This window comes from Epinephelus moara, chromosome 4 (genome assembly GCF_006386435.1).
Source record: "Epinephelus moara isolate mb chromosome 4, YSFRI_EMoa_1.0, whole genome shotgun sequence".
In the NCBI taxonomy this organism is placed as follows: Eukaryota; Metazoa; Chordata; class Actinopteri; order Perciformes; family Serranidae; genus Epinephelus; species Epinephelus moara.
The window spans coordinates 32,530,580-32,602,668 of NC_065509.1; the positions used below are offsets into that span (position 1 = coordinate 32,530,580).

The 72,089-nt window shown below is 40.4% G+C and overlaps 3 protein-coding genes across 5 annotated transcripts in view; all 3 read right to left on the reverse strand.

The window, feature by feature from the left end:
- Nucleotides 1-4,321: 4,321 nt before the first annotated feature.
- rab28 (RAB28, member RAS oncogene family) lies at nucleotides 4,322-45,788 on the reverse strand. 2 transcript variants are annotated; one of them, XM_050042522.1, is made up of 8 exons: nucleotides 45,325-45,788; nucleotides 38,807-38,903; nucleotides 34,128-34,216; nucleotides 31,165-31,294; nucleotides 12,976-13,079; nucleotides 12,802-12,879; nucleotides 7,677-7,778; nucleotides 4,322-5,926 (listed from the first exon to the last, which is right to left on the reverse strand). In XM_050042522.1, the coding sequence occupies exons 1-7, from the start codon at nucleotides 45,397-45,399 to the stop codon at nucleotides 7,683-7,685; spliced, it is 669 nt and encodes a 222-aa protein (XP_049898479.1). In that variant the 5' UTR covers nucleotides 45,400-45,788; the 3' UTR covers nucleotides 4,322-5,926; nucleotides 7,677-7,682. The 2 variants fall into 2 exon arrangements, with proteins under 2 accessions (XP_049898479.1, XP_049898480.1); XM_050042523.1 differs by lacking the exon at nucleotides 7,677-7,778.
- A 5,135-nt stretch (nucleotides 45,789-50,923) lies between these two features.
- Nucleotides 50,924-53,891, reverse strand: nkx3-2 (NK3 homeobox 2). The gene is made up of 2 exons (XM_050042521.1): nucleotides 53,262-53,891; nucleotides 50,924-52,506 (listed from the first exon to the last, which is right to left on the reverse strand). Exons 1-2 carry the CDS (start codon nucleotides 53,629-53,631, stop codon nucleotides 52,082-52,084), a joined length of 795 nt encoding a protein of 264 aa, XP_049898478.1. The 5' UTR covers nucleotides 53,632-53,891; the 3' UTR covers nucleotides 50,924-52,081.
- Nucleotides 53,892-68,526: 14,635 nt separating this feature from the next.
- Nucleotides 68,527-72,089, reverse strand: part of bod1l1 (biorientation of chromosomes in cell division 1-like 1) — a 15,629-nt gene continuing 12,066 nt past the window's right edge. For both annotated transcript variants that reach the window (XM_050042340.1, XM_050042339.1), the window contains exons 26-29: nucleotides 71,843-71,939; nucleotides 71,280-71,415; nucleotides 70,791-70,862; nucleotides 68,527-69,491 (exon numbers count right to left, since the gene is read on the reverse strand). In XM_050042340.1, the coding sequence (XP_049898297.1) occupies nucleotides 69,347-69,491; nucleotides 70,791-70,862; nucleotides 71,280-71,415; nucleotides 71,843-71,939 (450 nt within the window). In that variant the 3' untranslated portion in view covers nucleotides 68,527-69,346. The remainder of the gene's footprint in view (nucleotides 69,492-70,790; nucleotides 70,863-71,279; nucleotides 71,416-71,842; nucleotides 71,940-72,089) is intronic.

Genomic DNA, 72,089 nt, shown 5'->3' on the forward strand with positions numbered 1-72,089 from the left:
AAATTCAGTTAGAGTTTCTGGTTTTGGTGTGCCACCCCAGGGTTTTCAGTGGCCCCATCTGAACACCCTTAAAACATTTGTGGGGACACCACTGAATCAAGACAGTGACAAACTTTTTAGTGCAGCTCTCCAAACCTGGAAACAGTGAGTATATGATATGTTTACTTTTTTCCTTTAACTGGGGATCAAGGGTAATGAATCTGGTATTTTTAATAGAAGACTATAATTCCTTATCTCAACACACTGTCTTATTTTTGTGTCCTTTGTTATAGTAAAAGACTATCACATGCCCTGTGAAGAGGCTCTTGCTTTGTTATTGCTCTTTCATTGCCTCCCTCCCCTCTGCATCTAAAATCTGATACAAGAGCTTTTCAGTTTTAAGTGCTATTCATTACAGCCCACTGAAAATAGCACTCATCCGTGCCCTCTGAAGAGAGAAAGACTTTTCAGTTTTCTGTCCCCGTGCCTCTTTTTCAGAATCTGTGCTTTTACTGGCAGGTCTTCTCACCAGACCAGCGGACTATAAATATGACCCCTCTGAATGCCCACATCCTTGCCCCTAAAATAAATCATGTGCCTTTCAGCTGGAGCAGACACACGGCACCTACCAGGACAGTCCCGTCTGTCTACACAAGCTGCAAAGGAAAAGTTCTCAGATCACAATCTACCAACACACACACACACTTAGGGACACCCACAGACAACAGAGGAGAGCGATCCTCTGAAGTACCCTGGGAACGAAGCACTGCTGGCTCACCTCAGGGCTCAGAATAACTGGATGCCAGCTCTGGCCCAATGCAGGCTCTGCCTTGCCTGTCACTCCTCTCGCTGCTGGCTGGCCCAGTTTGCTGTAACAGAGAATAGGAGCCAGTGTGGGGACCAGGGGGACTGGAGCTCATCAGAGGGGTTGACTCAGTCCTGCCTACTCCCTCAACGCTGTGGGTCTGGCACTCTGCACAGGTGGAAAACGGAAGAGGGTGAGTGGGTAATCACGAGGGTGTTGGCCCCATTCTGCCCACACAAAAAAAAGCACAACCCACAACTATGGGCCCTCTTACCAGCCTGTCGTGTGTGGTTTTTTGAGACTGTCATCACAGACATTCAGCAATGAGAAACACAGACGGGGAGGAAGAGGAAAGAGAATTCAAGAAAGCGGGACTTGTGCCCACTGAAGTCAAGTAAATATGGGCTGAAAGCTCAGAGAAGAGGCAAAGACCTTTAGAGGGAAGAAGTGTTTGGGTTTCATGGCGGACCAAAACTTATTCTGAGACTACAAAGTAGTGAGCAAATTTAATGTGTCAGCGTGGTTAACTAAATATGAACAAATACAGTTCGTCTGTTTACCTCTGCATCTTCGCTGGTATGTGTACCCAAATGGAGAGTGAGCAAACACCAAAACCGACTAACACACAAACCGACTCACACGGAGGAAACAGGTAGACAAATTCATTTTGACGCAAATCGCCCTTGACTTTTGCCAATCTGTCAAGAAGCCTCACCCTTCCCAGGCATTATCCGCACCGTGATATTCTTTCCTTCCGTCTTTAGAGGGACGTCAGTGTGATGAGCGTCTAAGCTGGAAACGGGCTGCAGTTGTTTTCTTTGCAAAAACACCTGTCTAAACAGCAGCAAAGCCAAGGGCAAGTCTCGCCTGTCAGCGTCGGTGACAGCTCTTGACAAAAATTCAGCTGAGACAATTCCTAAGACGTCCACTCAAGCGAAACAATGCACGTGTGCTGGAATGACCCCAGCTGGGCCGCCTCGCTCCTCTTTGAGTTTCAGTGTTGTTTGTAGGAGCTCTGCAGCAGACAGACGGCCAACAACACCTGGGAGAAGGTAAAATGCGAGACATTCCCGTAAAGATACAGTCTTTGTTTTGTTTGTCTCTGTGGTTTCAAATGCACTTAATCCTTCTAAATACACTGGCGGTTTCAGTGACATTGACTCAGCAAAATAATAAAAGAAAAACCCTCTCACAGTTGTGTGACAACAACAAAAGGCCGGACTATTTAAGTGATTAATTAATACAGCTTACAACCATTTATAAAGCCGTTTGTATCATCTGTCCGGAGTGGATTTAGGGGCTGTTTCAGTGAAGATTTACTGAACAAAGACCAGGTGGCTCATTAGCTACCAGAGACTTAGCTTGGTTTGTGTAGAGGGGGATCTCTGGGGTGGTCAAGTTTCAGTCCTTATGCTTAAATTTCAACACATGGATTCTTAATCTGCAATGCCCTCATCAGCTATAGTCCAGTTCCCATCATCTGCCGCTCATATGAGCACCTCCGGGGCCTGTTCCTGTTGGTTTGTGTTAGGGTGAAAAATTGCAATGAAACTAAGACTCGAATGTGGTAACAAGCTGACAAAAGCTGAGTGATGAGAAGGCCTGTGCACATTCACACAGCTCAGCTTTTGGTAAAACTATACTACTCAAACTAACTTCATTTACGGTTACGGGTCAACACATTAAATTTTAATACCATTAGGGACAAAATGGCCTGGAATTATTTATTATATCACATTTTATTACTTCCCAGCAGTATACAGTGGAGGGGTCCATTATGTTTTTTTGTTTTTGGGTGTATAATGTCTCCAGCGAACCCACAATGGCATAAAAACATTTATTTATAATCAGCTTTACTGCCTACAGCAAAAATATGTCAGACTTGTGTAAAGACTTTTTAATATGTTTAAAATGCCCATTGTATTGGATTCAGTGGCATCTGGCGATGAGGTTGCAGATGAAACTTCCAACACATTCTCACTCTGACCTCGTCACATATTGACGCTTGGTCATTGACTTTCCACGTCCACATAGCGCGTGAAAGGTACCCTGGGTGTGTTTGTTGTTGACGTTCTTGGACACCGTGTCAAGTTCTGCCTGTTACATGCATTGTCTTCTTTCAAAATACACTTCTGTTTTCACAGGAAATTTAACGTTTACATGCAGTTTCTTTCAAAATAAACGCACTACGTCGGTACAACACCGTGAATTTCCGCTTTTTTTTCCCTTCAACAACAAAAACACGTGGTTAGGTTTAGGAAAAAACAGCAGGGTTTGGCTTTATAATCTCACGGGACATGAACACCGCTCTCTCCGGTGAAGGTCAATGTTTGTTGGACCCATCCACCACCCCTCACGCCTGCCCCTGTTGGACTTTTGCTACCTTAACTTTCATCCTTGTCCCGCCGTGTTTCCCCGACGCCACAGAGTGCCATTAAACGGCAACTGGCAGCGTATCATGCCAACGTTAAAGGACACATTTTTTGTTAGTTTCTGACGCCCCAAGTCACTGCCCAAGCGCTGGGTTTTGACGACTTCTGAAAGAGACCGTGCTCAAACTTCTCCCATGTGCCAAGCATGTAGGAGAACTACAGTGGCTGCCACAAAAGGCAAATGGCTCTATCTAGAGCCAGTGTTTGGTTTGTCCATTCTGGGCAACTGTAGAAACATGTGGGCTACTGTAGAAATGTGGTGGAACATGGCAGTCTCTGTGAAGAGGCTCCACTGCATTTGTTGATATCAACACCTCAGTCGAAGGCCTGGGTTGGCAACCTTTACAACTAAAAGAGCCATTTTTGGCCAAAAAAAAAGAAAAGAAAAATCTGCCTGGAGCCGCAAAACATACTATAAGCCTTATAATGTAAGTAAAACAGTCTATTAAATCTTAATTTGCCTATAAACATTACTAATAGGTCTAAATGAGCATTCTTTGATACTTTTTACTACAAGGTGGCTCCTCTGCAGTGGCCTATTTATTATTATTTGGTACTTTAACTTTGCAGCATTAGCGGTGAACGCAGAAAAAATCTGTCTATACACTATTAAATTCTCCGAGACGTTTCGTTTTTTGAATTTGGAATCCATAGCCAAGTTTAGATAGGGAAACTTAAGACAAGGCACTACTGTTTAGGTTTTTGCAAAAGTTCTAGGAAAAGGTGCCAGGTCGTAGAATTTGTAAATTAAAATGTTAAAAAAAAAAAAAAAGTTATTAATTTCCACAGGGAGCCACTGGAGAGAGGCTTAAGAGCCGCATATGACTCCGAAGCCACAGGTTGCCTACCCCTGGCGTAAGGTAATGAAAACATGATTCTTATTTTCCGGTGCTTATACACTACAGAAAAAATACTCGTTATATTCAGTTCTTGCTAATATTTCCCCCTAAATCCTACACACTGAACCACTTATTTGAAGAAACAATTTTCAATGCTTTTTAAGACTTTTCAGCACCTGTAGATACTCTGTAATTCATAGAAATCAATTACATCACAAAAACATCACAAATTCTGTATTCACAGATGCACTACACAAAGAATTCCTGGTTTTCCATGTTCAATTTTTATTTAGAAACACAAAACTGAGTCACTGTTTATGTCAACTAAACATTCACTTTAACCTGTACATTCTTAATTTTTTAAAGCATACAGTTTGTTTACATGTTCAGGATTTACAGGATGTGTTCTGATCATTTCTAATCCATGAAAGCAGCTTTGAAATACAGCTTTTATTGTACAAATACATATTTTACACATATGGCGGACATTTCTGTCGGTGAACGACACATTAAAACATGCCAACACGAACCATCATGTAAAAACTACTGTGACAAAACTGGTTAAACGTATAATATCTCAGTTGTCTCTAAGAATACACATACTGACAAACAGGCTATTAAAATGAAGATCCTATGAGGCATTTCATGCGACATAGCCATTCTTCGATGCAAACTTCTGTTCTAGAACGGACAGCTGAATAAGGCTATGTAGAGACCTCTAATAAAATGTTGTATATTTCAGCTCAGCTCACGCTCAGCTCGACACTCGGGTACTTCCTGAGTCATATTTACCAACCTTCATCAACACTTTATCAACACAGCATCTGAATTATTATGAACAGGATGAACCCGGGAATGTTACACAGTGTGAAAATGTAAAGCTGTATGATCACAATGTAATGTGGACCCTGCACAAAACATCTGGAGAACAGAGTTGCTATTTCATGATTTGGATATTATCTGAATAATAAAGAATATAAAATGTAAATATTGATTTAAGATTGTAAATTTATATTTTCCTATGTAAAATAACACAGTACACAGTTGACGTCACAGCACTGCTGGTGCAAGCCCCTAATTGGCAAATTGAAAACAGATTCATTTCAGTCCACTACAGCTTTTTTTAATGCCTATCTGTTCAACTGAGGAGCACCACAGACGCATACAAGAGCATTTGGTTTCAACTCCCTGTTTAAGTCTTACAACAAATTCACTTTGCAGAGGTGGATCTGACAGGTGTTGATGGTCCTTACAAATATACTGCAGCATATCTACTCATTTAAATGTCTCTAATATCACGGACAGAGGAAAATATACTGATATATAAAAATATTCCAATTATTGATTTCAGTTTTAAACATCAGCCTCATTCTAATACGTAAAAGTCTTATTTTTATATTTTTTAAGGTGAATCATAGAAATAACATGATAGCTGCGTGTAAACTTGGAGAAAAAAAAAATAACGGAGTTCCCGCTTCCTTTTTGGTAAACCACCAAAGAAATCATTCTTGCTAAATATCCGAACTACAGGCCAAGGCCTCGAAAACCACACGGTCTGTTCTTCATCTCACCCGTACGACTCACACACAGAAATACAGAGAACACACTCTAACACATTTCATCCAGTCACCCCACAAACCCAAGAAGAGGAATACTGACCGAAGGCAATTTTACATCTTGAAGAGTGACACTGTGTGTGTGTGTGTGTGTGTGTGTGTGTGTGCGTGTGTGCGTGTGTGCGTGTGTGTGTGTGCGTGTGTGCGTGTCTGGAGAGGGGGTCACTGCAACACACACATGGAGCTGCGAGGGGGGTTGACTGTCCTGGCCACGGTGTCCTGACTGTAGTTCACGATGTCTGCCTTCACCACACGCTGAAATGATGCAAAGACAGATAAACACACACAAAGTTAATAAGCTAAGAGTCAAAGCATCACAATGTTAAATTTTAAACAAGTTATTTAAAAAGAAAAAGATCTAGTAACATCCCTTGAGGTTACCGATAAAATTGAGTCCACCACATTAAACAGCTTTACAAAGACTTGCAGTGAAATAAACACTGCAATTTAAAAAAACTGACTTTATGACAGGAATAGTTCAGGTAAAAACATAATGGGAAATACACTTCTTCACTTTATAGCCAACAGTTAGACGAGAGGATTGATGCCACTCCCGTGTCTGTACAATAAATATGAAGCTACAGCTGTTGCCGGTTAGCTTAGCTTAGCACAAATACTGGAAACGATGGAAACAGCTAATCCAGATTTCTGTCCAAATGTGACAAAAGCTGCCTACCATCATCTTTAAAGCTCACTCGGTAAGGCGTTATATCTTATTTGTTTAATCCAAGTTGCAGTTTTTAAGGGGTTTTTAACTTCCAGGCTATGTAATAATAATAATAATAATAATAATAATAGTAATTATAATAAATTTTATTTGAAGGCGCCTTTCTTGGCACTCAAGGACACCGTACAGATACACAAAATGACATTAAAAAACAAAACAAAACTAAAGCCCCTTTCCCACTGCACAAAAAATCCCCACTAACACCCGCTAACATCTGGCTTTTGTATGTAATGGGAAAGGTTTCATTGGCCTGGGTCAAATGAGTCTGCTGCAGTCACGGGTATTTATCGGCTCCGGCTCTGATCGGCAGTGATGGAAATACAACACCCACGTAAACGGCGTAATTTAAGCCCCTTTACTGATGAGATTTAATGACATGCCACCACAAAATAACGCCCGTCTCTGCACCCCAGCGCTTGAACATCGATCCAAATTAATCGCCACTGAGTTTGAAAAGTGGACTAAATAAGTAAGAGATATATTTAAAAAAACAAAACAAAAAAAAAACACAGTGACATTTTCATTGGCCACCATGCTGCTTTCTACTGTTTACTAACCTGTTTTCCAGCGCATCATGATGGAAATTAGGTTAGTTAAAAATTAGAAAGCCGCATAGAGGAACGTGACACACCAGTCAAAAAAAACAGAAAGGCAGGCTTGTCTGCTGCAGAGCCATGTACACAGCTCTAGGTCTGCAAGCAATGTGGAAGGAGTCTATCACTTATTTTTAGCAGGTTTTCTCGTGTTTAAAAATGTTTAAAAACGTGCTAATTTTGGTGGACAAAGGGTATGACAAAGACTTCAGGACTTCTGGCTGCAGCTTCAAGTGAAGGTGCACAGACATGAGAGTGACATCGACCTTCTCATCCAACTCCTGGCAATAAAGCGGATAAACAAACTATTCCTGTAACATTTCACATGGCTCAAAATCCATAGTCAGATATTTGTGTACCCCCAGCCAGTCAGGAGGCTTCTCTGTTATCATCATGAAGACTTTTCTCACTACATCACTGTCAAACAATTTAGAAAAACACACAAAAGTTAGATTTCTAAGACAGTTTAGCAAAATACTGTCAACTCTATAATAACACAACATAACAGAGGAGGTGTGATTAGGGTCTATTAGTCTGACGGGTTTCTTTACTTCTTCTAGAACTCTAATCTGAACCACAGGCACCAAATACATCCACCATGACTGCAATATTTACTACAACTACAAGGCAACTGTTGCCCTCTAAGACCTACTGAAATATACCAGTGTAAACTGTGGAGACATACTTCCAACTATTGAACAGAACATATTTTGCTTTGCTGGTTGTTGTCTTGTCTAATTGGGCCTTCATCCTGAGGGTAGTCCACGAGCTCAGCCTTCACAATCCTCTGAGCATGTTCAACACGTCAGAGCAGTGGAGAGATGGAGGAAAGCAAAAGAAAAGACAAGGACAGAGACATGGGGTGAGAGTGAGAAGAATGGAGACCAAAGCCAAGTAGGCAGAGGACAATGAACAGCAGAGGAGAAATGAAGTGAGAAATGAACAAGAACTGTGAGACATAAACAAAAAAGTGACATGAAAAGTGACATCAATGTGCAGCAACAGAAATCAAAGCTGAGCCAACAATGTAAAAGTGAAATATCCTTTAAAACCAGAATAACTTACTTGACTTTTCTAATTGAAAATTAAACCATGACCCAAAAATCTTACATTGATCTTGAGAAAATAAAAGGTATAAACCGCAAAACTCACCTGTGACAAGCAGAATCCAGAAACTGTTTGCCATTTTTGCTTTATATATATTTTAAAAGATTATTAGATTGTCAAGATTGTTGTCATTTTTTGTTAATCAGCTAATCTTTTTGGCACTACAGTAAATTGTCGACATTACATAGTATGGCTTGTAGTGTGGCTTTCCTGTTACGAGCCATGAAGAAATGATCATTGGTAGAGGATAAATATAGGTGTAGCTAGGCCTTAAAGTTACTTAAGTTAAAGGTTATGCCTGGTGTAAATCCAACACTCATTTCTCATTAGTACAGAGTTCTAATTTTATGATTGGGATATAAACCAAGTTGTATTTGTTCCTCTGACCGATGTGTGATGTCTATCTGTGCATTCCAATACCCATGCTACCATACTGTATAGCATGCCAGAAAAAGATTTAGTATGTCCCAATACATAGTATGTCAAATGCAGTATGCAAAAAATACCAGAATGTTACTACTACATCCAGTCCGATTTTGCAGTATGCAAGCCGGCATGCTTTTCTGGCTATTCTGACCCACAATCTTCTGCACTGCGGATGATGCATCATATCGACAGAAGTCCCCATGACGGATGACAGCGCATTCAAGTAACATTCAGTCGAATAGTAATAATGGGAATAGTGATTGTTAAAGTGAACAAAATAATCATAAATATCACACACAACAAAAAGACATAACTATGGAAATAACAACCACAGAGAACTACAGATGTAAATTCACTGTCGCAAATATAATATGTTGCCGTCTACAATCTGTGCAGTTCTAACTTTAAAATTAAACTACACACATTGCAAAGTGACAACAGCAGATCTCTCCGGGTTGATCTCCATCTCTGGTAGACTCGTTAAATGGTGTTTCTTTTTTATCTCCAAAGTAATGGATATAAAAGCAAGAGGATCAAAGTTCAGGGTGTAACATTATGAGAAAGTAGTATGTCCCAACTGTGTGCATACTGCATGCAACAGTGCATACTTTTTAAGGGCAGCTGCAGTACCTACTAAAAGTGAAAAGAAAAAGTATGCGATTCGGAATGCAGCCTATTTTATTAAAATCTTGACACCTTGTGGAGCATTTTGAAGCTCTACATGTCAGCTGTTGAATTTTAGGAATACATAAGCCGGGCCTTCAAGTTCAAACTAGCCTAGATTTGGTCTTAACGTTCAACAGGGGGTTCAACAGGCTGTTGGACCCCATCACCAGCGAAGAACAGACCGCATGGCTGAGCAGCAGGCCCTGGTTGGCTGTCTGATTAACGAGCTGCCGAAGCCTGGTGTCGGAGTCAGTGAGTGATCCGTGGCCTCGCTATCTGATCCAACAGACAGAGGACCATGACGGAGAGGGCTGCCAGGCAGATATAATACTGTCAGGGGTCGTGACCCTCGTGTTCAGCTCTCTGAAGCTGACAGCTGATAATGAGGCCTCGCCGGCCCCACGGCTAGACCCAGAGCCGTGACCTGCTCAGAGCCTCACCTCTGTATCCACGACATAAACTAACTGTGTCATTCCTTCACATCGTCAACAATAACGTTATGTATTTTAATGTCTTTTTAAGAATGTGGGGGTTTTTTTCTGCATGGGAAAACTGATTACGTAGAATTTATTTCTGTAAATGGAACTGTAACTGAAACGATTGGACAGAAATTCAGTTTAATGCCAAACATTCCACAGTTTCTACTTCCTACATGTGAAGATTTTGCTCCATTTTACACTGAATATCTATGAGTTTTGGACTGTTGCTCATACATCACCGTGGTCTCTGGGAATTTGTGATCAGCATTCCTTTTTTTAAAATACTATTTTCTGACATTTCACCACCAAAACGACTAATTAACCGATAAAATAATTGTCGGATTGAACGACAATGTAATACTTGGTTGCAGCCATAGACCAAACCAGCAGACATTCAGTGAGTACTGATTCAGCAAGTTCTCAGAGTTTGCAAACAAAATTGCTGTCCCTGATTAAGAGCCAGACAGTCCTTATGTTTTAGAGTCCTTGGAACTTCATCTTTTTTGGGGGGTAACTCAAATATATTGATGAGGGTCTCTACCACTGTCATGAAAATGAAATAGTGCCAGCTAATCACATTTTACCAGTGTGTAGGCATATCCATTAGGAGTGAGAATTGGGAGTCCCGAGTCTAGATGGGCAAGTCTCGAGTCAAAACCCAAGTCCTAAACTTTAAGTTTCAAGTCCTAAACAAGTCATAATCCACTCTTCACCAAGTATAATGCCATTTTAACAACATAGTGTTAATATATTTAGTTTAAAAAGATTATGACTGCGTTTTAAAATTTGTATTAATTTGTCAAAACAAATTTGTTAGAAATGGTTGCGTCTCCAAGACTTTTTTGATTTTGTCAATATAAGTCAAAGGTCTTCAAATTTGGACATGAGTCTGACTCGAGTCCAAATCATATCAAACAAGTCCACACCTCTTGTACGAGTCCATTAGAAACTGTGAAACTGTTCCCGTGTTTTTCTTCCTTATTCTGCTTTGAGCTCTGGCCACTATAATGAGATCATTACCTCACTGTTACAATTATGTCCTTATTCTTGAAACATCACAAGAATCAGAAGTTTATATATATATGCATATAGAGCTTAAAAAAAATACTCCAGAAGTCATGTTTTGTTTGTTTCTGTCAACTTGTCGGCCTTTTTGGTTCGAGCCCTCAGCCTGCTTGTTAAGCCTGGATTAAAGCACTTTGCTTTATTGACAGAGCTATCACAGGGAGGGCAGGAAGAAGAAAGTAGATTGACAGCTCCATTAGTCGATGGTCATTTTCAGCTAGTCAGCAGTGGTGTTGGGGATGGGAGAGGGGCTTGAGAATTTGGCCAGTCCTTTCCTGACATGCTCTCCCTTCACTGAGGGTCCTGACCTTTCTGTAGCCTCCAGGCTCATCAACCACTACCCAGCCAGTGTGGCTCCAACTGGTCATATCAGACCCAGGATTAATGCTTCTGTGGGAGGTGACCCTGTAAATCCTACAGCTGCCACCACTGGGCACCTCGGTCTGGCTGGCAAGCTGAGACCCTGTTTTAGCACCAAAACGGTGGGAGATAAACCAAATAAATCAGACAGCCACTCCTAACCTCCTCACCCCTACGACGGCCTACCTTTAACCTCAGACTTCACGCGTTAATGTGCTCAATGTGGGTCTATTTACAGATGGCCAGTGTCAGTGGCAGGTAGACCATCACAGGAGGGAGACGTAACAAACTCATGTTTACACAACAAAAGGTCCTTTACAGTGTGTGGTGACCTCCATTGACCTCACACACTCACTGTGACCTCCCTTAAGTTCAGGCATTGCATTACACATAATGTTAGGAGAGAGGAAGCAGAACAAAATCACCAGCTACTTTCACTATTTTACCAATCAGCTATACATTTAAAGGAATACTCAACCCACAAAATAACTATTTGTACATCAATTACTCGCCCGCGTTACATTTAATTTGTAAAGAAAACTTCATTTTCCTTACACATCTCCATGATGAACAAAGAATCCAAAACCAGAGAATATTCTTGATGAATTGGAGTAAAAAGGGGGCGCAGTTATTAACTTCCGTTTACGAACTCTCACACAACTCATGCAGTATAATCCAAGTCTCATTAGCCAGTCGTATGCTCAGTACTATTAAAAACACTTACACATACAAGTAGGTCACCTGGGCAAACGTGGAAGTACTAAGTATCACAGTCCTGCATTGGGCTTGGTACCCAGAGATACCCGGCAGGTGATTGCATTTTGTCTTAATTGTATTTTTTGGTAAAGTTCTGGTTGAAAAAAACAACATTTGGTTTGGATTGGGGTTGCTGGATGATAAATTTCTTAAAATAAAATGAGAAGAAGAAGATTTAATGTTCTGATGTTTTAATCCTCTGACTGCTGACTTTGTGTGCTGGATCTGTCTTCTGTGACAGCTGGAATATGAAAGCTGCTTCAATCAGGTACATTACTGACAGACACATTAACTGTGGAGATGTGCTGCTCAATATCATGAGAATAAGCAAAAAAATATCTTAGTTTCACATGTATGAAATGTCCCTAAATGATCACTTTAAACATGCTGCCTAACATAATTATTTCAACATTGCATGGTTATTATGAGGTTTGCGGTCTTTGGTCAGGCCGTGGATCTTGGGTTGGCCAGGTTGGGTTGTAGAACGAATTGGTGCGCCGGTGTGGTGTTGCATGTCACGGTTGTGGTTTTGGAACAGATATTGAAAATCAGACCAGTGCAGGACTTTGATGAGCATTGAGTTGAGATTGAGATAAATGAGTTGTGTCAGAGTTTGTATATGGATGTTCCGATATAATTTTGCTGTTAAACGTGGCTCCATATGACTTCAACTCATCAAGAATTTTCTCATTCTCTGTGGAGGCATGTGTGGTAAAACAAAGCTTTCTTCACGAATTCAATGCAACACAGGTTGAGTAATTGATATGAAAATGGTCATTTTGTGGATAAAGTATCTCTGAACAGTGGCTGGTTAAGTGCAAAGCTGAGAAAAAAGTGTATAGTTTCTATCCTAGCTAGGAGCAAATAAGCCATTTAAAATGTGGCTTGAGAGGCAGCTGCATAGAAATTTTGATGACATCTGAGAGAGTCGTTGATGCCCTTATGGCTCACCTGGGACTGCTCTATTTCTGCTTTGTTTAGCTTTACACCAAGAATCTCAGCAGCCACTCTCTGGAAACAAAGGTACACCTGGAGAAAGAGATGACAAGAAAACCAGGACAAGTTGAGTTATCAAAGTCCCTCTCCACATTTTAATTGTGACTCAATGAATCAGCTGGTACTAACCGAGTCCCCCGTCTTGGCTGATACGAACTGACTGATGAGGCTGTTCTCTTGGCAGAAACGCTGGTGTTTGTCAGCTTTCACTGTCCTCATGTGCTCCAGGTCGACTGTGGACGAAACACAGCGTGACGTGAGAAAACTTACAAAAGATAGATAGATTTATAAAGTGGTTATACAGCACTCTCGCAGGGTTAACTGTCACGTATCTGAACATAAACAGAAAAGATAACTGTTTACACTTGAGTTAAGATGGAGGGGGGTCTGCCTAGTGTAAAATAATAGGCACGCGAATACAAAGCATAATTCAGTTGTTATGTTGCTTTCAAACCCAGCTGCTGGTTTTATTTTTTAATTTATGGAGAGAGTCATTTCAGGGGGTTCAGAGTAGAAATGATCAATTCAGTGGCCCCAAGCGTTCATTCCCAGCTGGTACTAAAGCTTGATGTGACACATTCCTCAGTGTAAGCCTAGTACAGTTGGACCCCGAAGCCATGAACCTCTGTTTGACCTGAAACAGACAAACCAGCCCAGCTGTGGAGAACTGCTTAAGAAACAATGCGTGGATGACCGAAGTCTTCAGGCTACACTCGCAGTGAGAGCCTAGATGGAGAAAACAGTTTGACTTATGAGTGTGCCGGCCTCTTAAGGTGGGCACGCAGGCCCAAGAACTGGAACTGTCACCTTCATGCTGATTTACTGTGAGCACACAATGACAGCACCTTCCTTTTTAGCTATTGTGATGTGCATTCGACTCCTGTGCAGTGATACCAGGCGCTTTGCTTCTCTCCTTCCTCACTATGGGGTCATGCTAGGGTCGATGAGGAAGGTCACCCGGGGGTCTTGCCGCTGAAAGCAATAGCTTCGCTCTTTATTTCTGGCTTTGTGCGGAAAGGCGGCCACGCCCGGTATCTGGTGCATGCGTGTCTATGGTAGCTGGAGGAGGTCAGGCTACTGTACGGTGTTGCATTTCTCTCGTCCCCCCGAGTTTTACTCTTTGTGTGAGGTTTCATTGAAGTTGTCAAGGATTTACCCCGTTCTCATGCCCCTTAGTGTGTGTGTGTGTGTGTGAGGGAGGGAGGGAGGGAGGGAGGATAAAGTCAGAAGCAGAGAAAGAGAGAGACAGATACATAGCAAGGAAGAAATGTAAACAGTGCGCTAATCCTGTATTATTAATATCTCAGTAAGTCATATGACCCAAAAAAAGTTAAAGGCCAATCCACAGCGACGAAAAAAAATACATTGGGAAAGAATCATTTTAGACTAGAACGAATATTACCATCATCATATCATCATACGTGACATATAAACACAAACCTTTCTGGGCACGGGCAGACACTTTTACAACTACTCAGTGTCCAGGGCAGACTGTCATGTCTCGGCCTGTACATAAACATGGCTGTCTCATAGGCGTCAGCAGGTTATTAATTCCAGTCATTAACAGCAGAGGTACCCAGCATGCTACTAGAAGTAAACACTGCTAATCCTTTGGATCCTGCACACTTGGGAAAGGTTATCAATCATGTGTCACGGTCAGATTAGCCAACATTAACATAGTGGCTCAGGAGCTGAGGAAGGCACGTTACTGTACGTTAAAAAGGTGTATGAGTGAGTGCGGTTTCTGAATCTTGCCTGTGGGTATGTGCATCAAAGGGAAAGGAAATATAGAACATTTAAAAAACTGCAATAAAACTAGAAGAGGCAGAAGGCAGGCAATCTGAGGCAGATTTATTTTAGTTTACGCCGCAAACTGCAGGTGCAAACTCTGTAAACAAGTTAACAGTGTTAATGTCAATTGTTTGCAAGTGAGATGTCGCATGACAGTTGCAGTTTAAGTTGAAATACTAAAAGCAGTTTAAGTGTCAGTTGAAGCTGAAGCTCTGACAGAGTTTAAGGTGTCTGTTGAGTGTAATTTCTAAAAGGATCTAAAATTTTAGTTTAAGGTTAAACGGGATATGTTGCCAATTTTGAACCAGCTTTGTATCATAACAGTGTGAATAGTATGTGTAAATGAACTGTGATAAACGTCTCTGCGTCTGACCTGTGCCTAGATCTCTCTGCTCATGTCTCAGCTCAAATATGCGAAAAGCGTCATCTGGTGGATTTTTGCTGGCTCTGGGGCTGTTGCTCGAACTACAGATTGTACTTCTGTATTACCGTGTGGGCGCCACCATGGACACAAAGAGTATGGAAGCAGATCAATAGAGAAAGGGCTGCCTTTTTCTCTCAAACTTAGATCAAACAGTAAAACTAAGCAGTAAGATCAAATATAAACCAATATTCTGTTACCGTATTGCCTATTTCTTACCTAAATGTCATCAGAAACATTTTAGTACACTGTTTAGCTGTGATAGGAGAATTTGTGACCAGGAAGTATGCTGTTTCTTGTATTGTAAAAATTATGATGAAAGATGAGGTCAACTAAAGCTGAAAATACTCCGGCGCTGCTGTGGTGCATCACATTGCAGCTCGTTAACAAACAACCACACAAAGGTATTACCACTTTTACTTCAAGATCTGTACTTCTTCCACCTCTGCGTTAGCTTAAAATCATGTGTGGAGCCTCTTATTACACTTGATTTCTCAGCTGAAGAGCTGATCTCCAGAGCTATGACTCGCTTGGCAATATCTTATCTTTTTTTTTTCTTTTCTTAAGATTATTTTTGTGGGCTTTTTGCCTTTAATGGACAGAACAGTGTGTGAAATGGGGAGACAAAGAGAAAGTGGGGACTGACATGCAGCAAAGGGTCGCGGACCGGACTTGAGCCCGCGGCCGCTGCGGTGAGGCAATGCCTCTGTACATGGGGTGCCAGCACTATCCACTACGCTGCTGATGCCCCTGCAATATCTCACAACAAGTCTCTCATCATCAAGTCTTTGTCATTTAATTCCTGGGGCTGCAAGGTTGGAAATAGGACAGTGGCGTTAAGTACCACTGGGTGGTGTCTCAAGGAGCACCGGTGTGGGGTTGTACATTGAAAATAATAGGGCCGTATTTTTTGATGCACTGCGTTTGCCGCTGGTGTGTTTTGGCTTTAAGCAGTGCTGATAAAACATGAACCAAAATTCTGTTACTGCATTGCCAATGTTTCTCCTAAAATGTTTTCAGAAATATATTTTAGCTAACTGTTTATTTGTATTTGAGATCATTTGTCACCAGTTGGCCCCCATATTGTTTCCTGTCTCAAAACGGATAAGCTTGCAATCCGTCATCCACTAGCAGGTGTATATTGGTCTGGTGCAGCGCAGTACTTTTTCGTAGTTGTAGGTTTTCTACCTCTTAAACAAAAGCAAATGCCACATCCTTTTTTCTGTTTTCTCTGGTCACGTAGCACGAATGTCAGAAGTATTTGCCTCTTTCTACTGTATAGACAGCACGGTTTTATGAAATGTGTAAGACATTGAGTTGAAATGTCAGTTGAAGTGTAAATGATGACTGCATTTTCGTTAGTTAATTTCATTAGATTTAAGTTAAAGTTGCCCCACAGATAGTTTCAGTGTGTGCTGTGTAGATTACTTTCAGTTGCTATGTAAGCAGTGACAGCAGTTGAACTGTCAGTTGAAGAGTAAAAGTTAAATGAAGTGTCAGTTGATGTGTAGCGGCTGCAGGTGGATACAAGCGTGTTAAGTGTTACCCAGATGTCATGGAACTACAGATATTCAAATTTAAGGTTAAAGTGCTCAGAAAAAAAATCTACAATCCCATGACAACTGGGACAACTTAAAGACCAGATGATATGAACAAAAGCCGCACAAAAACTAATAAATGGACCTTGTGGTGAGGTTTCTTTGCAAACATTTATTCTACTGAATAGATATTTTAATATGCATAGAAAGACAACCCTCATTTTTGCATGTTCTTGATAGAGTTCATGATTTGTGAACAAGTAGCTCCTTTCAGTCACAAACTGATACTGTAGGTGGGCCCACATTCTCACACAAAAGAATTTTTGCAGCATGTGGCATCTGTCTGTGTAAACTGAATACAAGACTAATCCCACAGTTTTAGTGTTTTGCTCCATTTTTCTTCCTAATGTACCCATTTCTACTTATCAGGTCAAAACAATCTTCCTCCGATGATCTGGTTTCCCTCTGTTTCTGTCAAACTGTACATCAGCTTAACAACCCCAAGGAAGTGACTGCAAACACGAAATAAACTGTTTAGGCCTCCGAGCGCATAGAGATAGCAGAGGGGATCATCACTCGTCAAGAGCGATGGCCCTCCCTCGCTCTGGTCACCATCAGTGTTTATTTAAAAGGTCTGCCTGTCATTGCGGTGAATTACAAGACAACAGTCGGAGATTAATATCTGGCGGATAAATTAGGCTTTTACCGTAAATAACCGGTTTGTTATTGCGGTGACCTATTACATAAATGGGAACTCAACCAAATGAGAAGAAAATATGGATGTTCCTCTCCGCAAGTTAGTGTCTGTGGGGATGTCAGCTTAGCTCCTTCATGGAAAGAATCCACTCACTGGCAGACCTGATTATCCTGAAACCAGACAGACTTGGAGGGAGTCACTTAAAACTTGAAATTAGTAAGGAGGTTGGATTTTGGATAGATGAATCTGCCCAGAGCAGGCTTTTAAACCAACACTGTTGCTGCATCAACTTCTCAAAAAAGGAGATGTGCACCAACTGCCAATGACTGACAATAAATAACCATGTAGCAACATCATTATTGGACTGAGTGACTTAAAATGAGACTATGAGTACATTTAGATGTGCTCGAGTATCCTGGTTATGATCAGGTTTTTGGAGTATCCTAGTTATCTGCTGCACATCTAAACATCATATCCTGATTTCAGGAAGGAGGATAAAGTATTAGTTAACTCAATTAATTGTATGTAGTAGGGCATTAACAGAAAAGTCGATTTGTCGACGTGTTGACGTCAGTGGCAGTCGACAAGTCGTGTGTTTTTTCCCTCTCTCTCTGTGTATGCTTGTGTACGGAATGCAATCGCTGCCTCTGATTGGAGTGACAGACACACATCACATGTGTGGAGATACTTAACTTTCGTCCGCCGTGTCAATGTGATGATGTCATCAAATGACTTGTCGACTCGACTTAGACTTTATTGACGGATAAGTCGACCTGAAAAAAATCAAAGTCGTGTATCTATTTGTGGATTAATGGAAATTTCAACACAACTATTTTCAACTGTTGCTAAAAGGTAAAAGAAAGGATAATCCCAAAATGCTTTGTTTAGCAATAACTTAGCAAAAATAGACATTTTGGGGCGCTTTCCTTCGTTCGGTCATTATTAAAGTATTTTCTGCAATAATCCAAAACCCAATGGAATAATCTTTTTGTCAACGGAACCAGGCTGATGCTAACCTCCATGTCGACCTATTATAGTCATCCCTCTATGGCGGCTAAAGTAAGCTTATATTAGCAAACTTCAGCTATGTAACTGGTATGACTGAGTCAGACCAGCTCAGTGACCTAGTGGTAGAGTGTCCGCCCTGACACTGGGAGGTCGTGGGTTCGATCCCCGACCAAAGACTATAAAAATGGGACCCATTGCCTCCCTGCTTGGCACTCAGTATCAGGGGTTGGAATTGGGGGGTTAGATCACCACATGATTCCCAAGCGCGGCACCGCTGCTGCTCACCGCTCACTCAGGGGATGGGTCAAATGCGGAGAACAAATTTCACACACTCAGGTGTGTGACAATCAGTGGAACTTTACTTTACCCTTTACTGACTTTATGTTTTATCCCATTATTCTCACTTGAGTTTGCTTTCAGTGGGGCAAAGTAACAGACCTGCTTCTTTACATTTGTTTAACAACTGTCACTGTGGTCACAAGTGACAATTACTGGATATTGCTAATGCTAACACATAGCATAACAGTAGCATGAACAGAGAAAATAATAAAGTCTGCAAAGTGTTTGTTATAGAGCAGTATCAAATCAATGTTTATTGACATAAGCTAACATTGGCCACCATAAGCTACTGGTTTTATTAATGAATACCATTTTTCATTCCAAGACTTGTGTTATTTCCTCCTTTAAAAGTCTTGCACTCTCACTTTAAGGGTGAGAATTCACACAGAACCTAAAAGGTTATTGGCAACATACCTCGCATTTCCAGACACACTCTATTGTTATTCTCACTGACACAGTAAAGGGCCAAATGTTGACAATGTGAGAATTCAAGGATGGATTTTTCCGTAACAGTTCACCAACACACGTAGCCAAGCCAAAACAATAAGCTAATAGCTCTTCGTTGGCTTACCAGCCTGAAATCCTACACTGCGCTGTGTGATCCTCAGTGGGCTTTTTAAAACCATGCTGTGATAACAGAGACACCTACTTACTGTTCTACTGAGTCGGCTGCTGGGGACCAATTGGAACAGTTTACCCAGCGAGCAACAGCCAGAGAATACGCTTGACATAACACAGCTAATTGCCAGCAGCCTCGTTTTAAACTAAACAGCAGTTGGTGCAGTGCAGTGGGGAGTACGAGGGCTGAGGGTGGAATGTGTGAACCGTGTGTGTGTGTGTGTGTGTGTGTCTATGTGTCTGTGTGTGGTGGTAATGGTGGGGCGTGTGTGTGTGTGTGTGTGTGTGTGTGTTGTCAGAGACTTGGGGCTCTGAGGGGTCATATCACATTAAGTGAAAGTTACAGGGTTGAGCCTAATCAACCCCAGGGGAGAACCTATCACTTCCAACATTACCTCACACTACGCCTTTAAGACCCTGTTAAGAGGGTTTGCCTCAGTTTCCCCTCAATGACGACCGTGAAACAATTCAGACTGTATAGTGAGGGCAGGGATTATCAAACCAAGTCCAACTCCTAATGAAATGACTTACAACTGTCTGAGCAAATTGTTCACTTGGCACCACTGAGTATAAAAACATCCCAGAGCTTTTCAGCAGCTCTGACATTCAATAGGGCTTTGTGAGTCTCTACTGCTGGACTCAAAGTCAAATGACATGAGAACAGTGTCTAACAGCGCTTATAGGTCTTCTTAAAGAGTCCTGGTTACTAGCAGCCTTTTACATGAATGCATCAGCACACTGTCCTCGCATGTTGGACATCTGCTGCATCTCTGCAAACTTATTAAGCAATTATTATCTCAGATCACATGACATAATCTGCTGTCTATCTCTAATGTATGGACTTAGATGGGAATGAAGGCCTTTGTGTTTTCTGCCCCAGTAAATACACTAGTCTGCAAAAGGAATTTAAATTGAGGAATGTGATACCTCTGGCTGGTTTAAAGACTATTGTTTATTCAGTGGTACAGTAAATGACTCCTTTATTACTTGTGTCTATTCTTAACTCATTGTAGTCTTCGTACTGGGGGGCTGTAGCTTAGTCCATGGGGACTTGGGTTGGGAACCAGAGGGTTGCGGATTCAAGCCCCCGTCCAGACCAAACACAGAGCGTGGACTGGCAGCTGGAGAGGTGCCAGTTCGCCTGCCGAAGCACCCCTGACCAAGGTACCAAGCCCTCAACCGCTTAGGGCGCCTGTCCAATGCATGTTTAGGTCCTGTAAGTGCATGTGTGTATTTCGGGCCTGTGTGTATGACAACAGAGTGAAAAACTGAATTTCCCCTGTGGGATTAATAACATATCTTATTCTTCTTATCTTTTGCCTGATTCTGTACTGTTCCTTGGCCACGTCTCCCTTGAAAAGGAACTTCAGCAGGACGTTATTACATTGATGTCACTTAACGACTCAACCTTAATCAAGCTGCAACATAAATGATGAACACATTAATACATCAATAATTATAATCCAGTAATATCATATGCCGGTATAATATTCTGAGGCGAGCCATTCTGCTCGATGAGTACTTTGACTTTTGGTACTTTAAGAACATTTTGATTGGGGTACTTTTGTATGAGTAGAAGTAAGATTTTGTATGCATGACTTTTACTTGTAACAGACTAATTTTATACAGAGCCATTGCTACTTTTACTTAAGTAAAAGATCCAGATACTTTTTACACCACTGCTCCAGTAACACAGTGCCTTCATTCAATCCTTTTTGTACCCAAATCTAGAAATAAATACTGTTTTGTGGCTTTGCTGGCAGCCAATCACCAGAAGCGTTCTTCGATATAATGCAACGTGTGACTGCCCCCCTAACAACCCATACAGTATGTGGTGTGTCCTGAAGTGGAGCATGGTATGTTTGATGGAGTTGGCAGTTCAGTGTGCCGAGATGCCACAAAAACGTTCCAAAAGTATGGCTCCTGTGGCGTTTGGTGACATTTTACGCCACTGAATGCTATTAAATGAGGTAAAGGAAAAAGGTTATCAAATAAGGTTCTCTATTGGTGTCTGTATCACTTCAGGAGTACTGGTATTGTAATTTTTTGAAACAATACCCAGGCCTAGTGTCCTTTATGCCTCTCAGAACTTTGTTATAACATTTGCAAAACCTTTTGAATATTCGGAAACTTGCAGTTTGTGGTCCTCTGCCTTATTAGCTTACTGCTTGATCTTTATGCACCTTAATGCCGCCAACTGCTGATGTGCAGAAACACCACCCTCGCACTGCCCCGAGCATCCAAACATCCAAACAATACACTGACCTGTACATCAAAACAATGCTCACCATCACCCCCAGTGGTCACAAACTCTCAACAGAGTGACCTGAAGCTCCAAGTCACCTACTTTACAGTGAAGCATTCAGTCAAAAACGCTGTCTAACACAGTTGTCTTAAAAAACAATGCCACATATCCGACTGCCAACCTGAACTACTTAAGAAATGCTACAGAAATCTTAACAGTAAATCAGTGGACACTTAGACACTTTATTATGAGCAAATATTAAACTGCAGGAGTCTGGAAAAGCAGCAGAATAACTTTCCGTCAAAGTCTGATAGCCAAACGGTAAGGTTAACGGCATGTGACATTTTATTTACCCTTAAATTTTCTGGTACAAGATACAGGGAAAGCTTTACTACCTTAAAAACTCCATAAAAAGTATAATGAATCATTCTGGGTGATGTGTGATTGAATTAGACTTTGATTTAACTTTCACAACACCAGTGGCTAATAAAAAAAAATGACGAGAGAAATTTATGTGGAGCATTTAAATGATTGGGTCCAACTGGTTTACATGACTTGGTGAGAGCTCGTAAAAACTGAGTGTATTGAATTATGAAGGGCGTGATAAGTCTGTGCTAGTATTATAAATATGCACACTATAATGTAAATGTAAACAATAACTATGTTTCCCCTTAAAAAAAAGTACTGGCTCGTTCCCAGATTCTTTTACTTTATGATAAAGAAGTGTCAGAAAATGTTGTGTTATCTTTACTCTTAAATGCCCTCATTCAGAAGTCATATTTTTGCACATTTCATTAAGCCTTTACAATGTAGGCAAGAGGACTAGATTCTTACAATCAAGGAAATCCTAATTCATAGATCATAATTTCTGCATCAGTACAGTTGCGTAATATTTCAGCAATCAGATATCAGTTCTATGCTGATACCAGTGGCTTTGGAGACTGTACAACTAGATCTTTGAGAATTTGACTCGTGGTGGAATGATTAGAGATAATTATCAGAATATTAGAGCTTGAAGGTACGCTAATAATATTATCAAGACTTTTCTGAGTGAGGACAGACAGATGAAGTGCTGTTAGTAGCCTGGTGTTGTGGAGGTGAGCGGGGCCCGTGCAGGAGTCCTCAGGGGACTCCTGACAGAGACAGAGCGCTCTTTGTGCAGCGGCGCCCCTGCCCCGGTGGCCTGAAACGGGCCGGGTTCGTCAGGGGACTCGCTTTCCACTAGGTCAGAAGTGTTCTGTCGACAGCTCATTGATCACAGCTCATCTTGTCATTTGATCGTTCTTCAAGAAACGATGTGCAGAAACACACACGGTCGTACACACACGTGTGCGTTCACACTTTAAAACATAATCAGATACTCCACGGCGGCTAGTAAAACAATGTGCTCTTCCTCTCCGGTCAGGGAATGTAAAACAGAGAGTGTCCAGCAGTAGCTCTATAGGCGGAGAGAGAGAAAGCTGGAGTGCCGGGCTGTCACTGCTACAGTAAAACATGGGGCCGAGGGCCTCGCAGCCTGGGTTAACGGGCTCCCAGGACTCGTGAAAAGCGAACAAAAGGCCCAGCTCTGAGCCGACCGCACAAGACGCTGCCCTGGGTTTCACTGGCCATGTCCTCTGAGTTCTCCTGTCGCTGTTAAACTAAGTGGACTTTTATGGGCGAGCCGTAATACGTGCCTCTGTGAGCCGGCAGCGCAACTATGAGCCATAATAATTATACAGAGCACTGGGGAGCCTTCGCAAATGTACGCATCGCATCACTATAAGTCTATTCATAATTATAAAGTCTTCCTCTGAGTAATGATGCGTTGGACTAGCCTACATATTCAGCTTCGAGCCACAGCAGTGAACTGTAACATGGAAAGTGAGTTCTGCTCACGACTGCCTGAGAAAACATCGAAAAACCTGAATCAGTGGAAGGTTGAAAAGACAGTGATGTAACATTTCACACCACAAAAAAGTAGATTTAGCAAAAAGGGAGGGAAAACTATGTTGATATTTCCCATATATTTATAATATATGCCTGTGGATCCAGATCAATCGGTTATTTACCCAACCCTGTGTCAGCAAGGCCCCTTCCAGGAATTCCTCCATATCAATGTTGTGAAGCAGAGAAATAAAGTAAAGCCTGAACGTGATGAGGGTTCCAGGCTGCACTCAGGTCAGGTGGCTAAGCTGTGCTGTGCAACTCAAATGGCCCATGACTTACCACACAAGAAGGTATGCGAAGACTGATCATCTACTGCATGTGCAACAATATTTGCTTTATGGATGGCTAAAATGAATGAGGACTTTCCATGTTTCGACAGGCATGAAAGTCAAGAGAGATGAGTGTAGGGACCAGAGCTGGGTCAAACAGTTGTTACAATTAAATCTTAGCATTTAGTTCATTTAGCAAGGAGCAACAAATTGGCACTCGTTGCATTGCTCTGTGTGGGAAAGACCACCTATCAGCCATCTAAGTAGGCTTAAACAAACCTTAGAAACACACACGTCTCAGCATCTGCAGCTGTGATTTTACACTGACTTATCAGCCGCAGTGTAATACAGCTGTAATTCCTCATTCATCCCTCCGTGTCCCTGTAACCTGAATCTCTATTTCCCATCTTTTCCAGACTTACAGACAGCAGGCTACAGTCAGTGCGGTTACTGAGACAATTTGATACACATGTCTGTTCTGACCCTTTACCTTTAATAAAATGTGAGGAGAAACAGGAAACACTGGATTTGGTGTAAACTGTAAACATTCCAGATCTTTACCGAACCATACACCATGCCCTACTAGGTCTATATATTGTATATATAATGTTTTACAGTGTTGAACCTGTGGTCGCGCTACCCACAGTGCAAAACAGACACTGCTGACGTGTTCATCCTTCTATCTGGGGAGGGGTGAGGGTGCTGGGGTAAGAGCACTGGGCTTTTGTCCCACCACATGTCTATTGTGGCTAAACCTTTCCCTTGGGGGCAATTAGGACCTTTTAGTTTGTTGTAAGAGGACCTAAGTACGAGTGGGTTGAGCCAGGAAAAACATTTTTGAGCTAAACCAAAAACAGAAGCGCATTGAGCTCCTCTGCGCCCCTGGACTTCTGAGCATCTCTCTATTAAGAAATGTGCAGGCCTGCACTGAACAGACAGGAACTGTGGCAGCTTTACAGGGGCAGGGAGGTGACGGGGGTGAGAGCGCTGTGGAGGGGGAAGGCTTCAACTCCACCCGAGGTCTTGCCAAGATGGCAAACAACTCAAGACCAACAATGTTGGTGGCAAGGACATGCTTCATGAGAATCGAGAGTTAGGGGAGATCCATGTTTCGCTTTAACTTTCACATGGCTGGATGGAAAACTGGGGAGAGTGAAGTGCGACGGGTAACGGTATGCGGTGAGATCTGCCGTAGCGTGCAGAAAGCAAACAGGCATGTTGTTTAACACAACAGAGACACGGAGCCAATGAAAAGACATTACTGTAAAGGCAGCTACAGCAGAAGTGTTAGTCTACACATGTGAGAGATAAGCGTTAAGAGTAGGTCTAAGTGTGTGATTGAAAGAGTTAATGTTTGTACAGGGAGGAAAATGAATGTGTGAGTGTGTTTGAGAGATGGTGTAAGATAGGGACTTGGAGGAGAAAGAGAGGGGGAAAAGAAACACAGCAGAAGAGAAAGGCAGGTAAGATGTTACTGAGTGTACAAATTCTCTTCATGTGGGGACCTCATCTCCCTGCAGAAGGGAACGTTTCCCATGGCAGGCCTGAGTGGATCCACAGTGAGCAGTGTTAGAACCTCTGAGCAAAAAGCCATGAGTGATGAGGAGGGGTTAAGAGAAATGAACCCATTTAAGTCACCCAAATAAGGGCTGTACAAGCCCATGATGGATGCTCTGGAGTTCCTGAGGGAGAGCGCGCTAGCAATGGGAAGGGTGATGGGTGGGGAGCAGGCAGGGGTCCTGTGATCCCCACTTAATAATAACAAATTGGTTTGATAAACGACGCAGGCTTAATGTCTACGAAGAAATATGTGCACTAATCTCGAACAGTAACATAAGACATTTTAAAATGGCGGTGGTCCCATTTAATGATATGTGTACGTTGCAATACACAGAAAGATTCTAAATATGGATTAGGACAACTAACAGTGACTACATTAACATGCACAGAATAACATTTTCCCCTAATCCTAGAAAAGACAAAATTCCTACTAAGCTGTTTACATGGCCCATTGACATACAGTCATGCAATGTGCCCTAACATGTTGTTTATCACTTCAACTTTTTGCATCTTTCCATGAAAATAGGATTTTTATGCCTCCATGCCAGCAACAGCTGTGGGTGGAGGCATTATGTTTTCAGGTTGTCTGTCCCTCTGTCCCTCTGTCCCATTCTTGTGAATGCGATATCTCAAGAACGCCTTGACGGAATTTCTTAAAAGTTGGCACAAACTCCACTTGGACTCAACAATAAACTGAGTAGATTTTGGTGGTCAAATGAACCCATTTAAGTCATGAGAAATGAGAAAGGTCAGTGTGACCCTGCATCTGTCTCATTCTTGTGAACGCAATAACTGAAGATTACCTTGAGGGAATTTCTTCAACTTTGGAACAAACGTTCACTTGGACGCAAGAAATGAACTGATTAGAATTTGGTGGTTAAAGGTCACTGTGACTTTACAAAACATGTTTTTGGCTGTAACTCAAGAATTTGTGAGCTAATTATGAAAAAGAAAATCACACAAATGTCTTATAGGATAAAATGATGAAGTCGGGATATTTTATATCCAAAAGGTCAAGGGTGAACTTCACTATGACATCATAAGATTCAGCAAAAACACTTCTCTTGCCATTACCCAGCGTCATAACAGAACAGAAGGGGGGACATTTGGTCAGATACTGAATGGGTGACACTAATCTTGGGTGTCCACCTTGAAACTGTGCTGATTGTATAGATTTTCTGTGCTGCTGGGTTGAAGATGTTTGTGAAGCATCCATGTTTTCACAGACATGGACCATGTGCTTCACCATGAGCACAAAGCCTCCCTCTTTCATTCCTTCAACCGCATTCTTGAAAAGGTCAGCGTTGCAGTATTTGGGTATATCCAAAATCTGTTGATGTCCGAGTTTTTTATAATGCTTGAAAGTAGGTGTGTTTCTTCTTCCGACCAGAAATGTGGGATTTCTTTTAGGTATGCCACAGCATTGCAAACTGTTGGTTAGTTGGTTTGTGTACATCACATTCATGACAACGCATAGAGTTGGCCAAAAACAGACAAGAGGCTGTATGGTGCAAACTGCTGTAAAAACTCCAATTGAGACACAAAGAATGCTCCTAAAACCCGATTAATACTGGCATGTCCCATGTCTTAATTGGAAAATGTTCACTTTGGAAAAAGGCCTAATTCAGAATATCCAAATGGAATATGCTGTTTACACAACCTGTACCAAATTCAGAATATCGTCATATTCAGAATATCAGTGTGCACGTAAATGTGCCATATTTTTTATATCAGACAATCTCTGATCTGAAAGGCAAACAGTCACAGGCCAAATGCAGCTGTTGTTAAGCAAAGAGCAACAGAATTTATCGTTTGGAGCCCTTTCAAAACACACAGCACTTATTGGTCTACTAAAAATGAAACACTCGAGTGGTGGAGTAGATGACTGTGCAACAAGCCAACATTTCTCTTGAGAGGTTCCTGTGTACCATACGGTGTTACACTGGGCTGCGCTGTAATAAACAGTTATAGTATGTTTAGACAGACCAAGAGCTTAGCATTCTTCCATTACCCGTGTGTTCCCAGAAACTCCACAAGTGTGTCGCTGTACCTAAGTGCGTGTTTCTCTGTGAGTGTCTGCGTGTGCATGCGCTTGCATGAATAATTGCGTGCGCGTATGTGTGCCCTCAATAAAACATTTCACTGGCTTCCTCTCTGAATTGTTACAAGTGGTGCCATTATTTAACACAAGGCTCTGGGCAGCATGAAGAGGGCATGGGGGTGCAGCATACTCCTGCTTAACAAGCACACTTAACCCCAGCCGGCCATGCTAAGCCGAAGAAAGGAAAGGTTGTTCCCCAGCAGTGACATGGCACAGGAGGGCAGTCAGGCCAGGGTAAGGAGAGGAGGGGACAGCATCATTAATGAAGCAGTCTGGTCCATAGGCTCAATTACCGTACACTGGGTAAAGAAGAGTGTTCAAATTAAAGTAGAAGGCAGGCATGGGGTAATTCAGGAAATTTAAGCTTAGTGTATACGGTAGCACATGTACAGTTAATAAGTCAAACAGAGTCACATTTGATCGTAGCCCCTATGTTGAAGAGTAAACACTGTCTGTGAAGTAGAAAGACGCAATTACTTTTGAAATTGGTGCAACATGACCAGAGGAAACAGAGGGAAAGGGCTGTGGTGTTCACTTTTGCTCAAGAGGTAGAAAACCCACAACTACCAGAATGCACTGTGCCGCACCGCACCAATAAACATTCCTGCTGGTGGGTGATGTAATGTGAGCTTGGCTGTTTTGACACAAGAAACAATATGGCAGCCAACAGGTAACAAACTATCTTGTATAACAGTTTAACAGAACATATGATATTTGACAACATTTAAGGCAACAAAATAAGCGACACAGTCACAGAATCTCGTTTCATATTTTTTCAGCACTGCTTAGCTTTAGTATTTGATCTGAGTATTTATATCCTCCATTTTTACAATACAGTAATTAATGTGGCGCTCACTTCCTGTTCACAAATTCTCATATATCACAGTCAAACAGTGCACTAAAATATGTTTCTAAAAACATTTTAGGTGAGAAATAGCCAACACAGTAAGATAATTTTGATTTATATTTGATCAGCACTGCCCGGTTTTACAGCTTGATGAGAGTTTGGTCTGCATTTGTAAGTCAGAGAGGGAGAGAGGGGCGGGTCACTCTCTCAATCCGCGTCTATACATCTTGTGTCCGTGGTGGCGGGCAAACGAAAATGCGTACAATCTGTTGTTTGAGCGACAGCCCTAGAGCCAGCCAAAATCTGGCAAAGGAGGCAAAACGCCTCATAATGGAGTTTACCACAGTTTGTTTGAACATTCTATGCACACTATAGGGTTGCAATGGTATGAGATTTTAACAGTAAGATAACTTTCTCGGAAAATATCACAGTTTCACAGTATTACAGAATAATAATTATCAGTCAGAATGACCCTTAAAGGAGTGAGAACAGAAGGGTAATTTTGGTTGAACAAACATTTTATTACTTTAATTGAAACTTGAAACCATTTTTAAATGAAAGTACATATAAAAAGTCTCCCTCTTGAAAATAACCAAAATAAAAGTGAGATTTTCTGTCCAGTTGCCTTTTTCTTTTTTCTTTTTTTCCCCAATATCGCAGATAAGCAGGTGCACATGATATGCTAACCATCAATTTGGATGTCACAGAATACCTTGAAACCAGCCCTACCATTTTGTTACGATACAAAGCTAATTTAACAGTGGCAAAGTATCCCTTAACTGTAAAAGGTCTTTTGGTACATGAAAAAAAAATCATTTAGCTGCATATGTTTGACTCTTTCAGCTCTAACCAGCAACTGAAGTTAAGTACTACTGTGCACATGGCATCTAAATCCAGTGGTCACCTTAAGTTTATCTAAGTGGAAACACTAAAAATCTCCCCTGAGACGAGCCCTCACAGAGACATAAATCTGTAGTGTTTTTATAAGCTCCTTGTTATGTCTGTACGTCTATTTCGGTTGTCACAAACATGTTGCCTCACTCTGTCCGAAATCATGGGAACCATTTAAAAGAATCTCTGCTCCCAAAAGAATGCTGCGTATTCATGTGTTTAGCTTATTGTTAGTGTGTACCAAGTATTCATTTAGGAGAAAAAACATAAATGCTACAACACTTAAAAAGGTTAGAAGCTCAGACAGGGTGGGGAGACGAAAGAGTAAAACAAAAATGTAGGTGTGGACATTTGCTGCTAGATAGCCAGACTAACTCTCTTCAAGCTCCCTGAAAAAATGGGAGTCCATAGGAGGGTTCAGGGATTCATAAAGTCTTGTAAGGTAATTGATTGCTCCTAGCGGGGCAATCTGTGTGGGATTTTGTTTTTCTTTTTTTCAGACTGTAGGAACAGAAAAAACACACATGGGGCATTCTCAGCGATAGAGCCATTAGGGGGAGAATGACTGTGCGAGTGTGAGGGTGAGGAGCCTGACAGCGGGATGAACACTACTTAAATATTACAGTACACACACTCATCCATACACCCAAAACCTAGCCTAAATACAGAGGCGCCCACCGTTAAAGCCGGGGCATTAGGAGATGCAACGGATGCGAAGACAAGAGAATCTGCTCTAGACAGGCGAATTAAACCGTGACCTATGGTCCCCGTTGAGTAACATTAGCGAGAGCTTCCTGTGTGCAGGCACCACTCTGTTGACCGTTCATCATCGCCCGGGAAGGTGGACAGTCACCATTACACACACACTCGCTGACGCCTCACTTTACAATAACATGGCGGCAGCCATGACTCCACATCTGTCTAAGGGATGTTTAAAAAGACTCATCATTATTACTCTTTATTTTGGAGGCGGGAGGATGGGTGCAGGCTGATAGGAGGAGAGCCGTCTGGTTAACGTCGAGGTCCTCTCCTTAACCGACGACTCAGGGCAGGAGCGCAGGCTCGGGCTGGAGGGGGAGGGGGCAGATGGGTACTGACTGGGAGGGAGGGGGGCACAGATAAGCGGTGCCCTAGGTCCGTTGGCCCGCGGATCTTAAATCATCGTCAGTGACTCCCCAGAGTTCACAAACATCAGCATTCCCATCGCTCCAAAACCTCACTCTCTTATCAACTGGCTTATCACACCGATCAGTTATCTGGTGCTCTAACAAACACGTCTGCTACCATCAAACACTCACTCCTCCACGCACAAAGACAGACACGCAAAATGAAAAATGCCTTGAGGTGAAATGGATAGAGAAAAACTCAGTCCGATACAAAAGATAATCTAATTTCATCTGCAGCTACTTAAGCCGGGCTTAGACACAGGAGTTTTAAAAATCCAACTGATTTTTTTTTTATGACACCATGCACATAAGGATAAACTAATCTGAAACACAGTCACAATAAAAGATTGGAAAATAATGGCGCATCACAAACTACCCTGCTGGAGGGAACATGAACGCACCACCTCATGTGATCTCATGTAGAAGCAGATGTAAACAGACTTACTGTAATGTTGATAATGCTTTGCAGTGAGAAAAAAAAAGCAGAAGGCTACACGAGTCAAAACGAGAGCATGGTTTGGGAGACGAGGTCAACACGAGTTGACTATTCTTCAAATTTTACCTGTCAGTTTTAATATCTGTCAATGGTAGTATGCTTGCTAACATTAGCCTCCAGGTAGAATGTCTACTAGTGCTTGGCAAGACCCTCAGCTGCTCCGTACTGCTGTAATCATAATCCTAAATATCACCGTGTTTGAAATTATTGGGGCAACCCCGATGAGTTTGTGAGCAGTTCTGGAGGTTTAAGACTGGATCTCCTGTAGTCTGTGCCCAAATTTAGTAGAAATGACAATAACGCAACTTCCAAACTTGAAGTTTTAGTACTGTAATGTTTCTTCTCTGCTGAAAGAGAAGTGATTTATATGCGTTTGTGTGTTAATGCATGTGTAATTCTCACTTTTGTTCCCAATCAGGGAGACGACAGGCTGGATGTCAGATTCCTCGTTGGCCTTCTTCACCATGCTGAACCAATCCTCCAGATTCTCAAAGCTCTGGTAGTTGGTGATGTCGTAAACCAGGAGAACCCCCTGCATTGGAGAAACATAAAGGAACAAAACCATCCTCAGACTGTGATTTGAGCAGTTGAACTCTACACTCCCTGGATGTGAGTACACGGTTTGATTTCACCTCATATTCATTCATATTAACATGAGTTAATATTGAGGGAGTGAGGGAACAGTAGGTGGCACTGCTCCTCTTCTTAGAGTTGGGGACAGACTCACACTGAAGGGGACACACTCACTCACTCACACATAATCTGAGGTAGGTTCAGTATTATAATGATCTAGGTGTGTGAATTCACTTGGATCTTGTTTAAAATGAAAACTGTGCTTTGTACATGACCAGGCCTCAGTTCTGTAAGCACAGTCCAGAGTTTGGTGCAGAATAGAGATGAGGTTCGGTTATCTACCATCTGAGCTAATGAATGAAGGCTGTCGGCCTGAAGACATTCTCCTCCTCCCTGTGTAATCCTCCACACTGAATGCACTGCAGAAACATGCAACAACACCAGAGCCATGTTTGAGGGAACACTGAGGCCAGGAGGAGCTGTTTACATGGACACATAAATTAATCAAAGAGTAAACGCAGATACAAGCTGCTGGCATAAATCAAGACAAATAATCACAGTTTAACCATCTGCTATCGCTGCTTAAACTTTTCCTAAAGGGCTGGAAATTAAATGTGAGCTAAGACAAATGTCTCTACTTTTACTGCATGATGCAACACGACTGAGCGGGTGTCTGTTGCTTTTTGTTCGGGCAGACACGCACTGTCACAACACGCAAGGTCGGTGACGACAGCTCAGGCCTCTGACAATTACTGCGAGTCTCTCAGAACAGCCATGATTGATTACAGGACGCACAGTGCTGAACAATAGGTGTGAAAGTTCCACACAGCGCCGACAAGAAGCTCCCTCAGCAAAGTGTCGTCATGTGGCAGTGATGTACGACATTTTGCTTGTGAAGAATAGACAGTAAAGGAAGTGCTGCAGACAGTGCAGAGTGTTAGGGCACAGAAAATAAAAGAGAAACATGTCACTTTCTCAATTTTAAAGCAAAGTAGATTCATGAAATGGAAAAACAACCCCCTACGTATGTCTGACAGAAGTGTGATTTCATATCGCTGATGTATGGTGACAAGTTTGTGCTCAAATGTTACATCTCACGCTGCAGTGCAAGTCTCAGATTAGACAAACCGTGGTCTTTAAGTAGGCCTCTTCAAACAAGAGACATCCTGGAGGTGACAAATAGCACTCATCTGTTGCAGTGCGACTACTGATGTTGCTGACACATGTACAAACTAGCATACACTGACACATATTACAGTTTTTGAAGAGCTCTGCTGTCATTTTAATCAACACATTGTTGAGTATGTCAAAGGACAAGCGTTAAATGACGGTAAATGGATCAATTAGGAGCCTATATTTTCCAGCACTCCTTCATGTAAAAGCTGAGTGCTGTTGAATACTTTTGAATGATTTCAGTTTAAAATAAAGTTAAATGTAACTACAATAAATGTACACATTGGGAGTAATTATACATAAGTGCTGTCACAATACTGGAAGTTCAGACTGTGATTAAATACCTTGAAAAATATTGATATTCTATACCATTTTCATACAATTTAGTTCTTAATTTTATATTTTTTATTTATTTTTATTAATCCCAGAGGGGAAATGCAATTTCTTCACTCTGTTGTCATACACACATAGGCCCGAAATACACACATGCACACACAGGACCAAAACATGCATTAAATGGAGAGATGTCAAAGCGAGGGGGCTGCCCATGGACAGGCACCCCGAACAGTTGGAGGTTCGGTGCCTTGCTCAAGGGCACCTCGGCAGTGTCCAGGAGGTGAACTGGCACCTCTCCAGCTCCACCCTCTGGTTTCCAACCCAAGTCCCTGTGGACTGAGCTCCTGCCAATTTAAAGTTATTTTAAAGGATAAATTTAACAAGCCTATAACATGACAGTGACTTTTCATTTTGTGGTTAGGACTGGACTTACGACTGGACTACAATAAACACTAACAATAATTAAAGGTTTTTTACATTCATGAAAACAATGTTCTTGCAGTAATGCACATGTTCAAAATGCAATGAAGTGCAAGTAAAAAAAAACTGTGCCACAAAAGCCTGAATGCAACCAAGTGAATGAGACAAATAATGAGAAGAGTGACAGGAGGCGGCGCTGTGGGGGCGCTGCAGTGGTGTGTGTGTCAGCTTGCTTTTGGAGAGAAGAGGGAGTGAGTAAGTAGTGTTGATAGTATCGATACTGAGGTAAACAAGTACTGAAATCGTTTCCAGTATTCAGAATTGATATGTATTGATACACTGATATTTTTGGCAACACTAGTATACATGTTAAAGAATGTAGTTTTTGAGTATTGACCTACAATGTGCTGTATCATCAACATCTGTTCAGTCCGATTACATTAAACTGTAACAACTGTAAAAAGTAGAGATTCACTCAGTTTTAAAGCCTCATTGACCTGTCACTGCTCACTGTGAATCCATGTGACAGTTAATTATGATGTGGCTGCAGGGAGGGAGGCTCTGAAGAGAGTCACCAATACAAGCCTATTAGGGAAATGGAAACTTAATTCTCCCTGTTCTTCCTATTACTTTGTCACAAGCATCTACGGCTGCTGACTTGTAGCTTTATGCGTACATTTCTTATCCTTCCTAGGGTTACTGGAGGCAAAGACAGTTTTATGTTTTTCCTTCATGATGGAGGAATAAAAGAATGTTCAGAAAGCATAAGATGAAGCTGCAGCACAAACCAGAGATGCATATGTGATTGTAGGGCAAAACAAAAAGTAGCAAGAGAGGATTTAGAGTGATGTGTTTGATCTTACATGAGCTCCGTATACGTATTTATCCAGCATTTTCCCTCCTAACGTTTGGCCTCCGATGTCCCACACCTGCAGGGTCACGTTCAAGTTTCCTACAGAGAAGAAAAGAGACAAAAACACCTCCATTTTTAAAAAGAACTGACATTTAAATGACAGAAAATGTGTATAAATCAGCTCTATAAAGGGGTCATACAGAAGATGTTTTAGTGTAACCGCTTTCTCTCTCTTGTCTGCTAAACAATTACATTTTAAAAGGAGAAAAAAATTGATAACACTGCAATCTGTGGGTTTCCTTTCAGGATATTTTTGTCCTTTTTAATCATTAACTTGTTTGTTTTAACAAAGCTCATAATCCCAAGGAAATAACGAGTCAGCTGTAACTGGAACCTGTATTTTGGGTGAGCGATTTCTATAATAAAAGTCCACGTTGTTGATATACATAATGGAAACAATAAATCAGCGATTAATCTTTCATGCTGAGCTCTCTTGCCTGGCAGGTCACCCACACCTCACATCCAAGAATATCCAGCCCAGAGATTGAGGGGGGATAAATAGGTACGCTTACCCTCTAATTTAAACATTCTCAATACCATGGATGAAAAAAAATGGACTTCTTATTAGCCTGTGAAGAGCTGTTTGCATTGTGCCGTATCCTGCCAAGTTAGGAAAGTGAGGAGAATTATGTGCTGTTAAGGAAAATAGCAATAATTAAACACAAAATGAGAGGAAAAGAAGACTCTTGTCCCTCTGCCTGTGGAAAAGAGAAAGAAGGAGTGAATGAGAGGGAGAGAGAGAAAGACGGGCACAAAAACCAAATCCAAATAAATATTTTCTTCCTCTGGAAAATGAAAGGGGTGGTTGAAAAAAAAAAAAGTCAAAAAAAAAAGAGGAGGAGGGAGGACCAGACAGCGAGGAGTTTATGTTGGTGTGATGAGGGCCCGGCGCTGGGCTGGAGCAGCGATGGGGAGCAGAGCGTACACTGTGGACACGGCTGGACGACTCAACCCCTTCATAAGTCCCCTTTTTAAAGCGAGGGAAGGAAACGCTGAGGTTCACAGTCACTACATCTAGACTATACAGTGTCAATGTAAAGCTACATTGAGGAGTGCAATGAATAACTGTTCCTTGGTGTTATAAAGAGCCATCCCCACCCATCCACCATGGCTGGACACTAGCTTTATTTATGTCTCAAAGATTCACACTGACTCAACAGCGCTGACATTTTTCTGCTTATGCTTTACAACAAGTACAATCTGTGAGCCCAGTGGATGAACCTTCAAACTGATAACAAGTTCGGGAAAGAAGGGCATGTTGATAATTATCCTCTAGGACCCTTTTTCTACCAAAAATAGCATGTGTGTGCAGGTTTTTTTAAATGCGTGAAACCTGTAAAAATAGGCGATAGACTGCTTTCCCATTGACAGTAGACCAGAGGGGTGAGCACGGCGCTGCAGTAAAGGAGCATGCTTTTTTTGTTTTTCTGTTGTATCACGTTCAGTGTTACGGACGGGCAAGAAAACAAGTTAGCAGAAAGCAGCATGGAGGCCAGTGAGAATGTTACAGTGGTTACTTCTTTTTTTATATCTTACTTATTTAGTCTCGGTGCAAACTAAACTTTGAACAATGTGCAAACGCTTCTTGAACCAAGATGGATGTTATTTTGTGGCGGCCTGTCATTGTGTCGCGCCGGCAACAGGGCTAAAATAAGCGAGTCCACCCGGGTGTTGCATTTCCATTACTGACGATTGGAGACGGAGCCAATAAATACCCATGACTACTGCTGAGTGATTTGTCCTAGAAGTGAATGCCTATTGTTACCTCTCCCTCTAATTAAATACAAGCGCGAGAGGTTAGTGCGTGTGCGTGGTTTTTTGTCCAGTGGAGAGGGGCTGAAGTGTGACGTGAAGTGGATGCAGACAAAGCAGCAGAGGTGTGGACTTGAGTCACATGACTTGGACTCGAGTCAGACTCAAGTCACAAATTTGATGACTTTAGATTCGACTTTACAGAAACAGAAAAAGACTTGCAATTCGACTTGAAGTGAACACCAATGACTCGTGTCTTCACTTGGACTTGAACCTTTTCACTCAAAAATACTTGAAACCTTCCCCCAAGCCCAAAGATTAAAAAAGTCTGTTATTTAAAAGAGCGCAACAAATCAATTCATTTCCAGAATTAACCAATGTTAATGTTATTCATTCCAAGAAAGTTAACACCAAGCCCAGAGCATCCAGGCATCAGACACACTTGTTTTAACAAATAAATACAAATGTTTGTAAATTATATATATCATTATTCTGTTGTTATCATGACATTACATTTGGTAAAGAGCACATTATGACTTGTTTAGGACTTGAAACTTAATGTTTACGTGGATGCTTCTGGAATCCCTACAAAGTCTCAAAAGGCATTGAATTCATTAATCTAAAAACAGGGACTTAATTGTAATAAAATGTCTTATTTCAATCTTTCAAAAGTCTTAAAAATGCTAAGACATAGGAAGTGGGGTTTTATGAATTGGATTTTTCTGACACTGCATCGTAAAATATCTAAAATATATCTATTCTAAAAATAATTTACCGAATGCCTCTCACATTACTGTAACACAGATCAGGATAAAGGAAACAATAACACTTAAATACATTTATCACATCTGATCCAATGACACATCAACAAGGTTTTTTTTAAGGCAGACTAAATGGACACTTTTATGATAATATGTTAATTGTTTTCCATGTCTTTTGAACTTGACCCAATAAGTTATAATTGTCCCTCCCTCTGAGTAACTGATGCAGTTCACGTTTTCTTCCCTCAGTTTTGATTATTGTAAAACTGGTGTTAAAATTCATTCCAAGTGTCATTAAAAAGTCTTTAAAAGTCTTAAATCTAACCTGCATTAAGCTGCAGGAACCTGGTTTAGGGACTTGGCACTTGACTCTGGACCTGAGTGCACACTTGAGACTTACTTGTGACTTGCAAAACAATGACTTGATCCCCGCGTCTGCAGAGCAGCGTCCGAAAGTTAGAGAATCTATCAAGTAAACCTCGAGTCAATCCCCTTCACCGCCTGTACCTCACTGGTTTGGCAGAGACATCTGGAAGAGGTATTGTTATAAAAAGCACACACAGAGGAGGCTGTTGTGTGCCAGTCGGCCTCGCCTCACCTCTCCCTGCGTTGGAAAATGTACATTAAGTTTGACAAGCTGGGCCTTCATGGTGAGAGGGGCCAACGCTGGCTATAGGCTACTCACCCCCCCGCTGCAAAAGACCCTTACAGCCCCATAGAGACCCGGAGAGCCATACAACCTCACCAATACAAGGCAGGGTGGGGGTCCTAACGAAGTTTGGGACCACCCAGCTCGCAGAGCCACCCTCCTCTTCATCAGCTCATCAACACCCAATTCCCCAGAAAATGGGCCATTTAACAACTCCGGCGTTGGACCCAGTGTTGTTGCTGCCCCAGTGATGCCGGCGTGTATTTAAACAAAGGTTACAGTTTAACGCCGGAGAGATCAGTGATTATTTCAGGAAACTTACTGGAAAGAGAAGTCAAACGATTAACAGCATTTGTTCAAGTTCGCATTAAGACGCTGTGAGCCCAGCCTGTGCTTATGGTTGGCTCTTTTCATCCTGACTCCACCACAACATTTTTGGGGGTTTAGTTCTCCTAAGTCTCATAAGCTGACACTGACACAAAATCAAAATAGGATCCTTCAGCCAACTCACAAATCAGCATAACTTTTACTTTTAGCACTTAATTTGCCCTTGCTTAATGTTGTTTTATTAGTAATGAAAGAATGGAGGCACTTTGCAGATTTCTGGAGCTCAGGCCCTGGCAGAGTTTTTAGAAATGCCATTTAAAATGCTGAAAATCCCCATTTCACATGGTAGGAAGTAAAAATGGAGTGCTTTCGTCTAAATATAGCATTAGTCAATAAACATTTATTTTACAGATCTAAGGGGGATACAGAGTGTAGCTTTATGTCTGCGGGTTCAACATAAACAAATAAGAACATGAATGTTTTATGTGGTGCAGGACAAAGATCAGTTGAACTCAGGGATCAGCGATATGGATATAAAATGTTAATGTATTTACTCTGTACGGTGCCCGCAAAATTATGAGCAGGGCTCGCCCATTTGGACATAAGCTGTCCATTGGCCTTGTGGAGTCCAAAAAAAAAAAAAAAAAGAGTGTGCTGTTTGCTCTGGAGAGAAGAGCTTTCAGAGTGAATAAGCCTGAGAAGTGGCAGACACTCTACAATGAGGAGCTACCAGAAAAGACACATTCAGCTCCTGAGTTAACCTGGAGAACAAACTCTGCCTGGAAATGGTCGGACGAGAAAATACAAACAGTGCCAGAAAATATGAGAAATAAAAATATGACAGAAAGTGATGGTGGAACAGCAGGCCTCTTTGTTCCACTCTCAATTAATATTCTGGATCTTTTTAACGCTGATAATGTAAAGTAAACACAGACATTAAAACCTTAACATTGGTATCACAGTATTACAAACAACCACTAACCGTGAAGCCGCTCTGTCTGACTACAATCTTGCCAAATACATATCCTTAGTATTTTATTTAATTAACAAGTCTGCCACTACGTGCTTGTGCAACATGTGTGTGTCTGTGCCAAGTCTCCGAACAAGCGAGCACTCCAAATGATTATGAAGGTGTCTCACCTGGAAGGCTTATTCTCTTCAGAAAGAAATCCAGGCCGATGGTTTGTTTGTACTGCTTCCCAAAGGCCTCCTGTGCAAACCTGGTGGCGAGTGATGTCTGAAACAGAGAGACAAAGCGAGAGACACGGTGAGCGAGTGCCAGAACACCTCTGTAGCAAACAACAGGGCTAAAATATGTCATTTAAAACAGTTATGGGTTTAAAAAGAAAATGCTCACAGGATAAAGCAGAAACCTCGATTCAGTGTGTCGTATCTGTCTCATAAATAATCTTCACACATACATGCGTACGATAAAAACCAAGTCAAAATCACAGCTCAGGGCAAAATGCAAGATGCTGCAAAACTCCTTCCAGAGAAAATACACAGTGTATTAAAGAACTTCCTGAAAAAGTGATATTCTGGTGCTGAGCAGAAGTAGAAAAACTTTGATTTCATTTATGCTGACCAAATGCCAGAGTAAGCTTTTTACAATATTTCATTAAATATTTCTAAAAAATACAAGAGTATAATTTATCATAACCCAACACTTCCATGCAACTCTTTTCCACAACAGCCTGCAGCCATAACTCTCAGGCGATGCAGCCTTGATGTATGAGCTGTAGGACATTAATTTCGTTTTTACAAATCCATTTTAAGCAACTTCAAAAACTCTGCGATTGACTGAAAGGTGCGCTGATGTAATTGTCTGCCTCCTCCCTGCCGTCTCACTACTCAGCCGCGGCTGTGACAGTGAAAATCAACGTGAATTACAAAAACAGGTGTCGGGGAGTATGTCATGTCTACAGACTGCAGACCTAATAATTGCCACAAATTATAAAGCCTCCATCACTGTCACTGTTGTGTTTGAGGAGGGGAAAAAAATAGCATGTTAGGGGCTCTCCTGAAATCCATGGGAATTCATGGCGCAGGCCTGACATGTCAAGTTTAATTCATTTTGATGGATGAGGATGGGGAAAAAAATGAAGTGCTGAATGTCTATTAGCTATCTTTAGAGCAGTGTGCTTACATAAACACAACAGAGAAGTGAAGCAATGGGATTCCCTGAGTGTTCATGTGGCAGCAAATGCATTTTAATGTGGTGCTTGCCACTCACTGAGGGTTAGAGGATTTAAAAGTAAATTCTTTCTTTCAATCCACTAAGCTTTCACTTGAGCCTATGTCCTTATCTATCTCTATTCAGGCTAAGAAAGTTTAGGTTTAGCCAAATAATGTCTCAAATAAGACTGGATTTCTTTCAAATACTCCAGGGAAGACACAATCTAATAGAAGTCAGAAAACCCTTCATGGTTTATCCACATATTCCTCAAGTAAACAGAGTCTATTTGCCTTCCAAAGGTATTGATTTGTCACTGTGGATGATACCTTTAATATCAAACCTTTATGCTTATCCCAGCTTGGATTTTTAAATGTAATCTTTTAATTAAACCTTTTGAGTGTGTAATCCTGGCCTTTCCCACTGCCTTGATTGATTAACATTTCCTTAGCGCTGCAGAATAAAGTTTTATCCACCTAATTCTTCTAAAAGTTCACTCACCTACAGACTTTTTTAAAATCTCAGCCTGCGGAGCATGTCACAGGCTCGAGAGTGACTGAAAAATTACTAGAGGTGACTGACGCAACAAGGAGAAAATCGGCCATTTAAGTAGCCCAAACAATCACTGACAACACAGGAATAACAAGCTCGGACAGCAAAAATTTATTCCACATGCTCGCGTTGGCCTAGTCGGCCATTTGTCTTGGCATTCCAGTAGCTTGGCTCCCCTCCCTCGACGTAGTCCTTTTTTTCCAACGTACAATTGGAACTAACCAGCGAATGTAAAAGCTGGCGTAATCCTGACACTCCAACAGAGAACAGCACAGGGTCACCAATGATACCAATGCCGGGAAATGAGGGAAGTTCTACTGAAACAAGAAACTGGGAGAGAGGGAAAAAAATATGGCAAGCTGACTGCGTCCATGTGATGCAACTCAGATGAGAGATGCAGCGCATATTTGCAGCATCGCATCAAAACTGGCTCTTTATTCTGCTTAAACAGTTAAGACACATATACATGTTGAAGAGTTTGACTGTAAATAGCATTTCTGGGAAGCAGCATCCATTAATGTACAGGACCTGCACCTAAAGCTGCTTTTTACAGAGCAAATAGTCAGAAAAAAAACTGAGAGGCTTCTAAATCAGGTTGAAAAATAGACCTGTGTGTGAGTTAGGCCCAGCACCTTACGAGCCTGGCTAAATGTGAGGGTCCGTATTTTAAAAACATCTTGCTCAGGTGGACAAGCCTTCCCACATCTCTCTATACTTCTGAATGGACAACCAACCACAAGCAAAAATACCACCGAAACTGCTGTCCAAGAAAAACTGATCCGATTGCAATTTGCTCAGCAAATTGACATTAATAAGGGGGGAAACGGCATTCAAGATGTCAGTCAGTGGTGCCTACTCAAAATGGGGGGCAGGGCTCCTGTTTTCTGCCCAAAACAGACAAGCAGGTAAGTCATTCAGACAGTGACGAGCTGACACCTGGCAGCAGTGTGAGGAGGGTTATTAATGTAGCGTATCTACTGGGAACTGAGTTGTGTGTGTTCTCCGCACCCCCTCCCCCAAAAGAAAATGTCGACTCTCCAGAATGAGAACATTCATTTTTCTCATTGGGTCTCACCATTACTGCTACATTCATTTTCTTTCTCCCAGAGGAAGGAGAGATTAGTTACGAAAGGGGATGTGTAGCTGAAAAGCACTTGACGTCCCTGCCTTGCATTCACACTCATTCATTCGAGGACTCGAGATGCAGTGAAGAAGAACCATAGCTGCATCGTCATGACAACCTCCTTGCTTTGCTGCAAATGATTGTTTGGTGTGACAAGGGAAATATTCCACTGTTGTGGATGTAAGTTAGGCCTTTTTAATCTACATGTTTATACTATATCAACACACAGAATGAGTCACACCAGTGGTTTTGAAAGAGACTTACAGCAACCCTGCACAAATTTAGCAAAGATACAATATACCAACAAAAGGTATATTATTCACAGTTCAGGCACTCATAAAACCAAGTCGTCACACATGACCCTGTGTTATTTTATTCTATTAAATGAGAAAACAGAAACATTTCTCATATGGGCTGTCCTGACATAATTTTCTTAAATGGGGCCTCACTCTGGAGCCAAATGCATACAGGGGTCCTTGGCCAGGAGAAGAGAGGTATACTGACGGAAAACAACCACCAGCTGCAAGAGCTGGGCGAAGAAACTGTCATACTCTGTATAATACTGTACAGTGCACTGTTTTACCCACTGCAGCCCCAAAGTGTTTAACAAATGTAGGGAGTGTGAAAATGCATCATCTAGATAATTTTATTTTAACAAAGGGAAAATTTAAGTTGTTGCTATGTGCTGACCTATTGTCTGTTTAATTGTAAGTCTCGTTTAAAAGCAGGCAACACATCGATGGTGAATTTAGTTGGGCTCATTTAAATTGGCTCTCTTTGTTGTCATATCAAAATTAGATAAAAGCATAACAAAACAACAACACATAATCTGTAAGTGTATACCTATAGGCTGAGTCACTATAAAACACAGCACCACCAGCACGCAGTCTACAACTACGTTCAGTAGCACATGTAATGTGGATTAAGGGCTGGGTAGACTTAATAGGTTTAGAACAACAGATTTGTGCCTGATTTAAATCCATAATGCTATCTTTGAGACAGAATAAAAACTACACGTGCTCATCAACCTTGTAAAAAAGAAATTTCAAGATAAACTTTAAAAAAAATCAGAATTTTTTTTAAATGTTTGACTCTTTACTGTAGAACTACTTTAGAAAAACAATGTGTACATTTTCGTCAGGAGCAGTTCCTGCACTGTGTGATTTGTTTGTCTGATAATCCTAACATTTATCTTTACTTTAACATACAGTTATTAAAGCGTGTGACTAATACTGAGTTCCTGAAGCTGCTGTTTCGGTCCACATAGTCATTTTAGAAACGTCATTCCTCAACATCCATTATCAGGCGTTAAATTTTTTTTCAGTATTTTCTCATACGGTACGCTCTCCTACCAATAATTTAACCATCTCCAGCTCTGGCTGAGATGAACACCTTCATCCTTAACATGACATCAGTGTGGATGGGCAACCTCAGAAACACTCAGTATGTAATTTATCATTATATTATAATGCCCAACTTTTTGTCATTAAACTATCACAGAGAGAAGTAACGGTTGTTGCCAAAGTTTTACTAATTTATTTCTTATCTGAAATAAATGGCCACTTAACTACAGTAAAGGTAAAGTCGGTCAAAAAATAAATATAACACCAGGTTGACTGTCCACTTAAAGCATCTCTACCCTTCCATGTCTTTCGCTGCAAACTGACATCAAGTGAGCAGCAACTTCCCGGCTGAAATCTTATTAACCCCCACTCACCATATGGACTACTGTCCTCATAGTCTCATTTCTGAATCTGGGTGTCTCCTCCTGTATGAGTTTAACTGAGGCCACCAACCAACCTGTTGAGTTACCTGAGGTCGACAACACGGGGAGTCCTTCAAACAATTGTTTACATCTATCTGTGCAAAAATGGGTTTTATGTGTGACTAGTGCATTTAGGGTGACTGTTCAATACTGACTCTTTTGATGCTCTGTCATTACTTCTCTTAATTTACAATATGGAATTAAAAATACTCTCAACCTCTCTCTGCTTGCCCCTATTGATATTAACAGCTATTACACTGTTCGACACAGGGTGACCAAAGATAATGAGTACCCTTTTAAGCGTGAGTCAATTGCTAAGGCAGATGTTCACTTAAAAAAAGTGTTTATATGTTTGAGTAGTACCACATGTTTAAATGTTGATAGTGATTAATTTGAATTACTAAAAGGGAAATTTTACTATAAAATGTATTCAGTATTGTACTATGATTTTTTAGTCTTTACAAACATGGACAAATGTCTCCCAAAGCTGGAGATCTGAGCCATGTCTAAGACATAATGTTAAGCCTAGACACTGTATTTACAGTATATAGACATGTATTGACATGGACATATACAGTAGACATGTCCATGTAGTGTACATGATTATCCAGTCAGTGTATATCCATTCAGTATTTATTTCTTTGCACTATTTGTACAGTGCACAACTTACAGAACACTTGACTAGACGTTTTAAATTTTCATTGGTGCTTTTTTTTTATATCTAAGTAACTAGTATTTATATATAAATATTTTTTCACATATTTGTGTCCATGATAGTCCCGTCCATTCTTTACCTTATTTTTTGTCCAGCAGTGTTGTCCTTGTTCCTAGTTGTTAAGTCTATTTCTTTGTAAGTTCTTTAACATCAATGCAAAAAACTGAGTGAGATTCTTTATCTGTGATTGTTAACCAATTCAAGTATGTTGAGCTGCTGATAGTGATAAACTTGTGAGGACTAAAAGGGAAATTTTACCACAAAATGTACTGCATACTGTACTATGACGATAGGACGATGCTTTTTGAAGACAGTCTGAGACAGTATTTACAAGCATGGACAATTGTCTCCAAAAGCTGGATATATGAGCTATATCTAAGACATGCACTGATGTTGTAGTGGGGACTGTTTATTTATGAGGGACCTATGTTTTTTATTTTGGCCTATATGATGGACATACAACTTTAAATGGCTGTATTTTGTATTTGTTTGACCATGTTACACCATTTATCATAGCCAGAGACTGTAAAAACAGACAGTTCTTCAACACATGATGTTGGACAAACGCTTCCGTCAGAAAGAAACCTAACCAAATCTAAGCTTAAAATAGTGATAGCTTATCAAAATGACTTTATTCTGCATGTCTTATTTAAAATTTTGCAGATAATAAACCATTTGCATGAACTAACAAGCATACACAACAAGAGAGCAAAACCTTTAAAGTCCAGGATGTTGCCTTTAACTTTTAACTTTCAAACACCTATTCAGAAGTTTTTAAAGTCTAATAACTAATTTATGTTTGAGGAACGGTCGTGCATTTTCCCCAAGTCACTCAGGGAGGCTTGAAGAAAAATATTTAGCTTCAGGGAAGGTTAAAAAGAAGCCACCTCACCAGCCACCCCCCTCACCTGATAAGTAAAGAACACTCCCTTAAATTGAGAGATTGCAGATTTTGTTTTATAACTGTGTTAATGTTAATTTTGGCTTTAAACGTCTATAATAAAAGGCAAAGCAAAGACTTTAAAGAAAGAAAGTGTCTACGCCATTATCCTAACTACAACTACTGCATTATTAATCGCTTTATGTTGTCTTGCTGTGATTGTTAGCCTCGGTTGCTAGCAGTTAGCTAAGTTAGCTACATTAGCGTCGGTCGCCATGGTGACTGTCAAGACAGAGCAGCGTCCGGATGAGCAGCGTAAACAGCAGAATACTAACCAACCCTCCGTGCAACTGACATTAACACACTGTCTGTGTTGAATTCAGACTTTGCAGGACTATTCACAGTTAATATTGTGAGTGTAAGTTGTCTCTGTGTCCGTGCTGGTCTCACCTTCCCACACGCACCGTCTCCAATCACTACAATTTTAAGCTGCCTGTCCTGGGTGTCCTCCTCCGAGTCCGACATGACGCTGAAATGTGCTCCGACTGTGTCAGCGTGGAAAACCGAACCAAAACCACCGGGATATAGTCACAGGCCGGCTGACACTGTCTATCAGGCTAATCACAGATGGATTAAACGAGTGTTGAGTGGGCAAGCAGACGCCATTTTGACTCTACTAACACAACACTGCTGCTCTGCTCGGCATGATCCACTCTTACCGTGCTGCCTCCACGTACACTGATTTACGGTTAAAACGGGAGGACACAGATACCAGGAAAACGAACCGGAGGCTACAATATAGCGTTTCAGTTAGTAAATATTGTCAGTGTCGCCATGAAGCTCTTTGTCGCCACGGGAAACGACCAGAACCGGAAACCCAGTCGCCAGCGGTGTGGTTGCGTCCTGTGTGTGACGCGTTGCTGTTGCCTTGGTAACACAGGTCAAAGTGTGAGCATTAAAACGTGAGAAGCACAACAAAAAGTGGTTTAAAGTAACTATTTACTAAATTACTAGACCTAAAAGTACAATTTGAGGTTCTTTACTTTATATTTTCAATTTTCAGCTACTTTTTTTTATTTCAAAAACTGTGCTTACTTTGAATATTCTGAGTTTAAACAGCTTATTAAATACAATGAGCTGCCAAACAGCATATCAAGACATTAAAAGCTCCACCTCGACCTCACACAATATTAAAATGCTGCTTAAACCTTCATGCATCAGTAATAATATCCAACAATAAATAGAGTTAATATGTAAGTACGAAAACGCATTGCATTTTTATACACTACTGTGGCATTGCTACTTTTACTTGAGTAAAGGATCTACATATTTCCACTACATGTGGCTTATTCAAGATTTAAAATAATAATTATTTAATCTGTCCATCTCTCACATTCTTACACACATACACACACCCTCTTACACAGGGTGCCCCTGTATTTAAACATATGTACATAATATGTTTAGTCCATCATCTGGAATTTTCATTTACTTTAGCAGCAATACAGTTCTTCTACAAATAGACTTGTAGACATAAATCTGTTTTAAAAAATGTGATTTTAATTATATATTTATACTACAGGCTACTGTATAATATCAAGTATATCTATATGGAAACCCTTTTGGACCACATAATGCATCTGTAATATGACAGATTTATGGGCCTAATGTACATCTAACACCAAGCTTCATTGTGCTTTACTTGTGTTTAAGTTGTCATCTTATTGGCTGTCTGTCAACACACTCACACACACATACATTACATGTACACATACACACACAGGTGCACTATAGGTCATGTCAAACTGAATCAAAATTATGATAACCATGATTTAGATTCCCCTGAATAAAAGCAGATCTGAAGTCTGAAGAGGGCCAACAAACATTTAAGGATTTTTTTGCCCTTAAATCATTACAGACTCTGTGTACTAGTCGACCATTCAAAGGTTAATGTTATTCCTGAGGCATCCTAATCATGGATAGACAGACACATTTCATTTTTCCACTGCTAAATTCACAGCTGAACAGCCTCCCAGTTTACCACAGTGTCGAAGAATATCTTACCAGCTGTGTAACGTGATTGCTGTAAATGACACGCTGATGTATTTACCAAATGAAGTATGACTATTATTGGCAACGTTAAACTCCAGTCTTGGACCAAATGCCAAAGCAGAATATTTTGACAGAATTATTTTTGTCACATTTCTTTCTAGTGTATTTGTAAATGATTCACAATTAGCTCAAGAATCGGTGCTTAATTTAACATAAACAAAATGTAGGTTAAAGAGTCATTATTTAAGATTTCATCAGTTTTTGCAGGAACTGTTGCAAAGCAGAAACATACCTCTTCTGTTTTTTTAAATTATGGCACATATTTTTTGGAGTGCAGAAGATTTAATATACCCTGCACCAAAATAGACACCCAAACTATTCAGTTAAGTAAAATAAGGAATAAAATATTTCATTCTTAATTACAAGAATAAGCCTTTGTGTCAATGACCTTTAAATTTAGCCTATAATAAATATTAATCTGTCAAAAAGGAGGGTCAGGACACAAAGTTGTTTTTTTTTGTTTCCTGTAATTTTACTATCAAAAGTTATTATTAACAGCCTGTAGAAAGTATTTCCAAGAAGAACATCTCACTATACAACTTTTTCTCGACTGTGTGAGCTGTAGCTGAAGTTTGATGTCCACCGAGATCCATTTACTGTGTGCTCCGACACACACACACACACACACACACACACATACAAAATAAAATGTTTCTTATATGTTAACCCATGTCACTAAATGCCCCAAAGTCCACCTCTTCCAGGGGAACATGTTCAGTGATAATGATTTATACCTTGTCTCTAATTTACATCCTCTTGTTAAATGTTTTGAAATTTCTCTGTAAAACGTGAGCTGCGGTGTTTTAAAGCTAAAGGTTGAATCACGGTCCTCGTCTTTCACACTTTGCTTTTCACAGCCGGAGGATGGATGTCGCTGCAACATGAGGGATGGAGAGGAATTCACACCTGGGCCACTTTGAAGCAGGTGGCAGTGACTGTCAGGTCAGTGTAACTCCAACAGGCTCATGAGGGTGTGAGTGACAGCAGCCCCAGCCGGACAGAAAGCTTGGAGAGAAATTAAGACTAATTGTTTTTAAAAGAGTTTTCAGGCAGAGGCGATCAAGGCGAAGAGAGACACAGTTTGGAAAAGTCTGTCAGTGACATCTTTGCATTTCGCTTGTTCAGTGTAACCTAATCGCCTAAATGGAGAAAGCATTTGATCTCCTCAGGAACACGGAATTAGAAAGTCATATATTGGGCCAAATGGATTAAACACAAATTAATAAATTCACAAGGAAGAAGGTGTCGGACCTTTTACCTTATCATAATTAACTGTACTCTATATGAAGCTCAATTGTTTAACGAAAGCGCACCGAAACTGAGAAAATACAAAAATCGTATTTTGATTTTCTCATTATTTTTATGGTAAAATTATCACTATTAGACACAATGATATTAAAAAAAAAACAGTGTCGTCAAATAGAGTTTTTAATGGACCTGTGCGGGCTCTTCAGTTTACATGTAGGCTAGATGATGAAATATTGATGAATAAAACGGTTATGCAAATGAAAACCATATCAGAGTAAATGTGCTTAAATATATTCGTATATTGTTGTGCAAAATAAACCATCTTTTTCAAACACACAAGCCCTGCAGAGACACACAAAAACCCGTGGGCACACCTTGTAGATATCCCTCTATTTCTATTTTATAACTTTAAATGTTTTTGTTTGATTAGATGCTTTATCACACATGGTAATGTTGGTGACATTTTGCCCAAAGATATTTTATTATCTGCAGTAATAAAGAGAGAAATATTCTATTATTGATTTAGGCTACAAAAATAAATAATCTTCAAGTAAACGAACCTGTTATTAGTTGTTAAAATATTGTTAAAGACTGACAAATAATTTTAAAAAAGACCTCGTGGTGTGATCGTGTCACTTGTTTACAGCCCAGGGCTATCTTATTTAGTGTGAATCGTGAAATTAGGCGGATTATCTCAATTTTTAAAAAAATAAAGGCTATTAAAACCGTCTGTTTTAGGAAATACGAATTAATGTTTTATCAAATTGATATTTTTTGCAATGTGATTTGGTGCTAGATATCAGTGCATTTTATATTTCCATTAACCAACAATCATAAACCTACAAGGTTGCGTCTGTTAGTAGTCGCTCCGCCACAAAAGACGCAAATACATCCCATTATATAAAGGTGGAGGACCCCGGCTGTAAGCAGGGGCTGTATCCAGCACAGCTCACCGTTTAACGTGTGAAATAATGTCTATTAACTTCCAGTTTTCTGTTATCAGTAACAACTGTGGAGACTCTCCAGCTTAAAATAATTACTGCGCAGTGAATGTGAAGAGAGAGCCGCTGATGTGTCAGCTCACGCAAATATGGATCAGTTTAAGATATAAAGGAAGAGCTCGTTGCGTAATGTGAACAGAGATAAAATAAAGAAAACATAAAGATGACGAAATTTCTGTTCAATCACAACTCCAAAAAGTTCAGAGTTTCCCAAAGTCCTTGCTTTGCTCCAAGTACAGAAAAGACTAAAATAATATGAATATATTCTAAAAAAATTGTTACTTCTTGTTGAGTAATAGAGACAAAAGTAGGTTACCTGTGCGTAAACGTGCGTAATTGGTTTCTGTAGGCCTATATATGGGGCAAATAAAATACACAAACTAGCGTAGTTACCATTTAAATCATATTTTTTTCCTCTAGGAAAAACTCAACATATGGTTTCACAGCCTATTTGATTAATACAATAAATATCTTTCCCACGCACCGCACGTACCATAAGAACCAGAAAAAGGAAATAACGGGGAGACTGTGTGATGGGCTAAATGCACACCGATGGGGGTGTTTGCATTTCAACGATCGCAGGTTGAAAGGAATATCAGTCCTCTATATCAGATATCTCCACATGCAGGTATGAAAGGAAGTTATGTGGGACGGTCCACTCCTCAGTATCCTCTCTCTGTCCTTCAAGCTTCACAGCAGCCAATGACGAGCATCACTGCCGCTGGAGATGGCCTCGGGTGGCTCATGTACCTGCATCAAGGAGATCAGATTTTAGGACATATTGGCGCCGTTCGCGAGGAGGAGTGTATATGGGGTTAAAGAAGATGGGACACGGATCCACCGCCACCCTACATATACCTGGGTGTTGGTGCGTATGCGTGCGTAAAAGCGCACAGTCGTTGCGCAGCGTCAGGGCTGAAACACAGATGGTGCTCGTTATGTCACATAAATTACACCTCATTTGGATCTTTGGTGCTTTCATGGTATCAGCTTATAGATGTGACACCTGTGCTGCAGCAATTCAGATTTTTTTGTATTTCTGTCTCCAATTTCCCGCTTAATGCCTTTTTATATACTGCTGATATGCAGCATCCAGACTGTGTAGGAGTCTACAGGGGATGTGGGTATTCTTTAAGGCCAGAGATGGATGGCTGGTGCACGGCAGCTCCCTCCTGACCCCGACTTAACATACAGGCTGTTAGTGGAGACAGAAGAACACCTCCTCCCGTAATACTTCAATTCCAGTATTAGGCCTAACTACAAAGACAAGCTTTAATAATTTTCCTTTTTGACAAAAAGAAACTGTTTGCAATCTGCCAACTCGTCCCCTCTTTGGCTTAAATTTAGGCGCAGTGACATGGGCCTCCTTAACCCCGGAATACTCATCTCCTTGTGTTGACATGCAGCCCTAAAGGTAGCTGTCAGTTTGCCCTGTCCAGGAATCACAGAGCTATTCATCATTGTTTGACAGGTGTGTTTGGGAAGGAAGCCATGGTGGCCCAGATGACATCTACACGGTCTCATGGTATGGCGTGAACTCTGGTGAAGTTTAGGTCTTTGTGGGAAAAATGGATACGAGAATAATAGTCGTTTTACGCGCGAAAATGCGCAGGAAAAGAAAAGGAAAGGATGGATAAACCTGTTTCTATCTATTGCATATTTGACCGTGCGAACAAAAACACCAAACGTTGTCCTAAATCAGTTTACTAATGAAAAAACTATAATAATGAAGTCATTTTAGCTATATGTAGGTCGAATTTAATTAATTTAAACTCTAACATGCTCTTTGTTTAGAAAAAAAGAGCAAAAACATTGTTTTGTACAAGAAAGTGAAACTGTGTATTCTTTCCCAGTCACTGAGTTGTCAAATTAAAAAAGGAATTTATAAACCAGTGCACCCTTAACTTCCTTGTAAATTCTTATAATTATTGGTCAAATCTGACGGTAAAAAAATCCCTGTGCCAACATAAAACCCTTTAAATAAAATTACATCCAAATGAAAGTAATGCCTGATATGTTTTTAATGTTTTTTCGATCTAAACAGTCATTTAACACATATAACACATGTACATTTCAAATAGAAGTTTGGGTCTGTTTTATAGCCTGCTTCCTGCCACGAGATCACTTTCAGGCCAATAACACAAGAATCCGCCTCCTCTCAGTCTGACACTCTACATGCCCGCACTATAATGCATTTTTACATTGAAGTAATGTAACGTATATAGCTCCAAAAAGTGCTGAAATATCTTACCTTTACAAACACAGCAAGAGAAAAATAAAAACACAACCTGTAACAGAGACAGTTAATATGAAATGTCAATGGAATATGCCTATTTTTCCAAATCACTGCAGAGGTAGGAAGGCGCATGTAAAATAGAAACCAACATAAGGTGACATTTTCAGTCTGTTTAGGCCGCCGGGTCCCAAAGCGGGGTCCGTGGGGCTTCAGAGGTCCTTGAGGGGCTCCCGAGCAAAGAGAGGAATACTTTACTGTTATTACTGTGTCACTCCTCAGAGGTTAACACACTGACATTTAATAAGGAGGTCCAGACTCCCCGCTCAGCTACACTTCAGAGAGGTGTGATTTTATAGCCTAAATCATGAGAAGTGTCTTCTTTATTATGGTTCCTGGAGACAGACTCTTATTAAATGAAAGAATTAGTCGTTTTTTGGTATTTGAGGATTTGATAAACGGTTTGGGAACCTCTGGTCTGGCCTGGACATCACGGTGAGGCAGATTAACAGTTCCCTCAGGTCTCATCCTCGTGTCAGAAAATAGAGTTAGTCTGATGTCCTTGGAGCAAAAATAATCAAACAAAAAAAGAATAAATACAGTCACCGAGTTCTCACTGATTCCCCGCACATGCAGACAGTGTCCATGCAGGGAGGCAGTAGGCGTAGGGGTAATAGTAGGACGGCTGCAGGGAGAGCAGCGGGGGCCGCAGGATCTCTCCTGGGCTGTACTGTCTCTGGTCGTCCCGCACCAAAACTTTCACCGCCACCTTTTTGGCCGCCGGGGTCGACGCCATCAGGTCGGCGGCCATTTGGCGGCGTTTCGTCTTGTACCGGCGGTTCTGGAACCAGATCTTGACCTGAGTCTCTGTGAGCTTCAGGGAGGCCGCCAGGTCCGCGCGCTCCGGCCCGGACAGGTACCGCTGGTGGTTGAAGCGACGCTCCAGCTCGAAGACCTGCGCGTGAGAGAAGGCGGCCCTGGAACGCTTCTTCCGCTGTTTGGGCTGGTCCAGGCTCTTCTCGTCCAGGGTGCTGGAGTCTGGGAGAAGGAGACACGGCAGATGCGTCATGCGAGTGAGTTCCGGGGTTTGTTTGTTATTTTGAATACAGCTGGAAGCACATCTGCTGATGTAAAGTGAGATTGGAGCCTGTTTTGGGATGTGAGTGATTTAAACAAAATAGGGAAAATCCAAATTCAGCTCACTTCTAAAAGAGGTGTGTTTCAATTCATTGTGTTGGCATGTGCTGGCATAGATTTACACAAGGTCACTGGATGCTGGAGTTTTCAAATCAAAGTTTAAAATGTTATCAGTCAGGCCTAAACATCACATCTAGTGCGCAGATGTTTATTTAGGACGAGTTGGAGTTATTTCTTTAAATAAGGCTTCAATTACAGGCGTGTTTCTGGTAGCTTATAACTTTTGTCCAAAGATAAATCGTGCCAGAGCAGAATGAATTGACATTAAGCCCCAGTGACTCTATTTAATCAATAATAATTAGTGCTGTAGTGACAAGATTTGAGTATAAGCCAGAGTATCCGTTAATAATCGTGCGTAAAACCAGGACATTTCATGCGTAAAAGTTGCAGAACGCGGATAGATTTTGCAAATAGGCCTGATATCCCACAATAACACAATCACAGCATTATGGTTCTGCAGAACTGCACCAACAAGAGTGCCACAGTCTTTAAGTCATACTTGTTTGTTTAAAGGCCAGATCTTTTATTGAGTCGTTATATTAAAATCAGAGCAACGCCGCACATTGTAAACAGCTGTGTCTCTCTGTCCCACTTACCCGCATTATTGGGCTCACTGTCACTCTTTGCGTTTTCCGCAGCTGCAGACTCGTGGTCCGTCTCCTCCTGCAAGCTTTCTTCCGGCACATCCGACGCAGGGTCTCCGTCTTTCTCCGACTTGCACGCGGCCGCATTCTTGCTGTCGTTGTCATCGCTGAGCCCCGAGTCCGAGTCGTAGCTTTTCTGGTCCGTCGGCTCGCAAGCTTCCCCATCATCTCTCCGAGACCCGCCGTTCATCTCCCCAAATATTTTCCAGCACGCCGTCTTGGAGAAGCACATGTCCAAATCTGGCAAGTGTCGGCTGTCGTCCTTTTTGTTCAGGATGGCTTGGATTGAGAAAGGCATCAGCGAGTTGCCACGAACGGCCATTTTCCAAAAGTTTGCTCGGTTCTTCGAGTTGAGTAATTAAAACCGGCCCGGATAGAGGAGTAAATGTCAGTTCATCCACATTTTAGGCTACTCCCTCCGTGGAAGCGCTGCTGTGGCTTAACTTTGTCCCTCCAGTGTTGGTTCCTGGTCGCATCCCCGCGAGAGAAGCCGTGGAAAGTTTCTGCTACATCCGCAGGCACGATGCTGCTCCTCCGCATAGCTCTGCCATCAGCCCGGGCTCGTTCCAGTCTCCGGCCCTTTTCACCCAATTTTTTTACCATCCACCCTCACCTGTGACTGACAGGCACTGCTCGTCGCCTCCTATTGGCTCAAAGAGGAGGAATGCCGTTTCCCGATTGGCCACTGTAAACTACGTCATGCTGCTTTCAATCGGCTGGGAAAAAGTTAAAGAAATGTTTGGTTGAAGTTTTTCATCGGAGGCTGAACTGACATGCAGGCTGCAACCACACAAATTATTTCAACTGGAAGTTCTCCCAAAAACAGGGGAGCAGGCTGTATCTCTGCACGACCTGTGATAAGAAAATTACATATTGATTTTGATTAATGATTTAGGATGAAGTTGGCTGAAGTGCAGAATGTTCTGTGCTGCTAATGTTTAAAGTTTGTGCAGTCAGAAAAGGAGAGGAGCCGTGCGTAAAAGTCTGAGATCATAAGGAAACTTATTGTGGCTGCAACACAAGTAGAAAATAAAACGCGAAAGTCGTGTCTCCCATTTTCCCTGCGTCGCTTAAATGCAGCACCAGGACAATAAATTCGTAGGATATGTCTTTTTTTTTTTTTTTTTTTAACTTAACCCCTTCATCATCCAAACAGGTCTGTCGGGAGTCCGGTGCGTAACGCGTAATGGGACGGTTTTTATCCTTGCTGACATTTTGGCCACCGACCAACGTGTGTCAGGTTGATACTGCTGTCTATGATTTTAAGGCCTAGTTACAGAAGTGCTCATTTTTGTCACGTCCCTAGCAGCCTGCATCATGGATCGCCATGACCAGGTAGGCCTCAGCTTGTGCGCAAACCAAATTCTTGCATTTCATAAATATAAGTTAAAAAAAAAACAGGCAACCTCCTGCTGACTTCATAAATGGTGTGAAACCGTCTCATTAAACAAGGCAAAAATATCTGATCATAGGTTACAAGTTAGACTACTTACATTTTCGTTTCAGCAGCAGCCAGCTTTGCATCGACCCTTCAAATGTGACGCACATGAAACAACTGAAAGGATGTCGTTTTACTATCAGAATATTTGTCTCCTTCAAAAATGGTTTTATATATAAGAATTAATTCTCAGACTTCATTTGAAGGAAAGCTTGTTTGTTTTCTGTCACCTGATGTTGACCGTCTGATTACGAAATATCTCCAGACGTCATAACGATAGCGAACATGACTATTAGTAAGAAACCTTTTGCGTTTTTATTCCACATGCAGTGAGGAGGCAGGTCTCTCCTTTGGGGGTTTAAGCGGACAAACATCTGTCGCTGCAGATCCGGATCGTGACCTCTGCAGTTTTTCGCGCTGCCTCTGTACAGACACTTCTCACAGCTTCTCTGCTGTTTTTATTCACCAACCAAAAACTAACTCAAAAACAGATTTAGATTATATTTTGGTAAATAACATAATAGTAGTCTTTACTCGGCCAAACGCGCAAGAGAAGATATTTTATTAAGTCGGTATAACGCAGCTATTAGGCTATTTAATTAATAAACACTTCTGACATGCTTAGCCTTTAATCAAAAAACGGGCGTGGAGACTTTGACGCATGCATACACCCATATTATACCATTATCATTCATTATATTATATCATTATGTGATTTATAATAAACTTGTATTTATTTATTCTCTATGATTTAGTGCTTCCGTGGCATTGCGCCACCTGATTAATCAGTCTGTATTAATTAAAATAATAATAAAAATAATGATAATACATTTAAACAGCTTCAAAATGACCCTGAAATCTTCAGATTGTTAATGATCTAATGACTGATTATGAAAAAGGTGAAACTGATGAGGCTGTTAGTCTATAATAAATACTATGGATTAAAGTGACCTGATGACTTCAGTGCTGCATCGATGAAAGTTTAAGTATCGTTTAATAAAACGAGGCATTATATAAGTAATTAACAACATTATTCAAATGTAATAATTATGACAACATTAAGTTTAATGATTAAATGATAATAATAATATGTTCGCTGCTTCATTTCTTTCACTAAAATTGTAACAGCTGATTTGAAAGAACAAAAATAAAATGTCAAATCGAAATCTAAAGAAAAGCACCGTCAGTGCAGAGGATGAATGAAGACGCAGTCAGCAGATCAGCTGCTGAGAAAAGTTCAACAGATTTTTATTTTGTTGTTTTTGCTCAGTTTAATTTGCATCAGTTCTTTTGAGTCTTATTGTATTTCCTTAACATGAGCCTTCTGCGCGTAAACCAACAAAGTGAGCGCGTAACAGCTGATGTTAAGACACAAACGACTCTGAATTTCAACTTCAATTAATTTAAAATGATATATTTTGCAATCCGTGAAGCTTTGTCATTGTTGCTTATTTCTCGAGGCCTTCATGCGCCGTTTGATAATAAAACTCTATGAAAACCCGGATTTAATCATCCTGTGTTTTAAATATTGAGCCGTAAAATAAATGAATAATTTCTCTCCTCCATGCCACTTAATTTGTGACATTTACACCTTTACAAACGCGCCATGTATTCATCACTGAGCTCATCAGCATGTTAGTCAGAATCCCCTCAACATTATAAGAATAATAAATAAGATAAATACAAACTGGCTTCAGGTTTTAATCGTGATAATATTAATCTACCCTCAGTGCTGCTGTCACCTTGTGCAGACCAGTTGCATGCATATATTATACCATCTAGTGGCCACTGAAAATACCTCCTCATTTGACTTCTTGACATCTTGTACCTCTGGGGTCAAAACACTCTGAACTTCACTCTGTGCAGAGGTACAAAAAGCATTCATATCCTTTATTAAAGTAAAAAATACCAGTGCCACACTGTGTAAATACTTTGTTACATTAAAAAAAAAATACTTTAAAAAAGTATAATCAGGAAAATGTACTTGAAGTATTACAAGTGAAAGTACTTAATGCAAAAAAAAAATCCTTAAACATGAGAATCTGGAAACTTTTAATTTATATATTTATCTATTTTTTACATGAAAAACGACTGAAGTGATCAAAGTAGTTCTTTCAATCAACTGATTGATTAATTAGCCAATCATTTCAGCTGCACTTGTAGGCCGCTATATTGTTGGGTACTTTAATTCATAATAAAATATCATATTTTATAAATTCCTCGTATGTTTTGTGTGCAAAAAATTCCTAATTAGTAAAGCTGTCAGATGAATGTAGTGAAGTTGAAAGTATTACCAGACAGTGGCATTAAAAGAAAAAGCTCAAGTAAAGTTCAAGTACCTCAAATTTAACTACAGTACTTGAGTGAATGTGCTTAATTATTCCACCACTGATAGCTTGCACTATTATTATTAATATTATTAGATATTATGACATTATAGACATGATTAACTGCTGCAGACAGATGCTTCTTTTTAAAAATATCTCCTGTGAATCACTTAAACACTCTAACTAGGTTTATCGTCCTGCTCTGTGAGAATGAATTGAATGAAATTATGTGGCATTGTCTCGGGGCTGGATGTGACCTCGGGGATGAAAGCCTGAATCACCGCAAGCAATGAAAACACAACTGGGAAAAGGGAAAAGCACAAACCGCTGACACCGTCTGGATATTTTCACACACCCTGCCTTTTAGAAACTGCTCCTTCCACCCAAGGCCAATACACAAGTGGTACATCACATAGTTTTTAAGTTCTCTTGTATTGCAGAGGGTGTTTGCCCCTCCTCCTCCTCTCTGTGTCCTTCATGTATTTATTTCATACTGTTGTCTTTTGTCCTCAAACCAGCCTAGCTGACCCGTACACACACACAGTCTGCTTCACCCTGAGAAAAAAAAGTGGAAAATAAATAAAACTGTCTGCCAATTCTCCAACAAAGTGAGTCAGTGTGTGCCTATCAATGTGATGTCGAGCAGAGCTCCACGGGTTACTCTGTGTTTTGGTAACCACACTGCGACGAAGAGTAATAAGCAGTAAGTAGCTGTAAGTGGCAGGAAATGTAAACAGCAGCTTGGTTTTCATTCAGACAACTGCAGGGGCATTTTAAACAGATACGCCGCCGGTGTGATGTGATTCACACGTAGAGGACGGAGAGGGTGATCATCTGAGCAACTGGACATGTGTTTATTTATCTGCAAGAGCATGTGAGGAAACTAATTACTGCTGTTGCTATGTAAGAACTCTAAATATTGTAAATGAAACGGAACTTGTAGCCAATATTTCTCATATTTCCTGAGATTAGACGAGAATAATTGAGTGGATTAAACTGTGACATTGGCAACAACATGTACTTAAAGTATCAAAAGTATCTGACCCCTGTCAGTGTACCATACCATAAGCAGTGAGGGAGTTTCTAACACAGCATCACCTACTTCCAGGTGTATGGAGAAGAGAAAAAAGTCTTAAGTGGTTGAAACACCTGCGACACTTTATCCTCCTGAGACCCTGCGACATCACAGTTTGGGTTTCCTGCACCTTATACTTCATTCTGCTTAATTTACATCTGTTGTCCTCGTTTGTGGACACTTTTATGCTCCGTCTACAGGTGACCCCAACGCAAAAGTGGGCAAGGTTCAAATCCTGATCAAATTTTGTGGTTGAAACTAAATTAATTGTGCTAAATAACGTCTGTAGTTTGATATGGCAACAAATTTGACCAACTTTAGCGACAGCAGCAAGCTAAAATGCTGTTAATTAGGAAGTACTTGTTGGAAGACATTAGGACTAAATTTTCGTCTTGTATGAGGACTTTTTGTTTTGCTTTGTTTTTGCACAACAGTGTTCAGGTATTGAAATAATTAAAACAGTTTTAGAATTTATTATACACTTGTGACTATTAAAAATAAACCCATCCTCATGAGGACATCTTTTTTTCCCCCAAAACTACTTCCTGTTCAATAACAGTGCTTAGTTTTTAATACTTATCAGGTTCTACTGATCACAAATAGCTCAGAGAAATTAAAAATGCATACCAAACAAAAGCTGGGGTCTCAGGCGGTCAGAGCAACTTTACTGCAAGACTAACATGACTTGTTGTCTTCATGCAATTGCAATAAAGTTGCTCTATATGCTGGAAGTGTTGCTGGAGTTTCGACTTCTTTAGTGTACTATTATATCACAGAGTTTTTAGTACTTTAATGTTGAAGTCGAGGTGGAGCTAATTTAGAATACTTCATAACAGTGTTATAGTGAAGACCTCCTAAGTATAGACCAATGACTGAGACCAGAGTGTAATCAAGACTGAGTCAAGACCAGGACCAGACCAGTGTGAGTCCCAAACCCTGTGACACACAATAAAATGTTGACCATGCCAAGAAAGATCCACATCGCCATAAAACACCCCCAGACAACAAATTAGGATTTCTGTGTGTGTGTGTGTGTGTGTGTGTGTGTGTGTGTGTGTGTGTGTACCGTTGATCAAATAATCAAAAGGCATTGTAGAGGTGGATTTTATGTGTTAGAATTTCCATTTGTTTTCTATGAACAAACAAACACTAAGGAGCTGGAATGTACTCAACCATCCATTTTCAACATTCTTTTATTTACACAGAGAATTTAGTGATGCCCCCGCAGTGTGATCTTTACTGGTTTTGAAATAAGATCCCAAATCCTCTTTGTGTGAGACCGAGACAAGACTGAGTTCTTTAAAAGGAGGTCTTGAGACCGAGACCGATCTCGAGTGCTACAACACAGCTTCATAATATACTTTCAGTTTAATCTATAGTGATACATATATTTTACAAACTTTTTTAATGTATTTTTTTTATCTGTAAAGCAGCCCCATCTATCAAATACATGTAGGGGAGTGTAAGTATAAAGCTGCATAAAATAGAAATACTCAAGTAAAGAACAAGTAGCTCATAACTGTACTGAAGTACAGCATTTGACTTATTTTACCACTGCTGGAGACTTTGATTAATCAGAGTGATATAACATGTAGCATCCTGGATACTGTACTTTATTATTATTATTATTATTATTATTATTAGAGGAGGAGGAGGAGGAGTAATATCACTGCTTTTAAAGGTAGAAAATGGTCATTTAATTGCAGAAGAACCCAGATTTTTAGCCCTATGATCTGTCGGTAAATGTCAAATCATATTTTAAAAGATTAATTGAAATACAGCATATATATTAATAGAAATATACATAATGTGATGATTACCTTCATTATTTTTGCTATTATTTTTCATTTAGTCTGTAAAAACGTCAGAAAATAAAGGGAATAATTGGCCATTACATGATCAGAGCCTTTGAATGCTTTGTTTTGTCCACACAAGGTAAAAAATATTTTAATTTAGATGATACAAAATAGAGGGAAGCTGTAAATCATCACGTTTGAGCAGATGTAACCTGTGATTTTTTTTGTGTGTATTTGCTTAAAAAATAACTTCAGTGATTGATAATTTATAAAAAATTATCAGGGACTAATCATTTATTGTTTCTGTGCTGATGTTGTGTGAACAAAAAGTTAAAAACAAACATTAAAAGACACTTTTCTGTTTCTATAAAAGTCTTGTTTCCAGCCAACATGAAGCTGAAGCTGGTCTGCTGCTGCTGGACAGGAGGTCTCCCTCTGCTGGTGAGGACAGAAAGCTGCTGCCGACATGGAAAGATGAGATGATCACTACATAATAGCCGTGCCGGGAAAAGGTATATTTTCTCTTCTTTTTCTATCTACAATGACACGATTCCTTAATACCCCCAGACTCTTTGTCTGCTCCCCTCCAGTTGAACACCGGGGTGAAATTCCCACCACCTTTCCAGTAAAGAAATAAACTTTAATGGCATATTAGACTATTACGTTTGCCTCCACCCACCACCACCACCACCTCTTTTTCCTGCCTCTTCTTGTAACTTTAATCTGGTGTTTTAAACAGAAATCACTCCTGATGCAGCAACGGGCCAGTCGCCGTGGTAACGTCTCTGTTTCCCCTCCTCTCTCCTGGGTGTGTTTATGACAGGTCTTGAGTTTTTTTCTTGCGTGCTGGTATGAAGGAGGCTCACAGCACGCCATACTAACCCCCCCTCTCTCATGTGCCAAATTGTGTTCAGATGGAGCAATACATGAGAGGGCACTGCCAAGAGTCATTTGCTGTAAATGCTCCCAAAATGCCCTCTAGATTTCTCACCAAATATCAGATCCACCATGATAGCACCCTTAATCAACCTCAACATTGGAAAGTGGAAGGAAGGGGAAGGGACGGGGGGGTTACTGCCAGCTTTAAGTATGCTTTTAGTCGCCTAAGTTACAATTGAACCCTCTTTCCCAAAGAAAAATTATCCTTGCATGCGATGGAGCACTAAATGGAAGAGCCCTTGGGACAGAACACTTAATACAGTAAATGGAAGTAAGAGACAAGCGGGGAGAAGTTCCTGCGTCTCTTGGAAGCTATTCAAAACATCTCAGCAATGGCTGCATTACTGCAGACACAGGAGCAGAAGTGGGGGGACAGCCCACTGTTACAGTCCAATTAATGTGTGTAGATAGTGCAGACGTGATTTATAGTTTATTTTTCAGCTCTGCTGTGCTGACAAACGAGCTTCCAGCCGCCTCTGGCACGCAACAGATAATGCATGCAGCTCAAGCACATCATGAAAGGCTTCTGAGGTCCTGAAGGGCCTTTGGCTGCCTGCTCAGGTCTCTGTGACCGGCTCCTTTCTCCTGCGCTCATGCCTAAATAAAGACGTCCTTCAAAAGCAGCGGACCCCTCTCAGTGGTTTCATGTCACATGTGAAAGACCACTTTTGAACATAGGAGTTGATGTAGTTATGAAAACTTCAAGGATCATTTAGAAATTCTTGAGATATTATGGGGCTTTTCTTTTGGTGAAGTGGGTGTCAGACTGCAGCTGCAGCGGACCAGCTCAAAGTTTTTGGATCTTTGCAGATGACAGATTTACCTCTCTGACAGGTGTTTGTAGTTTAGACGTACAGTAGGGCTGTTGTCTGTTAAACTATGGATTACTTTCTGTACAAGTCGATTAATCATTTAGCCTTATGAAAATTTAAAAATGATCCTTATGGTTTTCCACATGACCTCTTTGACAGTCCAAAACACAACGATAATACATTTTGACTGTTCTGTCAAAAGCAGAAAATGTTTGTCTTTTTACTTGATAAATGATGTTAACAATTATTCGATTATCAAAATAGTTGTTGATTCACTTTGTCCGTTGACTAATCACTTAATCGACTAATCTTTTCAACACCATTCAATAGCGTTTTTATTATCAGTCCCTACACTGAGGTGTGCAGTCACAGGGCACTCATTGAAAACATAAATCATTATAAACTAGTTAGAAATATAAAGTTTCATATTTTAAAAAGTCTGTGTGATTTCCTGAAACAGCTGGTCACTGTAGTTTTTATCAAACCTTAGTCAAATAGAAGTGAATAGTGCATTTGTTGGGGACTATTTTAAGATGCGGATTAGTACACATTTATGTGCACAGTGAATACAGCAGCAGGCTCAGTTTGAAAAAGATGATGTCACATACAAGCCCGGTCTCATTCAGTATCACAGAGTGACTGACACATTCATATTGCTCAATTTATCCAACCATCAGTCTAAAACCCAAAGTTTTATATGACAAAGAAACGCATCCCATCCTCATATTTCACACGCATCGTGCAGTATTTTGGTACAGAGCAGGGATACTCAGCTTTGCTCGGGGGCCACTTTTGCAACATGACAGGAGGCCAGGGGCCAGTTGCAGTCCCCACATGTCCACAGGGGCATTCCTAGGATTTGAGGACATTTGGGGCTTAGCCCAGACTTCTGTCGGGGGTCTGGTTGATCCACCCTGGCACTCGTTTTGATAAACAAGTTCTATTTTGATGCTTTTTATGCACTCTGGCATCTTATGTAGAGACCTGAGACCCTGTGTCCTCATATGAGGACATCACGTTTTGTGTTTACTTGACCTTATACTTCATTCGACTTAACTTAGATCTGTTGTCCTCGTTCATGGACACTTTTTGTGCCATCTAGTGGTAGTAAGAGCACAATACGCTAATCCATGTGAAAACAAAATGGCAGCCATCTCTGCCAGGTCAGTTTGCAGCCGATCCCGACACAAAAGTGGACAAGGTCCAAAACCTGATCACATTTTATGATTGAAACTTGTTTATTTATGATTAATAGTGTTTGTAGTTTGTTATGGCAACAAATTTGAACAATTTTAGCAACAGTAACAAGCTAAGACTCTGTTAATTTATTGATTAGGAACTCGTTTGAAGACGTTGGGACTTAATTATCGTTGACAATGTTTAGTTTTTTATACTCATCAGGTCCTACTGATCCCAAATAGCTGGGAGAAATTAAAAGCATACCTAGCAAAACTTTGGGTGTCAGGTAGTCTCGCTCACCAGACCCTTCTCAAGAAAAGAAAGGTCTGGCTGGGCCAACTCTCACTTTGAGATTGGAGAAAAAAACGCCCCAGCGGCTTGTACTTCTTTCAACCAATCACAATCGTTCTGGGCGGTGCCACAGCAACGGTGCGCTTGCAAAAATATTGCCGGGGGGAAACAGGTTTTGGTGTAACACGCCCACAAAAATATCGCCTACAGGACGCGAACCATGGCAGAAAAATGGCTACATCCCCGCAAGATCAAACACCGCAAAAGGTAGTAAAGGACGTGTTGAAAACGGTTGAAAACTGCTATGAGAGGCTGATCTATGCAGCGAACTTCCGCCCACTCAGACTAGGTGTCAGGAGGAGATTAAAAGTAGAGCTGCACAATTTATCAAAATATTATTGAAATCACAGTATGGCCAAGTACAATACCCAAATTGCAGGCACTGCAAGTTTTTTTGTTGAAAGTAAAATGTGTCACAGCAAACCATTATAAATGTATATATAAATCATATGTATCATACAAAGTATTGTGATGCTACTGAGGTACCCGACCTACAAATCATTTTCCAGATGTAAGGAAACATGGTTGTTTGGTACAGACCCAGCAAAAATCCCTTGATCATCATTTTCTAAAAAAATTTCAGTTAAGATAAAATGCAAAAATCATCACTCCCACTTAAATTGTGACTCATACCACAATCACAGTATCTATCAAAATAATTGCAATATGTTCTGTTTTTTTTTTTTTTTTGGCAAATCGTGCAGCCATATTTTAAAGTCCCAAATTTTATTTTCCCTATAAATTAGAAAATAATTTAGGGGGCCACATGGCACTCTATTGGGGCCAGATTTGGCCCCTGGGCCATAAAATGAGTATCTCTGATTTAGAGCATCATGCTATTCTCGTGGTGTGTATGTTTGGTGTATATGGATGTGTGTGTGTTACTGAGTGCTAACTGTAGTTTGATTGTACATGTATGGTGATAATTGTGCATGTGTCTGAAGACGCTACGTTTTTTGAATGCCAGAGACAAATTTCTCCTTAAGTAGACAATAAAGGATCATCTTATCTTTTTACTTTTGAGAAGCTGGAACAAGTAAATATTTGGTATGATTGATCACTAAAACAGATTCCGATAAGTTTTCTGTCCATTTACTAGTAATTGCAGCTCTACACATGATAACTAAGGATGTTTTGCTCTCTTTTAATGTTGCTTTAAATCATACACACTAAATGTTGTAGTGAAATACTCTCAGTGTTTAGAGACCTTAAATGACCCACTTAGATAATGCATCAACTAGAAGAGAATAACCACAACGTTGTGACTGATGTGTTTTTGTGCTGCATTTTCTTTTGAAACAAACTACTACTAAGCTACTACTGCAACAGGTGACTGTAATTTTAAAAAGTAAATGGATATCAGCTGACATTTCAAACATCGCAGCAGAGAGCAGAATACAAGACATAAAATACAACAGCCCACAAAGTATGTACGTAAAGCTACAAATCAAAGTTAAACATGTTCTTCTTAAAATTCTGTACCAGACCAAACACACGATGCATTTTAACTTCAAACAGTGCTGACATGCTGCAACTATTCAATTTGACTTCAAAACGTTGGTCAGTAAACACATATTTAAGAAACAATCCTGCTCTCTGCTGTGTGTTTGTTGCAGCCTCAGACGCCAGAAGTCGGTCCAAATCTCGACTCAAATGCAGAACTATTTCAATACTGCAAAAGAAAAAGCAAACCCTAAGACTCTAAGCCACCACCCCTCCCTGCTGCCTGTCGCTGGCTATTTCTATGACTCTCGTATGAAACACTTTTGACGTTAAACACCTGTTAACTTTTATGTCTTGTGAGAGGAGTGGCTGAATGGGGGAGCATTATGTTCAGCCCTGGCCAAATCCCCAGTAGAGGAAAGACCACTCCCAGTGCAGAGAGGCAGCGGCAGGAGTGAGTGAGCCCCCTTATCCCCACAGCCTGCGAGGATCCCCTCGGCAGTTACCTCGATTCCAGTTGACAGCTGTGTGAAACCACCATCTTTCCACAGCTCTCTGCTGGATAAACTGCAGCGCGACCCAACAGCAGACCTGCTTAAGAGGCAGAGTGAGGCGATGTGAGGAAGCTTATGTTGTTGGTGTCTCGTATCATAGTGTTTTTTCCCTGCACTTTTAGATGCTGAAGTGAGGCTGGTGCAGGGTGTCCTGCCAGAATCCACATGACCCGTACCACCCATTATGAAGAGTCCCAAACTGTGCTGTAATTATGAGGTACTTGTGCTTTAGTAATTCCACTTTATATGACTTTATACTTCTACTCTGCTGCAGTTTGGAGGCAAATATCGTGCTTTCTACACCTTTTTTTATCCTCACTTACTGGTTACTTTGCAGATTTTATTTAATAATACAAAATTTAATCAGCTAATATTATAGATTATGCTACCCAACAATATATTAAAGGAATACTTCAACCCCAAAATGACCATTTGTATATCAATTACTCATCCAGTGTTATGTTGAATTCATGAAGAAAACCTTTTCTCACATGCCTCCACAGTGAACAAAGAATCCAAAAACGAGCGACCATGCTTAACAACAGCAAAACTATATCAAAAGATCGGTTTACAAACTCTCACACAACTCGTGCAGTACAATCCAAGTTTCATTTGTCCAGTCGTATGCTCAGTACTTCCCAAACAGACAGACCTTCCTGTCTGAAGGAGCTGAATTAAAAGTGAAACTTGTCTCTGCTCTCTTCAAAACCAGACTCCATTGGCAAAAACAGTAATTTTACCTCCTTGAATTCGAGAGCTGTTGGTTTACCACTGCCTCGATTGGTAGTTTGTGTTATTGTGTGAGTCTGATCTAACCCTTCAAAACACCAAAAGGAGAATTTGTAAATGGATCTGTTGATATTGTTTTGCTGTTGTTAAACCTGGTCATCTATGACTTCAATTAATCAAGAATTTTCTTTGTGTTTGGATTCTGCGTTCACTGTGGAGGCATGCAAGAAAACTTTTCTTTACAAATTTAATGTAACACAGGGTGAGTCACTGGCATACAAATGATAATTTAGAGGATGAAATATTCCTTTAAGTAGTTAGAATCAGCCACATTTAAGTGATGGTTACACTTTATTACATCCATAGTTATAATCCAATAATATATATTATTCTGAGCTGGGCCATTCTGCATAAAGAGTACTTTTACTTTTGGTACTTCGAGGATATTTTGATGATGATATTTATGCACTTTGAACACAGTAAAATCTTGAATACAGGACTTTTACACTCATTACATGTGTCTACACTGTGGTACTGCCACTTAAGCAAAAGATGTGAGTACTTCTCCACCAGTCCACTAATCATGTGATCCTTCATCAATATTAAGTTTACAAAAACTTGCCACCATCTTTTCAAAGTAGCTTTTACTAAATACAATACACACTCCGGCAGTGGATACAAAATATATAATGCCAAATACAGTGTTTCATCTTAATGAAGAATCAGTGGATAAAATGATTGAATCTCCATTTTTTGATACAAACGCTGAGCTCTTTAAACCCTTGTTTTTATAGTTAAATTAAAAACAAAGTATGATCTCCCTTCTCTTCATGTTTATGGATAATCCTAATTTCTAAATTAATCTGCAGAAGAAAGCTTTGTATTGAAAAAACAATATCCATTGATGGATTACAATGAAGGATTATTTGTTGTTATCAGTTCATCTGTATTTTTTTTTCAGGATTTATTAATGTGTCTATGAAATGCAAAAAAGGCCATCACAATTTTTAGGGAATGTGGGAACTTGTAGTAAAAACTTCTTGTAAAAAAATTACGTCTTTCAAATATCATATTTGAGAAAACACTGGAAACTGGAAACCGCAAATATTTGACATTTTTGGTTTAAAAAAGAGACTGAAACAAATAATCAATTCTCAAAATGGCTGTTGATTTTTTTTTTTTTTTGTATATCCACTAAGGAGGATGTTTTGTATTTAAGACCATTTATATTTCTCCACTCTGAGTGCATATTGTATTTTGTAGAAACTATTGTAAAAGCTGGGTAATACTGTCCTATGTATTGTTGATCTATAAGTAACACGACTGTCAATAAACCCTTTTCTGTTTTTGTGCTGCATAAGGAAACTGATAAAGCCGAAAATGCTGAAAGACGATGGAACAAAGTAAAAGTTTGACTTGTTTGTGCCTGAGAGTTTGTGTAAGAATATTTTCAGGTTCAGTAGATTCACCTAAAAGCAGGTCAGCATCTGTGCAGCGGCAGCTCAGCAGATATATTTGGATTATTAACTTGTGTTGCTGCGTTCTCTACCTTTCTGAGTTCTTGCTGTGAGGTCCCTGCTGAGCTGAGAGCAGTCCTCCCTCTCATACATAAAACATGCGGCCTATAAATCAGCCTAATGTGCCTCAGACTGCTGATACTCAGCAGCAGAAACCCGCTTGGCAAATTCAAAAATCATTTTGGACTACAATGCAAACGACATATAATAAAATGACGTCTCAAGTCGCTCCAATGGCATCAGTGAGTGAAAGGAGCGCTGTTCGTCTGCCAGACCCGGTGGCTAAATGAAAGCTGATCCAAACCCTTTAAATGAGAGCTAATATTTTAAGGCTTGGATTGCAGCACCAGGAAATACCTGGGAGAGGTACACCTTTAAGGAATCAAATTTAGCAATCCGCAGGAATGGCTGGAAAACTTTACCCAGAGAAGTCTCTTTCCGTAACCTCTCTCTGTGCTTTTTTGGATCCCGTAAGTTCAGGTGCAGCGATTAAAGCCTCCTAACGTGTTAATGATGGTGGAATATTTCATTCTGAGTTTGTCAGTTTTATCCCCCATTAGCAGGCAGGAATGTCCTCTCCTCTTCTCCGCTCACAGGGGATTGGCTAATGTCTTTGGCTATTTACACATTTACAGACAGCACATCCATTCAGGAAACAGAGGAGATAACGTTTGAGACATAATAAGGGTAAATTAATAAAAATGTGTATATTCTGCTGTGTGCACTGTTCTATCTTTACATAAACAAACAGGTCAGACTCCCAACCAGAAGCAACACAGTTTAGGTTTTCTTCAGCTGTTGTAGAGCTGTTTTTTTTTTGTTGTTGTTTTTTTTTTCCAGGATATTATGGATATAAAAACGTGTGAATATTTTAATCACAATGCTCATGGATTTACGAGGCTATAAAAATAAAAACGTAAGACCTCACTTAAAAATAATAAGACACCAATTTACTTTCATTTGCCTCTATTTTTGAAGAAGTTTTGTTAAAAATAAAAAAAATACAAATTCTAGTTATTGACCACAAGTAAGAAACATTGAAAAAAAGGAAGCGATATTCAGTATTTTTACATTTATGAAAAAAAACAACAAATCTTTACATTTACAGGTAGGTGAGATATCTAACACCATTATATTGATATACACTTAATGTAAAACAATACATGTAACGAGATTACCTCTGTATAGAGAGTAAGAAACTTTGTGTGCAGCAGCTGTTGTTACAAATATGTCATGAAGGGTCAGTTTATAGATAAAAGTTCACGTACTGTGTCGTCTCTCGTCTAATACTGCTGTTGTTTCAAGCAAAAAAAACAAAAAAAAAACCTTCCCTTACCCCCTGGATGATGTAAAGACAGAGTGTAAAAACAAAAACTTAAAAATAGTGGTAAAGAAAACGTCTCCTTTCATTCACAGAATGAATATTAAATGATAAAATTCACAGTGATTTCTATGTACAGGTGTACGGACTCACAGTCTCAGCAGGAACTCAAACACTCAATTTCAATTCACCCTCTTCATGTCAAAGCGCGACTCGGCAGCTCGTTAGGCCTGTGATTGGCCTGAAATGCTCTGATTCACTGGGTATTACTGAATAAACGCAGGAATGATGAAGTCTGATCCAAACCATCTGGGCGTAGTGCAGTAGAAGGTATTCTGAGGGGATTCCTGCACAGATCCTCAGGTTTACACTCGGCCATCAGAGGAGAGAGTTTAATACTATCCAGAGCTTTTCAATATCTACAGTCAATGAAGCAGAAACAGCTTCACGTGCCGACTGTAGACGCTCTCTGACCCCCCGTCAACAAAACTGACTTTGAATATGGAGTGGAGAGAAAACGCTGCCGGGGTGAATCAGTCCACCGCTGTCTGAAGTTTTAGCGTTTGGCTCTCTTGGTAGGGGGCTCCTCTGATTTCTGTCCTCCCCGCGTTCGCACCACAGGGGGGCTGGCCTCACGTTTACGGCCCCCCTTCGCCGCTCCTGCTGCTGCTGCTGCCGCCGCTGCCTGGCCCCTCGTCCCGCTGCAGGAGGGAAACAAGGAGAGAGTGTCAGTCCGTTTGTCTAAAGTGTCATATTTAGGTGCTGTGAAAATTTGTCTTTGTTAATTCAAGCGTGAAAAGTGTTGGAATAACAAGAAGTCCTTCACTACATGTAAGTGAACCTGGCGCGTCCACATTCCCCTTAAAGAGAAAAGTGTGGACATGAGACAGATTTATAAGACTTTTGTAACGTTAACTGGAATTTAATTTGAGTTAAAAAACAAAATGAAGAATCATTTCTGACAAAATTTCCTAAAAAACTACAAATGCAGAACTGAGCGTTTCAGGAGATCCTTCGTCCCCACGGCAATAAGACTGTTTAACACCTCCTGAGTCCACTCACACACACTCACACGTATCACCTTAGCCACAACTGGACTGGACTGTGGAACGGGCAATTTTAATTTAAAGAAACAACCCCCCAGAAAAACATTAACTGAAGTAGTAAAATGCATTTTCTCACATATTTAAAAGACAAAAAATAAACATTGCATACAGTTATAATGGGAATCACTCATCCCTTAAATACATCCCTTAAATACATAGGTACTTATAAGGTATGTTTGTTGTTCGTTTTAAACTCATTTGAAAAGTTTGTGATATTATATCTTTTGTATTTATGATAATTTCACCTTTTAAATCTGTGTATCTCCGAGAGTAAATCTGTGAAAAGTATTTTTCTTTAAAAAAAAAAAAAAGGTAATGATGACCTATAAGTGTACAGAGTCTCTACACTTTATCTAAAGAAACCAGAAAAAATTTTGGAAGAAGGCACGTCAGCCAAAAGAATTTGGTGAGTGAATTAAGCTTAGTGTACTGGACAAGAGTTGTACAACATATATGTATATATTTTAATTTTTATAGACTCTTATCGGAGAAGTAATCCCCTATTTTTATACATTTCTGAGTGAACTTTGGCCATTTAATATAGTTTAAATTTATTTGAGATTTTACAGATTTTAAAGACCCGTGGATACTCTAGGTATGTAATGAAGTCGCACTAAGAACATGAAGCCTCCCACCTAAAATACAGATTGTACATATTATCAAATCAAATTATTCACAAGTCTTTTATAGACACTGATTGTGTACCTGCAGTATAATTCCAGATGTTTAACACAAACATCTGAGGCCATTCAAAGTGATTTCATATTTTTATTTTGGGACTTCATAACTCAAAACCATTTTGAAATTCCGGGAAAACTTTTGGGAAAATGTTCCCTTTCAGAGTGGCGACCTCGTGGTCGTTCGTTGTGTTGAACCTCAATGAGACAAACTCACCGTGTGCCAGCTGCGGTCTCCTCTTTACCGCTCTGTCGACTCGCCCGGGTGGATGGTTTGCTTGGCTTGTTTCTGAGGAGCAGTAAAAACAAATATGAAACAACAGTTGTTGCTGTAGTGCTAAATCTTCCACCGGCTTTCTTTTAATAGGATGTGACAGTGATGAAGCCTGCTGGGTGCAAACATTCAGCACTGAAACAATCAGAGGCTCATTCATCATGTCTCAGGTAGCTGTATTTGGTTTTATCTGCAGGTGTTCTGGTGTTTTATGATCAACCATATTTTTAAGATGTAAATGGTCTCATTAAATGTTAAGTTTAAGGTTTTTTTTAACCATAAATTGTGTTGACAAATAAGGACGTTTCAGTGAAGTTTGAATTGTGGATCCATAACTGTGTGCCGTCCTGATACTGGAGAACCACTGGTGCATTTATATTGGTATTATTGTTTTTATTATGATGTATTTGTGTCCATGAGCTGTTAAATTACCTTTCAGCCTCCAGGCGAGATGCTAAGCGTGTGGTCGCTCTGGTTGCAGTTCCCTTTTCTTCCCCTTCTTTGTCACCATCGTCGTCCTCCTCTTCGTCATTCTGCTCACTTTCTTCTGCCTTTTTGTCCTTTTTATCTGTTGGAAAGACGATAAAACACAGCCGGCATCATGGCTTTGATATCCAAACTCCATCTCAGACACTTCACTGGAGCTATATAATTATTTAGTATTAACATATTTATAGATGTACAGTAAAAATTCTCCCACTTTTCATTAAGTTATTGTTTATATGTAGTGTATACTGTTGGTAAGTAAGTATTTTATATATTTTTTATTCTTTACAAATTAGGATTATCTTATTCTATCTAATCACAAATCTGCTCGTCCATTCTAACATGAGAAAACAGTTTTATCTTTCACCAACATAACACCTACATACTTGCCAAGCAGCAGTGTAAAGCTTAAAACAATAATTAGTAATAACAATTAAGTAGGGATTATCTCCTTTCTTTGTAACAAAACTTTTCTAGTTTGTTTTAGATCAAGTTTTAAATGTCCTCACCTGAATCCTCTGTTGTTGCTGCTGCTTTCGGCCGACCTCTCCGCCCAGGTCTCTTTGGAGTCGTCTCTTGGTCCTCCTGTTGCTGCTCCTCCTCAGCCTGGAGAGATAACAATAAATATTGAAGTCCCTCAGTCTGATGAGAGCTTGAATAAAATAGTGAATGATTGACGTACGGAGCCAAAGCTTTAAAGTTCAGAGGATTAAACTTGTTTTAAGTTATTACACAGACAATACACCAACAGTGATG

Excerpts from the sequence above, each read along its gene's own strand:
- rab28 (XM_050042522.1), bottom strand. The coding sequence starts at position 45,399 with ATGTCGGACTCGGAGGAGGACACCCAGGACAGGCAGCTTAAAATTGTA. Across the intron at positions 38,904-45,324 it reads GAGACGGTGCGTGTGGGAAG|ACATCACTCGCCACCAGGTT; the intron begins GTGAGACCAGCA and ends TCTCTGTTTCAG. Across the intron at positions 13,080-31,164 it reads CTCCCTGATTGGGAACAAAA|TCGACCTGGAGCACATGAGG; the intron begins GTGAGAATTACA and ends TTTCGTCCACAG.
- nkx3-2 (XM_050042521.1), bottom strand. The coding sequence starts at position 53,631 with ATGGCCGTTCGTGGCAACTCGCTGATGCCTTTCTCAATCCAAGCCATC. Across the intron at positions 52,507-53,261 it reads CAGTGAGCCCAATAATGCGG|ACTCCAGCACCCTGGACGAG; the intron begins GTAAGTGGGACA and ends TCCTTCTCCCAG.